Here is a 72089-nt window from a genome sequence, read left to right as displayed (position 1 = left end):
TCAACACACAACAGGCCACTTCTTCCCCTGAACTGGAAGGGCCAGAGACACCTGCTGATCGGGGATGTGGATTATGGGACAGCTCTGTTCTGTCAATGGGGATGTGCTGGTTTTTGTTTCCTTGCAAAGCAGGGAATAAAAACTGTAAAATTCCAGAAAAAAAAGAACACATAGGGAATACACCAAGGACAGTTAGGCACACATTTAATCCTTTGATCGCCCTTTCCCAGCCAGTGTCATTAGTACAGCGACAGTATATTTTTAGCACTGATCCCTGGTTCCTAAAAAAATTGTCAGGATCAGATTGCCCGCCATAGTATTGCAGTCCCGCTATAAGTCACTGATCACCGCCATTACTAGTTAAAAAATAAAATAAAAAATCCAGGTATGGATAGAGATATAGATATAGGACACGCACACCCACCAGTTTGTTGTAGTTGTGAATGCTATAAGTTCTGTGCAAACCAATCAATATACGATTATTATTCCCCCACAAATTATGTAGCAGAATACACATTGGCCTAAATTTCTGGAGAAATCTGATTTAAAAAAAAAAATTGGATGTGTTTTTTTTTTTTTTCCAATAGAATATTTTATTGATTAAGAAAGGAAAGAAGATACAAATTCATATATTGTGAATGAAAAGTTACATAAAATCACAAACAACAAAAACAAAAATAATAACATGGTAATAAAAAAATAAAAATAAAGCTGGAACATCTTTACCACTGTCAGAAAAGAGCAAGAAATATAGTATCATTAGACAAACAATCGTGAATATTCAGTAGAGGATTTAAAGTGTAGCCAACAAGACCAAATATTCTGAAATTTATCAGGTGAATCCTTAGATTGATGAATGAGATCTTCCATGGTAGCAATAGTATCAACACGTTTAAACTATTCTGAAATTGAAGGAGTAACAGTAGATTTCCAATATTTTGGGATACACATTTTAGCAGCATTTAATAAATGTAAGAATAAAGATTTTTTATAAGCGGATTTCGGCATAGAAGAATGGTGTAAAAGCATTTGAGCAGGAGAGAAATCCAATGGATATGATGTAATTAAAGATATTAAACGGTGAACTTCCACCCAAAAAGGTTGAAGCAAGGGGCAAGACCAAAATAAATGTAATAGTGAACCATTGAGATCGTTATATCTCCAACAGTTAGGAGGAAAAGAAGAAGATATTTTATGCAACCAAACAGGAGTATGATACCATCTGGAGAAAATTTTGAAGTTATTTTCTTGAACAGAAACATTTGGTGAGCCTTTGTGAATGTAAGAATAAATATTTTCCCATTCTGCATCTGACAATTCAACACTAAGATCACTTTCCCAATGTATACATGCGAGATTGGATTTAGGTGAGTGGAAAAAAAAAGTGAATACATATTAGAAATCAAATGTTTTTGAGGTTCTAATCTAGTGCAAAAATGTTCAAAGGGAGTACGTTTTCTAGAATAAAAAGTACGAGTGTGAGGATCATTTAAAAAATGTCTAATTTGTAGATATGACCAATATGGAAAAGAATGATCTGGAAAAATTTAATTAAGATCTTTGTAGGAAATAAAAGAATTGTCACGAAAAAATTTGTCAGCTGTGAAAATAGCATTAGATTGAAATCCTTTCAGAAAAGATACTGTCATTCCCGGAGGGAAATCCGGATTTTTACAGATAGGTGTAAGAGGTCCGGAAATGGAAGATAAACTATAGGTGTCACATAATTTACGAAAAATTTGTAAGGTGTTAGGAATGAAAGGATGTTTTTTACATTCCAATGGCACATGAGTCGCAGAAGTCCATGGTAAGTGATGAAGAGTCACATTAGAGAATGCATGTTCAATAACAACCCAAGCTTTAGTAGCTAAATGAACATTCCAATCAATAATCCTTGTCAAATGGCAAGCCCAGTAGTATTTAGTGAAATTTGGAAGACCAATGCCTCCTTTAAGTTTGGGTAAAGTAAGTCTCTCAAAGCTAATTCTAGGTTTAGATTTGCCCCAGATAAATTCAGAACAAGTACGATGAATGGAAGTAAAAAAGGCTTTGGGTAGTTTGATAGGTACGGTCTGCAAAATATACAATAATCTAGGTAGTATGTTCATTTTAATTATTGAAGCTCTACCAAACCAAGAAAATTTTAAGTCTTTTTGAACATTTTGTAAAATTAGTATGTAGTTTTTAGAATACAAGTCAGAAAGGGATGAAGGTAATTGAATGCCTAAATAAGTAATGGAATTGAAGTTCCATTTAAAGGGGAAATTAGATTGACATATAGATATCGAATTAGAATCCAAAGATAAATTTAACGCCTCTGACTTAGAAAAATGTATCTGAAGATTCGACAATTTTTTAAATAACTCAAAATCTTTGAGAATATTCGGTAAGGTAATGTGAGGATTGGTAAGAAATAAAAGAATATCATCAGCAAATGCTGCAATTTTATAAGTATGTTGAGCAATAGTGACACCTGTAATATCGGGGTTAGATCTAATGCGGTGTAAAAAAGGTTCTAGAGTAAGAACAAAAATTAAAGGAGATAAGGGACAACCTTGACGAGTACCATTAGAGATCGGGGAGGCCTTCGATAGGTGACCATTAATCCTAACTTGGGCAGTGGGAGTGGAGTATAAGGCAAGAATAAAGTTCAACATACGACATGGGATACCAAGTATTTTAAGACTTTCTGTCATATAATCCCATGCCACCCTATTGAAAGCCTTCTCCGCATCCAGGGATAAAAAAAAAAACATTAGTATCCGTAGAGGTTATCCATTTATGTATATTCAGTGGCTTAACTGTATTATCCCTTGCTTCTCTGCCAGGTATGAATCCCACTTGATCCAAATGAACGAGATCAGGGAGCAAGGGCAGAAGTCTATTGGCTAGTATTTTAGCATAAATTTTAAGATCAACATTTAAAAGAGAAATTGGTCTATAGTTAGTAATTAAAGTAAGATCTTTATGAGGTTTAGGAATCACAGATATGTGTGCATTAAGAAGATCTCTAGGTGGAGAATGGTCAGATGCAAAAGAATTGAATGCAGGTAAAAAAAATGGTCGAAAGGGTGTCACAAAATATTTTATAATATCCAGTAGTAAGTCCATCAGGACCAGGACTTTTTCCAGGTTTAAATTGCTTAAGAGCTAAGTCAAATTCTTCAGAAGATATATTTTTGTCTAAAGCTTCAGTTTCATATGTAGATAATTTATTAGGAGTATATTTTTCAAGAAAGTCTGAAATCATTTGATTGCGCGTTGAGTCAGTAATAGGAGTGTCAGTAGATTTTAAGTTATAAAGGTGAGTATAATATTGAACAAATTCAGTAGCAATGTCTGTATTGGTCACTAATTTTCATCCCATATGAGTGGTAATTGAATGAATTAAAGTGGAGGACCTTTTATTACGAAGAGCATTAGCTAGCAATTTCCCAGATTTATGACTAAATTCATAAAATATTTTATTCGAAAGAATATAGTTTCTTTTAGTTTGTTTGTGTAATTCAAGCAATAAATCTTCCCTTGCCTGGGTTAACTCATTTAAAGAAGAAATTGCTTGCGTAGCCTTATGGGTCTTTTCTAATAGGTGAATACGAGACGTTAATTTATTAATGAGAGTTAAGTTCTTTTTTACGACGTATAGAAACGGCTATTAATGAGCCCCTAATGAAACATTTATGAGCTTCCTATAGTGTCATAGCAGACACATTTGAGGAAGCATTATCTTTAAAAAAATTAGATAATTGTTCGTTAATATAAGTGGTGACGTCAGTAAGAAGAGAGGGATCTAGGCACCAAATATTAGATCTCTTTGGCATATCAGGAAAGGTAAGAGAAATAGAGATCGGATGATGATCCGATAAGAACATAGGATCTATAGTTGCAGAATTTACCAATGGTAAATCTTGTTGAGATATAAAAATATAATCTATTCTAGAATAACGATTATGTGGAGCAGAATAGAAGGTATAATCCTTAACAGTAGGATAAAGGGTGCGCCAGGAATCATGAAGTGTCAATTTTTGGAGTAATATTTTAATGGTACGCAAGGCTACATAAGGCATTGAAGAGGTTCCAGTAGAGGTGTCAAGTAAGGGATTAAGAGGTACATTAAAGTCTCCACCTAAGAGAAGTATACCTTTCTGAAAGTCAGCAAGTAATTTAAGAGTAGATTTATAGAATAATACTTTGTTAGAATTAGGTGCATATATATTTGCAAAAGTAATCGGTTTACCATATAATGCTCCTTTCAAAAAAATATAACGACCATCAACATCAATACATTTATCATCGATTTGGAAAGAGCAGTGTTTAGCAAATAAAATAGATACCCCTTTAGATTTTGAAAATCTATTAGTTGCATGAAAAGAAGTTGAAAAACATGTATCATGAAGCTTAGGAATAGAATTTGTTCTAAAATGAGTTTCTTGCAAAAAAATAACATCGGCTTTACTTCTATGCATCGAATGAAGTAATTGAGAACGTTTTTCTGGTAAATTAAGTCCTTTTATATTTAAAGAAATGAGTTTAAGAGAAGGCAACTTTGTCTTAGAAGAAGAAAAAGACATTATAAAGGAAAATATTTTATCAATAAAAAGGTGGTGGATATGCGTCAGTGGTAAAGAGTATCACCAATAATAAATTATCACCATGAAATTAAAAGGAAATAATACATAAAATAAATAGGAAAACAAATAAATAAATAAATAAAACAATAAAAAAGTAAGTATAAAAAGTATTATAAAAGTAAATAATAAAAATAAAAAAAAAAATAAAAAAAAATATAAACCGTTAATTAGTAAAAAAAATAATTTACTAATTTGAAGATGTAACACACCAATAAAACGGTGTAAACGGAAATCAGCAGTGGAATTATATTAATAAAAAGCAAAAAATAAATAAAAAATAAAATCGATAATCAAAACCACTTCTGGGCACGAAACCAGAGACTGAGTAAATAAGTCTCAAAAATCAATATACAGGGGGGCGTGGCCTGGCGATGCACTAGAGCGGACGTGTGCTCTATGAGCTCCGGGGCCGACACCGCTAAAATCATCTAAAATCATCCAATATTACCTTCTCTCCCCTACCTGACGATGGGCCGGCGGACGGGCAAGTCTCTCCCCAAGAAAGGTGCCTCGACGGGGTCGATTAAGCGGTTCCTCTCCGTGGAACCGGACAATGCTGTGGAGCAGGATGACCTAGGCCGCAAGCCGCGTGGTGGAGTAGATCTCGCCTCCCGCGAGGGGCCGGACCGGAGATCGCTCTCGCCTGAGTCTTCGGCGGGCTCGGGCGATGAAGTGGACCTGCATCCCTCCGCCGGAGCGGCGTTGAAGGTGAGCAGCCTGCCTACTACCTCTGACCTGGCCTCTATGTTGCTGAACCTCGAGCGGGTCATTAAGAAGGAGGTCTCCGCAGTTCGATCGGATCTCTCTCTAGTGTTGTTACGAGTCGAAGAATCGGAACAACGCCTAGATCGACATGCAAACGCTATTCGGTCGTTGCAGGCGACTACTCGTCAACTTGCCATTGCTCATCGTACGACCGTTTACAAGCTCGAAGACCAAGAGAATCGTAACAGACGTAATACCGTTCGGATCCGGGGTCTACCCGAAGCGACTGGGGACGACGACCTTTTACCGTCCGTCAGAGGCATTTTCAACAGCCTTCTGGGCCGAGCAGCTGATGCCCCCTTAAAGATTGATCGGGTGCATAGGGCGCTTCGTCCTCGCAACATTACTACGGACCTCCCACGGGACGCCATCTGCCGGGTTCATCATTACCCCAACAAGGAGCTGATTATGCAGAAGGCTAGGGGCGCTACACCTTTTGACTTTGATGGGGCGATGTTATCCTTCTTTCCGGATCTGGCGAAGGAAACCTTGGATCGACGCAGGGCTCTGCGCCCCCTCACGGAACTACTTTGGGCGGCGTCCATTAAATATAAATGGGGCTTCCCGGCAGCCCTGATTGCTTCTAGGGATGGCAAGACCGCGATACTCAGCTTCCCGGAGGACCTGCCCAGATTCTGCTCTGATATGAATGTCAATCTCCCGGAACTGCCTGGCTGGCAGGATGGCATCCCGCCCATGCCCACTGGGGCCGACCAGGGTTGGCAGAAGGTGGGCCGTGCCCGCCGCACTTCCGCACCGGATTACCGCCCTTGAACCAGCACACTGCCCTACCGCTTACTTCCCTGTTCTGGATGATGAGCTGTACTCGCGGGGAATACCGCCTACGCAAGGTTATGAGGTTTTCCCTACCTTGGTTGTACATGGCCGCGAACTGTTTCTGGTGGCTTCTGATCCTTACGGGGCCATGGGTGGGACGTTCTTAGCTGTTTGGCCCACACCTTGGCGCCTCAATGGGGACTCGTACCCGACAGTGGACATTACTAGTTGTTCTTTAGTTCTGGGTCAACTGTTTGTGTTGTCTGTGTTTTACATATGTTTTCTTTAATGGCAATTTCTTTTTCCCTCTCCCTTCCCTTGCTCTTTGCATCTGAATGGATTGCGGTATCCCCCCTATACGCTTTACCGCCCTAGTTGGGTGTTCTTTTATATAGATGTTTTACTGTACTGCGTACTGGATGATGTGATTTCTCTGTTTTTATGTTTTGGTGTCGGCACCGGGCTGCTGGGTGCTGCTTCGGGCCTTTAAGGTGTGGTTTGCGCCCAGTTGCGAGTCCCGTCTCCCCCCTTTTTGAGCGGGGGCTGCCCGGCCCGGGGCCCCGGTGTCCGTGCCCCGGTTGGGGTGGGGGGCGCGGGGGCCCTGTGGCGGACATGTAGCCCGCTCGCGCACGGCATGGCAATGCGTGCACTACTAGCTATTGTCAGACAGCATTTTTTCTGGTTTATTTTGTTTTCCCCACTACGGTGGGGCCTTTTCTTCTCTTGCTTCTCTATCCTTTCCTTCTCCCTTTCCCCCCTCTGGTCTACTTCCTTCTCTGTCCCCCCCCCCCCTTTTTGGCGGCGGTCCGCCTCTGTGTGGCAATTATAGTGTTTTGGTGTTCGCGGTTCCTCCTTCTGAGACCTAATGGCCACTGTAAACCTTGTATCTTTTAATGTGCGGGGCCTTCACGCCCCGGGGAAGAGACACAATTTATATAGAGAGCTGGGTCGCTTGCGGGGGGATGTGGTCTTCCTTCAGGAGACCCACCTCACACACACGACCCTAGTTAGGCTACACTCACCGAAGTACCCCACATGGTACTACAGCCTCTCCGACATTCCTAAAGCAAAGGGTGTGGCCATTGGGATTCGTGGGGGAACCGCGTTCACACTTGATGATATGTTAAGCGACCCTGCGGGACGTTTTCTGTTTCTCCGGGGCACCCTGGGCAGCATGCCGTGTACTCTAGCCACCTTGTATTCCCCTAATAAGAATCAGGCGAGTTTTCTTGCCTCCACACTCAGCTCCTTGCGGAGTTTTGCACGTGGATGCATCTTACTGGCGGGCGACTTTAATGTTCCGCTGGAACCTACTCTGGACACCTCAAGGGGTGGCTCCTCTTTATCCAGCAGAGGATTGAGGTTTATTCGCTCCCGTCTCCATGACATGCAGTTGATGGATGTCTGGAGAATCGCTCACCCGCGGGAAAGGGACTTTACCTACTATTCTTCCGTACACCAAACGTATTCCAGAATTGATCTGTGCTTCATTGATCATCAACACCTACCGATTATCGTGAAGTCGAGCATTGACTCCTCTCCCCTGTCAGATCACACCGATCTCGTTAACCATTAAAGTAGAGTCCATACCCCTGAAGTCCACTAACTGGAAATTGAATGAGGATCTGATAGCCGAGGAGGCGGATAAAAAGGTGATGGGTGACCATTTAGAGTTTTATTTTAAGACTAATGTGAGCCCTGACGTCTCTCCGGGAGTGGTGTGGGAGGCCCACAAGGTGTACATTAGGGGTAAGCTGATGGAATTGGGGTCTAGGAAAAAGAGGGAGCGCATGCTACACCAATCCACCTTGCTGCGTGACATAGCAAGCTTGGAGCGCCAACATAAACTGAACCAGACCCCGGCCCTTTTCCATGCCCTGACGGAGAAGCGGGAGACCTTAAAGTCCCTTCTTCACCTGGACCAAAAGCGACGTTCTCGGTTGGTGGCTCACCGATTTTATGAGTGGGGGGATAAACCCAGTAGGCTACTGGCCAACTCGGTGCGACAGCGTAAGAACGCGGCGTTCATTGCTAAAGTTAAGACCCCCTCGGGATCCCTGGTGTTTGACACCCCCCGCATAGCCCGTACGTTTCGGGACTTTTATCAACGGCTGTATCAGGTGCACCAGGACGTCCGCGATGGGGATACACGGGGACGCCTTATCCGGGACTATCTGGCCCATGCCGCCCTCCCCACGCTCTCCGCGGAGGTCTTGGCTTCCTTGGAGAGTGAGTTTACGGCAACGGAGCTTCTGGGCGCCATGAAGAGTATGGCCTGTGATAAAGCCCCGGGTCCTGACGGCCTCACGGTGTCCTATTATCGAGCGTACGCAGACATATTACTCCCTTACTTAACCGATTATGCTAACGTGACCTCGACTGGCGGAGGCCTTCGTGCGGAAACCACTCATGCCCACATCATGGTTCTGCCCAAGGCGGGCAAAGACCCCAGTGATTGCGCGAGCTACCGTCCTATCTCGCTCTTGAACATCGACGCAAAGATTTATGCTAAAGCCATAGCGAACCGGCTGCTCCCCTTGATACCTCATTGGATCCCGCGGGACCAGACGGGGTTCATCCCTGGGAGGGAAGTGCGGGATAACTCTCTTCGCACACTTTCACTGATGGCGTATGCGCGGCGGACTTCCCAGCCCACCCTGTTACTCTCCACGGATGCTGAGAAAGCGTTTGACAGGGTGGACTGGGACTATCTTATGGCTACGCTGGCGCACCTAGGTATTGGCCCCTCTCTGCGCTCTAAAATATCGGCGTTGTACCAACACCCCACTGCTCAAATACGGATTAATGGCACCCTTAGTGACCCCTTTACCTTATACAATGGCACCTGCCTGCCATTTCTCCACTCCCAGGATGTAAATGGCTGACAGGGCCGGTACATGTCGCTCTGTCCACCAAAGTATGTGAGCAACCTCCCGTGCGGCGGCCGAGCTTCTTGTTCCTCCTTGGTGATTGACGTATATGACACAGCCATGGAGTTGTCTGACTGGATCCTGATCGGACTCCCTCGCAGTCTTATCAACCATGTGGAGAGACATAGTCTCAGTTTGAGTAGATTAACTGACAACTTGGATTCCTCCGCCGACCAGAGGCCCTGGGTCGACTGAACTCCCATTACTCCACCCCAGCCTGATAGGCTGGCGTCCACTGTGATCACTGTCCATTTCAGAGGTAGGAACGACCTCCCGGACTGAAGAGCCAGGGAATCCCTGACTAACTGGCTCACCTGAATCTGCCAATCCAGGGACAAGGGAAATTTGTCCCATTTTGTCAAAATCTCCTTCTACAGGACTCTGGTGTGGAACTGGGCATACGGTACTGCCTCAAAGAAGGCCACCAGGACTCGCTTGCAGAAGTGTAGCGAAAGCCACTTGTGGGTCATCAGCAGTTTCACCACGGCTCTGAGAGTCTGCAGCGAGAAACACTCTCGCTTTCCCGGAGTCCAGCAGTAAGCCCAGGTACTCCAAACGCTGAGTTGATACGATCACCAACCTCTTTAGGTTCCACAGCCACCCAAATTCCTGCAGGGTCTGCATGGTGATCGCCACATCCTCCTCTAACTCTGAGGCGGAAGATGCTCTCAGGAGGAGATCTTCTAGGTATCCCACGATCTTGATCCTGCGTTGCCGCAGCAACGCCAAAACAGGAGCCAATACCTTGGTAAAGACTCAGGGGGCTGATGCCAAACCAAAAGGGAGGGTCACAAATTGGTAGTGGGCTTCCCCAACTGCAAATCACAGAAACTTCCGGTGCCAGAGCCATATGGCTATGTGCAGGTACGCATCCTGGATGTCTGAGAACACCAGGGAATCCCCTTGATGGAGTGCAGCGACTACTGAGCGAACTGATTCCATTCTGAACCTCTGTACCCTAAGTAATTGAGGGCTTTTAAATCCAAGGGGAAGAATCTGTTTTGCGCCCAAGAGAGGAACTCTCTTGTAGCTGGAGGAAATCAGATCGCAGACCCATTGGTGAGACAGCCGAGAGGTTCACCGGGCTACAAACTCCCGAAGGCGACCCTCCACCCGAGTTGCGAGTTGGGTGGGGGCAAACCTTCATGCGGTAGCACTTTTGCTCGCAGGCTTGCAGTTCCAGGGACGCTTTTGGTCCTTCAGCAGTCGGGCTGAGGATGAAAAATGAGGGCCCTTGCCTACAGCGTGGCTCCTTAGCCTTCCTGGTCTGTGGGAGTATTGCATTCTTACCACCTGTGGCATTTTTAATAATGTCATCCAAAACAGCAGACCAGCATTTTAACCAAATCAGGCACCTCAGCACCACTGGTGACACTGAAGCCCTGGATAACAGAGGGAGAGTATCCAGGGCCGCGTCACAAATGTACTTCAGGCCTTGCACTAGTTGGTCTACTAGTTCCACGCAGACAGAAGCCTGTTCTCCCAATTTGCAGTGCAACAGTTTTGCCCACTCAGTGTCTGCGACACAAGTGCGGATGCCAGTACTGGTCGCATGGTTGACCCCACAACTGTAAACGAGGAACAAGCCACTGCCTCGGCCTTCCTGTCTGTGGGGTCCTTAAATGCAAGAGTCCCCTCTACCGGGATCGTGGTTACTTTGTTTAACCTGGATACTGGGGGTCCACAACCGGAGCCGACCATTTTTTTGATTAGGCTCTCCTCAAAGGGGTAGCGCACCGCCATATATTTGGGGACCGAAAAGGTCCGTTACGGTCAACCCCATTCCTTGTAAATGAACTTATCAAAATAAGTCAGATACAGGAACACCTTAGGTGAACGGGCTGGCTTACAGGACCCAAAAGGGACTGCTACATCAGAAGGATCCGTTGGCTCCTGAATCTTCAGGGTATCATGCACAGCTGTGATAAGTGCTCCAACAAGCGCTTTGTTGTGCACGGACCCGGACTCATCCTCACTGTCCTGGTCAGCGTCATCTGAGAAGACAGACCAGGGGTTACCAGCCTCAGCAGGGCCTGAGTGTGTCAGAGCTCTCCCCAGAGGAGGGGTGGGGGCACGCACGCAGGCACGGGCCACTTTTTAGCACCTTTGCGCCCACGCCCACCGCACCATCTTGGCAACAAACTAATTGAAGACCGCCGGCAAAGCGTCCAGAGGCACTGCACAATCTGCAGGCGAACCAGTTGCAATTGCCTGGATTTCGGGGGAAGAAACACCAGTTTCTGAAGCCTTGCTGAACCTACCCTGTCTGCCACCTGATGGGGACTTAGGACAGTGATGGCCCAACCCTCCTAACTGCTGCTGGCTGAGGGGCTCTTTCCCGCAGGACTCACCACCCTGACTGGTTCTGCACTGTCCAGCTAGTAGTGCCTGTGTCCCTTGTCAGCTCCCAGGTGCATAGGATATCACACTGTCATCCAGAGCTGTTGCTTATGGCGCTGAAACCGATCAACATGTTCAGACTCCAAGAAAATGCAGAAAACAAGAACACAGGGAAAATGGCTGCCAAGCTACAGGAGAGCATGCTGCTTCTTGTCCTCACACAAGATGGCCACCGAACATTGAATACCATGAGTGACAGAGAAATGGCAGTGAACAGCGTTGCTATCGACAGACAGCCACCCCCCAGGGAGAGAAAAACACATCAGGACACAGCCAGACAGCGCAGTACCCCCCAGGTGAGAGCCCCATCACATGACACCACTCAGCAGCCACATGCAGCATCCCCCACGGGGGGGGGGAGAAATACAGTGCCTTGCGAAAGTATTCGGCCCCCTTGAACTTTTCAACCTTTTGCCACATTTCAGGCTTCAAACAAAGATATAAAATTTTAATTTTTTGTGAAGAATCACCAACAAGTGGGACACAATTGTGAAGTGGAACGAAATCTATTGGATATTTGAAACTTTTTTAGCAAATAAAAAACTGAAAAGTGGTGCGTGCAATATTATTCGGCCCCTTTACTTTCAGTGCAGCAAACTCACTCCAGAAGTTCAGCGAGGATCTCTGAATGATCCAATGTGGTCCTAAATGACTGATGGTGATAAATAGAATCCATCTGTGTGTAATCAAGTCTCTGTACAAATGCACCTGCTCTGTGATAGTCTCAGGGTTCTGTTGAAAGCGCAGAGATCATCATGAAGACCAAGGAACACACCAGGCAGGTCTGTAATACTGTTGTGGAGAAGTTTAAAACCGGATTTGGATACAAAAAGATTTCCCAAGCTTTAACCACTTCCCACCCGGCCAATGCATATATACGGCCGGGTGGGAGCCGTCTATTCCTGACAAGCCGTTCAGGAACGTCCTTCAGGAGTAGCGGGATCGCGCTCGCGCAGCGGCGCGATCCCGATGTGCTCGTGTCACCCGGACACGGCACATCTCAGATCGGCAGGAGGGCTCTGTGATTGGCCCTCCTGATCACATGACGGCTGTCTCCAATCACGGCCGTCATGTGATGTAAACAAACAGCCGGTTGCTAGGCAATCGGCTCTCCTCTCCTCACACGGAAGTCACCGCTGAGGAGAGGAGAGCAGAACGCTGCAGCCGGCTGATGATCAGTGAGTATGGGCTGCTTTTTACAGCTTTTTACTCACTGATCATCAGTGTATTGGCAACACACAACACACCACACAGTACAAACACAGTCCCCACATATGTCCTCAAAACACACATGTCCCCAAAACATACATGTCCCCAAATAATAAAAACACATGTCCCTAATAATAAAAACATGTCCCCCACATATGTCCCACTAAAATCACATGTCCCAATGATTATCTGCACACATATGTACGTGATCACCTGCACACATATGTACATGATCATTTGCGTACATATGTCCGTGATCACACAAACCAATTATTATACACTTAACGGAATTTTTTTTACCAAAAACATGTAGCAGAATACATTTTGGCTTAAATTTATGACAAAATTTGATTTTATTGGATTTCTTTTCAAATAGAAAAAAGAAAATATTGTTTTTTTTTCCAAATTTCCGCTATTTTTGCGCTTATATCGCAAAAAAAAAAAAACGGAGTCGTGAATAAATAACACCAAAATAAAGCTCTATTTGTGCGAACAAAATGATAACAATTTCATTTGGGTACAGTGTAGCATGACCGCGCAATTGTCACTGAAAGCGCTAGAGCGCTGAAAGCTGAAAATTGGGCTGGGAAGGAAGGGGGTGAAAGTGCCCTGTATTGTAGTGGTTAAACATCACAAGGAGCACTGTGCAAGCGATCATTTTGAAATGGGAGTATCAGACCACTGCAAATCTACCAAAACCTGGCCGTCCCGCTAAACTTTCAGCTCAGACAAGGAGAAGACTGATCAGAGATGCAGCCAAGAGGCCCATGATCACTCAGGTAGGAGAGTCTGTCCATAGGACAACAATCAGTCGTACACTGCACAAATCTGGCCTTTATGGAAGAGTGGCAAGAAGAAAGCTATTTCTCAAAGATATCCATAAAAAGTCTCGTCTAAAGTTTGCCACAAGACACCTGGGAGACACACCAAACATGTGGAAGAAGGTGACCTGGTCAGATGAAAAAAAAATTGAACTTTTTGCCCACAATGCAAAACGATATGTTTGGCGTAAAAGCAACACAGCTCATCACCCTCAACACACCATCCCCACTGTCAAACATGGTGGTGGCAGCATCATGGTTTGGGCCTACTTTTCTTCAGCAGGGACAGGGAAGATGGTTAAAATTGACGGGAAGATGGATGCAGCCAAATACAGGACCATTCTGGATGAAAACCTGTTGGAGTCTGCAAAAGACCTGAAACTGGGACGGAGATTTATCTTCCAACAAGACAATGATCCCAAACATACAGCAAAATCTACAAAGGAATGGTTCACAAATAAACGTATCCAGGTGTTAGAATGGCCAAGTCAAAGTCCAGACCTGAATCCAATCGAGAATCTGTGGAAAGAGCTGAAAACTGCTGTTCACAAACGCTCTCCATCCAACCTCACTGAGCTCGAGCTGTTTTGCAAGGAAGAATGGGCAAGAATTTCAGTCTCTCGATGTATGCAAAACTGATAGAGACATACCCCAAGCGACTTGCAGCTGTAATCGCAGCAAAAGGTGGCTCTACAAAGTATTAACGCAAGGGGGCCGAATAATTTCGCACGCCCCACTTTTCATTTTTTTTTATTAGTTAAATCCAATAGATTTCGTTCCACTCCCACTTGTTGGTGATTCTTCAAAAAAAAATAAAAATTATATCTTTATTATTGAAGCCTGAAATGTGGCAAAAGGTTGAAAAGTTCAAAGGGGCCGAATACTTTTGCAAGGCACTGTAAGGACAGGGAGAGAAGAGAGGGAGGTGAGGGCCCCCCGAATCAACCTCCCAGGGAATGCCCGGCTGCTCAGCCCCACCAAGGCAGGGAGAGCTGTACTTGCCAGTCCTGCAGAGCTGGGAGACATTTCATCGCAGACCCACTCTCCGATCAGTACGGGGTGGCTGTGGGCCTGGCACACTGACCCAGACATCAGTAGCCCTGTCATGTGTGTCCCGGAGCATTACGCTCACCGACCACCTCTGGAGCCGAGGTATGTCGTGTCTGACCCGGTGCGTAGCTCTGGACTGCACACGCTCGCTGGCCAGGCTGGGGAGACTACAAGGATAAGAGTATCCAGCCTGTCACGTAGCCGGCTGTTAATAGCAGATCACAGGATCTTTAGTCTTGCGCAAAAAGAAATGCTTCTGCAGAAACAACCTGGACCGATGGGCCCGCAGGGTTCCTAGGTCCTTCACTAAGCAAAATAAAACTGAGGCTGCATGGCAGGCTGCGGGGCTGTTAGCTAAGGGACCGCCCCTTGGGCAGAACTAAAAGTTTTCATAACATGTTCTGCCTAGTCCACTCCTAAAAGGTGGCGCAACAACCCAAAGGCTAAGAGAAGCTGTGTCAGTCAGTGAATATAAGAGAAAACACTGAATGGATCCAGCCGCATGGCTAGCACCAGCAAGGAAGGATTGCTCCAGTGGAGCTCAGCACATCTTTACTCGTGACCAACACCTTGGACACTGGGGGGAAAAAAAACGGAGTTAGACTTACCGGTAACTCTCTTTCTAGGAGTCTTCCAGGACAGCCTCTGAGATATAGGGCTCCTCCCTCCGGGACAGGAAACACGTCAACCCAATCAAATAAAAGGTGTGGTCCTCCAGGCCCTCCTCAGTTTTACTCCAAGAACCGCCGGAAGGCTCTGAAAGACATAACACACTAACAATCGCGTTAGTACACATCCTCACCACTTAGTCCAACTTAAACAACTTTGGGTGGGAAACCAGGCTGTCCTGGAAGACTCCTAGAAAAAGAGTTACCGGTAAGTCTAACTCCGGTTTTCTCATATCGTCTTCCAGGACAGCCTCTGAGATGATAAGCAAGGAGCTCACCTTGTCAGGGCGGGACCACTGCCTGGAGGACCTTACGTCCAAAAGTCTGCTCTTTATCAGACCATAAATCCAGACGGTAATGTCTTGCAAACGTTGAGTAGCTGGACCACGTTGCTGCCTTGCAGATCTCCTCCGGAGAGGCTCCAGCCCTCTCTGCCCATGATGCGGAAACCGCCCTTGTAGAGTGTGCCTTAACTAAGGGTGCCTGCTTCCCCTCTAATTCATAGGCTTTAACTATCGCCATTCGTATATCCACCTGGCGATAGACGATTTGGACGCCTTGCAGCCCTTGCGGGCCCCGAAAAATTAACAAAAAGTGAGTCTGACTTCCTGAAGACCTTAGTGGCTTCTAAAAAAATTAATAGACTTCTCCTGACGTCTAACAAACTTAAAGATCTCGCCTCATCCTCTCCTGAGGTTGAGAAAAAAGTTGGTAAAATAATATCCTGTGTCCTATGAAAAGTGGACACCACCTTAGGAAGAAAACTAGGGTCAGTCTTAAGTACTACCCTGTCCTCTAAAATTAACAAAAATGGCTCTCTGACCGAGAGCGCTTGCAGATCACTGACCCTTCTAGCTGACGTGATCGCTATCAAAAACAGTCTTTAGTACCATCCACTTAAGTGATGCTCCCTCTAATGGTTTCAAATGGATCTTGGGTCAAAGCCCTAAGAACCAAGGCCAAATCCCAAGTAGGACAGGTCTTCATTGTCACAGGCCTGGATCTAGTTAAAGCCTTGAAGAAGTTCCTGACAAAAGGATTCTGCTGAAGAGAGGACTGAAGGAAAACACTTAAGGCCGCCACCTGTACCTTTAGAGTGCTGATAGATAGGCCCAGCTCTACCCCTGCTTGTAGAAAATCTAGGACTGCCGGGACCCCAGGACTTGCAATCCCCTGTTCTCGCAACCAGGAATTAAACCTCTTTCCTATCTTGGCGTAAATTGCTCTAGTAACTGGTTTACGGCATTCTAACAAGGTCTTAACCACTCTTTCTGAAAAACACTGTGATCTTAAGATCTGTTCCTCAGATAACAGGCCGCAAGCTTGAGCCTCTCTATCTGAGGATACAGGATTGGCCCCTGGGAAAGTAAATCCTCCCTGACTGGTAGAAACAGCGGAGGATGAACAGCCAATCTCTTTATGCTGGCAAACCAGGGTCTCCTTGGCCAAAAAGGAGCCACTAAAATGAGGTCCGTAGCTTCCGATCGGAACTTCTGCAGAACCTCCGCCACCATCCTTACAGGAGGAAAGGCATAACACAGGCCGAACAGCCATGGATTGGCAAGGGCGTCTATCCCCCTGGCCCGATCCTGTGGGTGAACCGAAAAAAATTGCGTCACCTTCCTGTTGCCTTCTGTTGCAAATAGGTCTATTTCTGGCCTTCCCCAGCATGACACAATCTCCTCGAACACTTCCTTGTTGAGGGACCACTCGTCCTGACCTATCTTCTGGCGACTGAGAAAGTCGGCCAGCAAATTCTGAGTTCCCTTCAGATGAATGGCTGATATTAAGGACAAGTTCTTCTCTGCCCAGCAGAAGATTCTGTCCGCAATCACCTGCAGCGCGGGGCTTCTGGTTCCCCCTTGCTTGTTCAGGTAGGCTACTGCTGCCACATTGTCTGAACGAACTTGCAGGTCCCTGCCCTGTAACTGGGACTGGAAGGTTTCTATAGCCTTCCAAACTGCCAGAAGCTCCTTCTGGTTTGAGGAACGACCTGTCTCTAGATTCGACCAGGTACCTTGGGCTAAGATTCCCTCTAGGTGGGCACCCCAACCCAGCGCACTGGCATCGGTCGTGACCACCACCGTAGCTTGTGGGGACCAGGGAAGACCCCTGTCTAGGTTGACCTGGGCCCGCCCCCACCACAGAGACCTCCTGACTGCAGAGGATAGGGGCATAACCTGATCCAGGCTCTGCTGCCTGCCATCCCAATAACGGAGCATGAGTCTCTGTAAAGGGCGCTGATGATGCCTTGCCCAGGCCACCACTGGAAAGCATGATGTCATCAACCCCAGGACTCTCATAACCTCCCTGATCTGGGCTTCCCGACCTGATTGAAGCTGGGCTACCGCCTGTTCTAGCTTGCTGATCTTCTCCGCAGGAAGAAATACCCTCATCTCCACCGAAGAAATCCTGTATCCTAAATACAGAACCTCCTGTGAGGGGGTCAACTGGGATTTTTTCTGGTTTATTAGCCACCCCAGTGAGCGCAGGAAACCCAAGGCCTCCTGTACATCCTTCTGCAGCTGTTGGGCCGACTGGGCTATGAACAGTAGATCTTCCAGATATGGAATCACTGTTATAGCCTTGAGCCTTAACAGGGCCAGTGCCTCTGCCAGAACCTTTGTAAAGATCCTTGGTGAGGCTGAAAGCCCGAAAGGGAGAGCTTGAAACTGGAGGTGTAACACACCCGTGTTCAACCTCACCGCCAACCTGAGAAATCTCTGAGACTCCAGATGAATCGGGATATGCAAATATGCATCCCTGAGATCCACGGTGGCCATGTGACAGCCCTGAAACAGAAACTTGGTTACCGAGAAGATTGACTCCATCCGGAACCGCTTGTATTTTATGAATCTGTTCAGGGGGCGGAGATTCAGTATTAGCCTGAACTTTCCCGAAGGTTTCTTTACCACGAATACGTGGGAGTAAACCCCCAAGCCTCGCTCCTCCTGAGGCACCTGCACCAGTACTTCTTGGTCCACCAGATCCCCCAGGAGAAGACCCAGAGCCTTTGCCTTCTCTTGGTTCCTTGGTAACCTGGTTACTTGAAAATTTGGGTTGGGAACTGAACCAAACTCCAACCTGTAGCCGTTCCTTATTACATCTCGAATGAACGGACTTTCGGTTGAAGCATCCCATTGTGGGAGGAACTTCCCCAGTCTTCCTCCCACCGGGACGCAGGAGTCACTGGGTTTTAGGGGAGGGTTGAGGAGGATTGAATAAGATTCCTCCTCTGCCCCTTCCCTTGTGACCCGTCCAATGCTTTTTGGGGCAAACCTCCCTTTCCTGCAGGTTCTGCTGCCTAGGGCCTCGAAAAAGGCGCTTCCCTTCAGGTCTCTTTTTCCTTTCTGGGAAAGCTTTCTTCCTATCCTGCGTGCGCTCTAACGCCTCTTGCAGGCCGGGCCCGAACAAATGGTCCCCTGAAAAGGGTAATCCACATAGCTTAAATTTTGAAGCTGCGTCACCTGACCAGGTCTTAAGCCAAACGGCCCTTCTGGCAGCGTTCACTAGTGCTGCAGATCTAGCAGCCAATTTGACTGATTCTGCAGAGGCATCGGCTAAAAACCCCACTGCCTTGAACAGTAGTGGAAAGGACTTCAACAGCTGTTGCCTAGAAGTGCCCGCTGAAATATGCGATTGTAACTGTGTAAGCCAACACTCTAAGTTTCTGGCCACACAGGTGGCTGCTAAGGCTGGTTTAAGCCCAATGGAAGAGGCATCCCAGGCTCTCTTAAGCCGCACATCTCCCCTCTTATCCATAGGATCCCCGAGTGAACCCATATCATCAAAGGCCAAATCTGTCTTCTTAGAGACTTTAGCCAAGGGAGCATCCAATTTGGGAACCTTGTTCCAGGGATGCACCGCATCCGTCTCAAAAGGGAACCTCCTTTTAAGGCTACCTGAAAAAAATTGCCTTTTTTCCGGTTGTTCCCACTCCAGCAGAATCGCCTCAACCAGCGATTTATGGACGGGGAATACTCCGTCTTTCAGCACACTCGACCCCTGATACATCATGTCGTGTTTTGAAAGCTGGACCTGTTCTTCCCTGATCTCCAAAGTGTCAGATATAGCCTTGAGGAGGTCACCCACATCGTCCAAAGACAGCTTGTATCTGGCTGATCTAATAGATTCTTCCTCCCCCTCTGACTCAGAAGATTCTGTCCTAGAGGTGGCTAATGACCTAGGTAACCTCTCCCTATCCACCTCCTCCTCCTGACTTGGTTCAGATAAGGAGGGCATACTCACGGCCCTGGGTAAAGAGACAGAAGGACCCAGCACCCTATCCATCATGCTTTTAAATGACTGGAAGGTGGATGCTATCTCATCCTTTACAGATGTCAAAACCTTGTGACAAGCTGCCACCGAGTCCTCCTTCACCAGGCTACTGACACAATCCGGGCAAAGCGGCTTCTCCCAACCGGTGCCTAACTTAGCCCCGCACACGGCACATTTCCTTCTGGGCAAAGGTATCTGGGCTCTGTCCTGTTTAACCTAAAAAAAATGAAAAAACAGGGTCCCATTACAATACCACCCCTGACCACACCAGTGTGCTTCTAGGGTCTGCCTAGGAAGTGCCCCCCTTCACCAGCAGGTTCTCCACCCCGGGAAGGTACTAAGGTCAGAGTGACCCCTCCACCCCCCAGTGTAAGTCCTGGTCTGCCCTCACCAAGCTTACCTGAGGGGTACTGGAGCCTGTTGAACCGGAGTCCACCTGCACAACTGCACCCTCCATGGTTCCTGTGTCTCACTCAGTCTCTCTGAGCCTTCACACCGCTCCAGGCAACCCTGTAGTCACACCGCCGCACCCAAAGGACTGGAACAGGTCCTGTGGCACCCCCAGATGACGCAAATCTGGCAGACGTGCGTCTCTCCCACTTCCGGATGCCAGAACGCAAAGACTCCGCCCCCCGCCGTGCGTTCCTTATGAACGCACCGCTCACAGTACCCGAACGCCAGCCGGTGAAACGAACGTCTCTCGCCCGCCTCCGACCGACCAGGTACAAGCGGTTAGCGCCACAGAGGGGGGAGATTGCCGCTCATCGGGGTCCCGTTCTCTCCGAACGTTTAAATGGCAGCGGGGACTGATAGCTACCCTCTCCTCCCTCCGAACGGACCGAGGGGTGCTAAGGGTCAGGTCCACCAGGTGCTCCCCCCAGGACAAACCCCTGAGAAGAAGGAGCTCCCCTTACTAGTTCCGACGTGCTCCTTCCCGTCCGGCAGGAAACAAAAACTGAGGAGGGCCTGGAGAACCACACCTTTTATTTGATTGGGTTGACGTGTTTCCTGTCCCGGAGGGAGGAGCCCTATATCTCAGAGGCTGTCCTGGAAGACAATATGAGAAAACTGAGGTACTCCCAGTAGTGGGAGGGGTTATATAGGGAGTGCACTTTGTCTTAGGGCTTGCCAGTGCCCATCACCTGAAGGTGGCCTATAACCCACATAGTAACTACTCTGGCTCTGTGTCCCGTGATGTACGATAAAAAAAATTATCTAAGTTTGTGTATGGAGTTGCATAACCCAACCACACAATTGTCAGTTAAATGAATACAGTGCCAAAAAGGAGAAGAAAAAAAAAAAAAAAAGCCTGATGATTGGGGCGGGGGGCTAAATCTTCTAATCAAGTGGTTAAAGCAAGCGGTCAGCAATACACACAGACAACTAGCGGTTTCAGTAGAGAATTGTGGTGACAGCCTCAATGATGGGACCTGTTAAAGATTAGACTAAATTGTTTGTAAACCCCAAAACTATTTGTTCTAAAAGAAATAAAAATTGAATATTTTACATATTTGCTCAATAAGTGAAAAAATACCTGTTCATCCTGACAAATCTTGTGAACTGATAAAAGTCAGTGAACAGAGGCAGAGCGCACAAGGACGTTACCAGTTACAAAACACCTCCCCTTATGTAATGGAGAGGAGGAGGGGGAAGTGTTCTGTAGTCCTGTGGGCTAACATGGCTTCTTAATATACAGCACAGCAAGTCTGCATTTTTCATTCGACAGGAAAAAAATAAAAAATAAATGAATGAATGGTAAGCTGCAACAACTTACATTTTTGTTTTTACATTTAGAACTCTTGCCAAAAAGCCACAACGGGTCAACCTCTGTCAAGCTATTTCTAATGTGTCCTTTTTGGATACCCCACAGTATCATAATGCATTGGCCCAGAAGGGACAATTTCCTTAATCGAGAAAAGTCCAAAAAAAATAAAAACATCGGGGACTCATTGAAAATTTACATTTTTATTCAAAAAAAAAAAAATCATCAAAATACAGGGAAAAGGGAATTGTGAGTAAACCCCAGCTTGGACGAGCACAAGTTCAACAATCCTTTGTTAAAAGTTAACAAAATCTGTACAAAAACAATATTTTTTGTTATTGTGGAGCTAAGTTTTGTGGTGAAGCTATCGCCTTGGTCCTCCTCTTCCTCTGCCACGGCCTCTTCCCCGTCCACGACCTCTTCCTCGGCCACGACCTGCAACTGATGGTGAAAATCGAATTAGGTATTTGGTCGAAATAGCAATGGCACAACCAACAAAGGCCCTCATTTTATACAAGCTATCATGGCAAATCAGAAGCTTAAACAAAAATCTGAGTACTATATCAGCCTTTTAAATCCATTTCCCTTCACGTAGCCCAGCCCACGCTATGCTATATCTTAGCAATAACCTCTGACATCACTACCTTCTACAAAATCAAACTACACTACTCTTATTGCAAAGCTTTTAATTAAAAATGTGTGTATGTATACATAGCAAAATATTATAGTACATTTACACCTTGCTTGCCTGTTAATATACCCTCCCTTGACCAAAAAAAGGGCTGCATCTGCAGTGCCCACATCGCTGCTCACCGAAAATTAACCTCTCAATACCCTGTCACACCCTGCCATTTTTTTTATTTCAGGCTTCCCAGCCTAGAGATGAGATGTGGGGTCTTATTGACCCCGTATCTCACTGTAAAGAGGACCTGTCATGCCATATTCCTATTACAAGGGATGTTTACATTTCTTGTAATGGGAATAAAAGTGATCAAAAAATGTATTTTTGGGGAAAAAAAAAATGTCAAAGTAAAATGAACCATCAAGAAGAAAAAAACGAAATAATAAAAAAAATTGAAAGCGCCCCTGTCCCCATGAGCTCGCATGCAGAAGCGAACGCATACATAAGTCCCGCCCACATATGAAAACTGTGTTCAAACCACACATGTGAGATATCGCTGTGAACGTGAGAGCGATCCCTATGGGGATTTTTAAGTAGCGATGTTTTGGCGCCATTCCACGAACGCGTGCAATTTTGAAGGGTGACATGTTAGGTATTTATTTACTCGCTGTAACTTCATCTTTCACATTATACAAAAAACATTGGGCTAACTTTACTGTTTTTTTTAAGCACAAAACTTTTTTTTTAAACGAGTTAGAAAAATTGCTGAGCAAATACTGTGCGTGATAAAAAGTTGCAACGACCACCATTGTATTCTCTAGGGTCTTTGCTAAAAAAAAAAAAACATATATAATATTTTGGGGTTCTATGTAATTTTCTAGCAAACAAATGATGGTTTTTACATGTAGGAGAGAAATGTCAGAATTGGCCTGGGTGCTTCAGAAAGCCTGATGCTGCTCCCTGCATGTTGGGCCACGCTGTGTTAGTCTCACACGTGGTATCTTCATACTCGGGAGTAATAGCAGATTGTGTTTTGGGGTATAATTTGTGGTATGCATATGCTGTGTGTGAGAAATAACCCTATATGACATTTTGTGGAAAAAAAAAAAAAAAATCTTGATTTTGCAAAGAATTGTAGGACAAAATTACAACTTCAAAAACCTCACCATGCCTCTTACTAAATACCTTGGAATGTCTTCTTTCCAAAAAGGGGTCATTTGGGGGGTATTTGTACTTTTCTGGCATGTTAGGGTCTCAAAAAAATGATAGGCTGTCAGTCCTTCGGGTGTGATCAATTTTCAGATATTGGCACAATAGCTTGTGGATAACTTTCACAAAAAACAAATATCCACCAATCTGTACTTATTTTTACCAAAGATATGTAGTAGTATAAATTTTGGCCAAAATTTATGAAGAAAAATTACTAATCTGCTAAATTTTATAACCGAAACAAAGAAAAATAATTTTTTTTTTTTTTTTTTTTACAGAATTTTCTTTCATAGCACAAAAAATAAAAAACCCAACGGTGATTAAATACCACCAAAAGAAAGCTCTATTTGTTAGTTAGTAATTTGTTTAAAAAAAAAAAACTAAAATGAGCTAGTACAAAAAAGCAAATCGCTACTGTAAATATTACAGTCACAATTCTACAGTAAAAAAATGGACCCATTACAGTCGGATTATCTGCTTTTTTTTCTACTATAAGGGGCTCCTTTTACCCTGTTTCCCCTAAAATAAGACCTAGCGTGATTGTCGGTGTTGGCTGCAATATAAGCCCTACCACTCAAATAAGCCCTACTCTGTTTCCTCAAAAATAAGCCTTACCCTGAAAAGAAGACCTACAAGGACTTTAACTAGGGCTTATTTGGGGGTAGGGCTTTTATTGCAGCTATCACCGACAATCACACTAGGTATTATTTTAGGGGAAACAGGGTAGTTTTTTTTAACCCCCATTATGTTACCAAACGTCTTAGACCCGGTTCACATCTATGTGTTTATTGGTGCTTTTTGCAGAAATGCACTAAGTTCATTTACATGGATTCCTATGGGACACGTTCACATCTGAAAGGGTCAGGGACTTTTAACGCAAAATAGTGCTTTATTGGTTTAATATACTTCAATGGAGAAGCTGCAGAAAAGCATGTAATGCGTTTTTGCAGCAATTTGTTTTTTAATCTGCCCCAAAAAATGCAAAAAATCAAAAACGTAGAGGAAAAAGCACTACAGAAACAGATCAAAAGCAAACTGCATAGGTATGTACCGAGCCTTATGCTGGCCACATGGATCAGTTTTTAGATGAGAATATTGAGACGAAAAATCTTACATTCGCTGAATGAAAGAATTTTGTTTGAAATTTTCACTTGTTTTTAACATTCTGTTTTTAAAAGGAATGTCATTTCTGAAGGAAAACCACATGCATGGTCTGAAAATTCCTTTGACTAAGAAGTTTTTTTATTTCCAAATTTTCCCATCACTGTGGTTGAAAAACGTCAATTTGACCCACTTTTTTTTTTTTTTTTTAAAGGTCATTAAGCGATCAAATCAATAATCTGCCAACTAATCGATTATGAAAATAATCGTTAGTTGCAGCCCTACATCACAGTACTACTTGCTTCTGAGAACAGGTGCATGTGGGATGAGAATCCCAAAAAGGTGGCATTTCTTATAAAACTCTTAAAAATATTTTTCAAACAGACAACACTTATAACCAGTGCTTACAGTATACAGAAGGGTTTTTGACTGGGGAGGGGGAGAGAGCAGAATCCCGGCAACAACTTAACTCCCCTCCTCCATTTAGGCTGTTTCAGGGTCAGTTAACCAAGTGTGCCAGACCTCATTTTCTTTGGGCAGCCCCGGTGTAAGTAGGTATCCTTGTATAGAGGAAGACTTATTCACCAGGCGTTTCCATTGCACTATGGAAGGGGGTTCTGACTTTTTCCAGTGCATAGCAATATTCTTGCGAGCATAAAAGAGTAATAGACTGATCACCGTGCATTTAGCAGTGGACAGCACTATGGGCTCAATGAGTCCCAGTATGCATACCTCCATAGCCAAAAGGCACAGTAGTCATGGTGACCTTTCCAATTAGATTCAGCACCAATTCCCAGTATTGTTGGACCTTTGGGCATCTCCAGAAAATGTGCGGGAAGTCCCCCGGTGAGCCCCCACACCGCCAACACCCCGGAGAGTGAGAGGGGTTCATCTTATGGAGTCTGTACGGGGTAGAATAGGCCCGGTGTACAATCTTAAATTGCACTAAGCGGTCTGGGATAGAGACCAAGGAGTTAAAAGGAAAGGTGGCATTTCTTTACTATACGAAGTGTCCACCACCATTTCCACTATGTTGCCTCACAGAGTAGCAGAACTACATTTAAATAAGACATCAGCGAGGAAGACTGGACTTACTAGACCACTAGAGTACATAAAAGGAATACTTTATAGTTGGCCTCCTATCAAGGCCTTTCTCGCTGAGATCTAATCCTGGTTAGGATTGCCAAAATCTACTCTGAAAGCTTTCTAGTTTGTTTTATAGGCTGCAGACAAATATGTAGAGTGTTCCACATATGGTGGACCTGGCCAAAAGTTAAGCTGTTTGAGAAAATATAGTGAGTGTAGAAAATAATACAACTCTCTCCCCCCCCCCCCCAAAATCACATTTTGTTGAACTGCAGCCTGAAATGAAGAAAAGCCGAGTTAGACTTACCGGTAACTCCTTTTCTGATAGTCTTCCAGGACAGCCCATGAGACCTAGGGTATGTTACCCCCCACCGGATAAAAGGGTGGTCCACCAGGCCCCATGTCAGTCTCCTCGAGAACCGTAGGAACGTCCCTGTGAAACATTCATAATACATATAACTTCCAGACAAAAACTGGGTGGGAATCCGGCTGTCCTGGAAGACGCTCAGAAAAGAAGTTACCAGTAAGTATAACTCAGCTTTTCTCCAAGCGTCTTCCAGGACAGCCCAGGAGATGAACCAGAACTTACCAGTCTAGGGAGGGACAACTGCCTGAAGGACCTTAAGACCAAATGCCTGCTCCTGAGCAGATAGGAGATCCAGGCAATAATGCTTAATGAAGGTCAAATAACTGGACCATGTGGCAGCCCTGCAATTTTTTTCCGGTAAGGCACCAGCCCTCAAGATGCAGACAAGGCTCTTGTGGAGTGCACAGTAACAAAAGGCAGAAGAACTTCCCTAATTTTGTAAATTTAAAGCTTGCTTTATCCATCTAGCCAATGTGACTAAAACATGTGTTCCTGAAAAAAGGACAAACAAGGCATCAGTTTTTCTAAAGGTCTTGGTGACCTCAAGATAGACGAGGAGAATCCTTATGCCTAAAAAAAAAAATAAAAAAAAAAAAAAAAAAAAAAACACAACTTTATCTTGGTCACCCTGTGGCGAGCTACAAAAAAGTTTGGCAGTACAAGGTCCTGAGCTCCGTGGAATGTACTGGCCACCTTAGGGGGGGGGGGGGGATAAATAAAAATGGATCAGTTCTCTAAACAACTCTATCCTCAAAAATCATGAGGAAGGGTTCCCTTACTGATAGATAGGGCCTGTAACTCACTTACCCCATGAGCTGAGGTAATTGCTACATCATTTTTTTTTTTTTTTTTTTATGTAAGTAACTTAACTGAAATATCCTCTAGGGGCTCAAAAGGAAATTCTACCAGAATTTGAAGCACCAGGGGCAGGTCCCAAGTCAGACAACTTCTCACCACTACTGGCGTGACACTAGAAATGGATTTGAAAAATGAAGCTATAGTGGGATTTTCCGGGAGAGAAAACTGGGAGGAAAAAAAAAAAAAAAAAAAAAAAAGAAACACACACTGATAGCCGCCGCCTGTACCTTGAAGGATCACGAGTTAATCTTTGATTTTCAGATAACCAAGAGTTAATTTTTCCAAACCTTGGAGTATATGGCCCGGACTGGTTTTCTGCAATTTACCAGTCTTTACTACTTTGTCAAAGAAACCCTGGGCGTTCCGTACGTTTTCTTCAGATACCAAGCTGTCAAGCTTAAGGAAACCACCTGTGGGTGTGACACTGGACCCTGCGATCGTAAGTCTTCTCTCATCGGAAGACTCAGTGGAGGCTGTAGCAGGGAAAATGGCCTCTTGGGCCAGAAAAGGGCGATTAGGATAAGATCTGTTTCTTTTAGAAGAAACTTCCAGAATAAGTCTGGAGCGGCAGGAAGGTGTAACAGAGGCCAAATGGCAACGGATTCGCCAGAGCATCGATCCCCACTGATTGATCTGCTGGGTTCAGAGAAAAGAACTTCTGTCTTGTGATTTGCGAACAGGTCCACTTCTGGACATCCCCATCTGTCGGTGAGATCCGCAAAGACATCGGGATGAAGGGACCAAATGTCTCCATCTACCCGGTAGCGGCTGAGATAATCTCCCATACAGATCTTGGTCTGCAAGACAAAATAAGTGACCCAAATGTAACATTAAGCCGCCTAACACTCCATAACACCTCATGCAGGAGGGAGGAAAATGGGTCCCCTTACACTTACAAGTATAGCAAAAGTGTGACAAAACACTCCAGGCTTACCTGTAAGGTGCTGGGAACCGCATCCACTGCCTGTGCAGGTACTGCAGAAGGATCCATCCCTGTCCTTCTGGTAGTCTACAGCCTCTGCTGCTTCTCACCATTCCAACTCCAACAGCCAGTAACCCCTGTTCGTGCCATTTTTGGAGACCGGAGCCAGTGTCTCTGGCGCCTGAAGAGGATGTCATATGCCCAGGAAGTGACCCTTGCTGGATACTTCCTGTGGGCCAGCTTGGAGCACAGTAGCCCCGCCCCCTCAAGCGTTGCAGCTTCCCCTTTCCCCTGCACATAGAAGCAAAGCTGTCAGTGGGGGAAAGGATACCGCCATGCTGCTATGTACAGCGCTATGGGACCCGACATCACCCTGGTCTTGGCCCTCTCCAGGCACTGAGAACAGAGGACAGCAGCACAGCCAACTTCCCCAAAGGAGATAGGTTAGCAAAACACCCCAAACAGCCATTAGAGCCCCTGCTCATAAGACCTAGGGGACCAGGTTCCAGGAACAGGTTACTCTCCGGCCAGAGGAAACACCAATAACTGACACGGGGGCCTGGAGGACCGCCCTTTTAGCCGGTGGGGGCAACGCATTTCCTGTCCTGAAAAACACTTGGAGAAAGCTTGTTTTATCCAGCTGTATTTACTCAGTGCATCTTGTAACATCCAAGTGAAAGATATAACATCAGAAAAAAAAGATTTAAAATAAACTCACCGAGTTGGAAAAAGGATCACTCTTGTGTCAGTATTTTGTTGGACCACCTGCCTTAGGTTTGTTGGGATATTTCTCTACTAACTTTGCACATCTAGACACTGCAATATTTGGCCAGAATTTTGTTGCAGAACTGCTCAAGTGCAGTTAAATTTGATGATGTTTGGGGACTGTAGTCTTCAAGTCATTCCACGGATTTTCAATGTGGTTTAAGTGGGCGGCACAGTGGTGTAGTGGTTAGCACGCTCACCTAGCAGTAAAAAGGGTCGCTGGTTTGAATCCCAACCACGACACTACCTGCCTGGAGTTTGCACGTTCTCCCTGTGCCTGCGTGGGTTTCCTCCGGGTAATCCGGTTTCCTCCCACACTCCAAAGACATGCAGGTAGGTTAATTGGCTTCTGTCCCAAATTGGCCCTAGTATATCAATGGGGACCTTGTATTGTTGGATCCTTGAGTGTGCAATGTACAGGGATAGGGACAATTGTAGACACTCACTCAGGTTGAACTGGTGTCTTTATTCAACCTTACTAACTATATAACTATGCAAGTCTGGGCTCTGACTAAGCCATTCAAAAACATTCATTTTTCTCCTTGAGCCACAGCGTGGTCATTTTTGCCATGTGCTTCAGGTCATTGCCATGTTGGAAGGTAAACCTTCTTCCCATTGACAACTTTTTAGCAGAGGGCAACAGATTTTCCTCAAGAATTTGATGGTATTTGGCCCCATCCATTTTTCCTTCTATCTGGACATGTGCTCCAGTCCCTGCTACAGGGAAATATTACCACTCTTGCGTTTTACTGTAGGAATGGTGTTAGTCGGATGGTGAGGTGTATTAGATTTTCGCCATACATTTAATTTTGGTTTCATCTGACCATAACACCTTTTTCCATGTGGCCTCAATCATCAAGGTGCGTTTTGACAAAGCTCAGTCATGACTATGTGGCCTTTGAGCGTTTTTTCTTGCAACCCTCCCATACAATCCACATTTGTGGAGACTATGCAATATTGTTGTTGCATGCACACAATGGCCCTCCCACAAATTCCTGCAACTGCTTCAGAGTTGCTGTAGGCCTATGACCAGTTTCCTCCTGGCTTTCATCTAGTTTGGAGTGATGTCCTGACCCAGGGAGGATCTGTGTTGTACCAAATACTTTCTAAAGTGATTGTAAAGGTTTTTTTTTTTTTTTTTTTTTAAACAACAAACGTCATACTTACCTGCTCTGTGCAAGGGTTTTGCACAGAGCGGCCCCGATGCTTTTTTCTGGGGTCGTTCGGCAGCATTTCTGGCCCCTCTTCATTGAGTCCCCCTACAGAGAGCAGCTTTCCATGGGGAAACTCAAGCGGACACGCTACCAGGTCCTGCTGCCACATCCATTGACAGACAGCAGGACTCGACCCCGCCCTCGTGTAACTGGATTTGATTGACAGTTTGGCTCTTGCTGCTATCAATCTATGCAATGAGGACCCGAGACAGCGGACACATCCTTAACGCTGGAACAATCAGGCTTAGGTAAGAAAAGGGGGGCTCTGGGGGGGCTGCTAGAGCACAGAAGGTTTTTCACCTTAATGCATTTACTTTACAACTCCTTTAATAATAGTCTGCACTGTGCTTCTTGGCATTGGTAAAGTCTTAAATCCATCTCCTGACTTGTGCCTTGCCACCCATAGTTGATTAGTTTGCTTCCGTTGCACTATCAGTGAGAAATGCTCCAGGAATGTGATTTTCATTCTAAGCTAATCAAAAATTACCACAGCTGATCAGTTTAAATTCAAATGGCTTTGTGTGGCACTGAAAAGATGATTAGCTACACCTGATTATATTTACAAGTCATTTTTAGGAGGGGGGGATGCTTTTTCTAACTCAGTAAGGCTGGGTTCACACCGCTGCGGCTGGGAGACCCGGATGTGATTCGCACCGCACTGCAGTGCAAATCACATCCGATCTCTGTGCGATGCGAATTCAGCCATACAGATAGTATGGCTGAATTCGCATCGCACCCGCTGCAAACTCGCACAGGACCCTTTTTTTGGTCCGCAGCAGAATCGGATCACATGGGTGTTCACACCATGCGATCAGATTCCTGTCCGAGTTTGTAGATCACACTGCGATATGCGAACTGATCTGGGGGTGTCATTAAGATTTCACTGACACTCCCAGCAGTCCGCATAGGGCAGTGTGAACTGCCGGCGGGAGGCATGCGATGCGGGAAAAGGCAGCGGATTCGCGGCGTTCCCGCATCGCTTCAGTGTGAACCCAGCCTAATTCGTTTTTTTTTGTTTTTAATGACATGTTGGTTATATATTTTTCACTTGGATCTTATAAGTTGCACCTGGTAAATACAGCTGGATAAAACAAAAAAATAAAAAAACACAAAAATCAAACACACAAACTTGTCAGTCTTCCTTTCAGGCTTCAAAAAGCAACAAAAGGATTCTTTTCTATACCCACTGTATACACTGATGCGCTCCACCAATATCAACATCCCCCAAACTGCTCCTACAGCTTTCTGTGGGAGATCACAGATATTCCCAGTCACCAATCTTTTATATGTTTTAGACCAGGTTCACATTGATGCAATTTGACATGTCAAATCGGCAGATATTGACGGGCCAATATCACCATCCGAACCGGGGCGCCGCCGACTTTGCAGCGCCACATGGATTCCCAAAAGTAGTTTCTGCAGTGCGTTTGGCGACTTAATTTGCGATTTCAATAGGCATCTGTGCAGGAACTCACACAGATGTCTCTGAAATTGCCCAAAAGTTGGACTGACATGCGGGTATGAAATTGTGTGAGTTCAGCTGAACACACACACAATTTCAATACCCCAGTAGTGTGAACCTAGGCTTAGTGGCGAAAAGGTCTGTAACTTCAGTATGGACAGTGGGACATTGTGGCGGTAAAACAAAATATCCTGGCTGGGGGGGGGGGGGGGGGGGGCTTTCATTTGAAGTTCGTTGCCATTTTTATTTACGTTTTGTATGTTGAGTAGAGTTGGATATGATCTTTAGTCTTGCATTGTGGCCCATTAACCGTTTTAGCTATGAGCCAAGCACTGTCTCAGGCCTACTCATAGACACCAGATTCAAACCAACAAATCCATGTAACGTTTTACTGTATATGTCCGTAGCATTCTATTGTATTTTTGAAGTGGCTGTACCAAAAAAGTGTCAAATATATATTAAAACTATGAAATTAAAAAACATTGAAACAGAAAATTAGTAGCATTAGTAAACACTTACCAGCTTCTCTTTTCTTAGACTTAACCTTTGGTTCAACATCAACAAGCAAGGTATCAAGGGGCAAACTGTCTGGTAGAATAAAGTATCGGATGTTATTGCCCCGTATACTCAAAGTCTCCAGCTGAACAGGTTCTCTGTTCTTTACGGTCATTTTGACAGCTTTCAAATGTGTATTCATGCTTACATCAACCCCTGAAAACAAACAGAAAGAAACAAAAGTTACACTATTGCAGGTAGAAGTACCCAAAAACATTAAGATGCACCATAAACAGTTCTCAGAAGCCACTTTTAAGTTACATTCCCGATCACTCCTTATAGAAGCACAGGTGAATTGTGTGGCATACCTTTCGTCTAGGGCAGGAGTCTCCAAATTTTAGCCAGTTTACTGTTCTTCGGGGGCTGGGCTGTGGGAGAAGCGAATGCCCTGGCACCAGTGCCCCATCATTGATTTAAATGGGAGAAATAGTACCCCATTGTCAATATCAATGAGAAGATTAGTGCCCCATTGATGGTGTTAGTAGGGGGGTGGTGCTCCAACATTGGTGTCAGTTGGTGGAATAGGTCCAGCTAAAGTCAAGCAAAGGGCCAAGGGCCACATCTGGCCCCCGGGCTGCAGTATGGAGACCACTGGTCTGGGGCTACAAGTTTGAGCCAGATCTCTTGCCACAGAGAGATTTGTAGTGAACCTATGCTCAGGTGATCACATATTTGAACTTTAAAAACAGGCCCTCATTTACCTCTATCTTTAAGCGCCGTGAAGAAATAAAATTTCAAACTTTACAATCCAAGCACATTATTTTTTTGTTGTTAGAGAACAGAAGCCCATCTCAGCCCTCCAATCATTAGGTGTTGCAAGCTGCTAGAAACTGACTGAAACCAAACTCAAGTCTTTGTTGGGACTTTGAGAATGAATAATGTCACATTAAAATCAGGTAGAGAGGTCAGAAGTGGCCTGTTTTTAGCCATTTTAGGGTTTGTCAATAATATGTAAATAGTTCAATGTCCATTGTCTAGGCGGAGGTGGACTCAAAGCACTAGTCGCGTTGTCAAAAAGTAGTCAACTTTCTCATTAGCAAAAAAAATTGGCAAGCATAAAGATGAGGCCAAACTAATGGCTAGATGGGTCAGAGCATCTCCGAAACTGCAGCTCTTGTGGGTCTGCAACATACCAAAGATTGTCCAAGGAAGAAAAAACATTGACAACAGAATCATGCACGGCCAAGGCTTATTAATGCACATGGAGAGCAAAGGCTGGCCCTTGTAGTCTGATCCAATAGAAGAGCTAATGTAGCGCAACATCCTGAAAAATGAATGCTGAAGCCCATAAAAAAATAAAATAAAGGGGTCACAGACACTCCGATCCGAATGTACAGGATTTGATTACCTCCCTCTATATCCTCCCCAGACTGCTGTCTGGGTGGCAAAAATACCCTGCAGTCTTGGTCTGAGAGTTCTGCATGATCTCCTGGGGGATACGAGAGATCTTAAGTAAATACTGGCATCTTCTATTGGGTGACCCAAAGATTTCAAAATTCTTAAAGGCTCACCCAGAAATAACTTTTAGGAAATCACGCTCAATTAGAGACACATTGGTTAGGAGCCATTATGTCCCTCCAACTTCTATGCCTTCCAAATTGACTTTGGGGTCTAGGCCGTGCCATAAATGTAGTTTCTGTCGGCACATTTTTGCCTCTGATTCAATTTTATTACCTAATGGTCAAGTGTACAAACCCAAATTCTCTGTCACTTGTATATCGGTGGGCATCGTATACATTATGATGTGTGAATGCGGTGCCTACTATGTAGGTAAGACAAAGAGGCCTTTCTTTCACCGCATCAGGGACCATGTCTCCCTGGTGCGTGGAAAGAAAATGGAGACCCCCATTAGTCGCCATATGGGCCTCTTTCACAATTTTGACGACACTAAAATGCATTTTTTTGCCTTGGAACATGTCAGTCCAGGTGACAGAGGGGGTAATTACAATCAGATTCTTCTGCAACGAGAGGCCCGCTGGATCTTTGACCTTAGGGCCACTGATGCACCGGGCCTCAATGAAGCTTTCAGTTTCAAACCCTTCTTATAAGTTTTTTTTTATTTTTTCCTTCCTTCCCCTTGTTCTGTCTGTAAATCTCTCTGAATTTGCCAAGCTCCAATTTTCCAATGGATTTTTGAATATTTTAATAATTACTTTATCAATCTAATTTGTAACTGGAAATTTGTCGCCTATTTTTTTTAAATTGGGTCTCTGTATGGGCGCCCCGGGGAACTGGAAATATTTCTGCTGTGACCTGTCAATCAATCAGCGTCTCAACCCTTTATGTTCCCCATATCTAGGGGATTATGTTTGGGCTGTTCACTGGTTTCTTGTATTTCATTTACTCATCATATCTTTTTTATCAATATTTGTTTTGGTTTATTATAGTTACATTTCTAGATTCACAACAATTCTTTCTTGCTATTCATATGCGTGACTTACATTCTCCTTATTATTTTTTGATATGACTATGTTGGCTTGGTTAATGCCAAGACGGAATTTTATTGTTTGTGAGTGGCCTGTTTACTTTGATTGCCCTCATTCAGTGAGCACCTTAGTGAATAGTCATAGAAATAAATATGCAGAATATGCTGTTGGAGGTATTTTTGTGTATTTTTATGTTGGCCATTGATCTGTCGGATTAAGGCAGGTCACCGGCCCTTTGCTAGGTGTTTAGGCATAAGCGCACGGCAACATCACTCCTTCGGAGTTATATGTCCTCCGCACTGAGGATATTTGCCCTCTATCAACTTGCCCTCTTTAAGTAGGCCATGTATCTCTCTATTAATGGCCGTTCTTGCCTCGTACGCTATTGCGGAACATTGCTGGATAACTGTACCAGCGTACTGTTCTGTTCTGGAGTTTCCAAGATGGCCGCCGAAGCTTCGACGCGCAATACGCTCTATGCGTTGAGCCGCGATGCGATATCCGCGCATGCGCACTTCTTCTCAAGTGCAAGATTTTCCAAAATGGCCGCCGAAGCCTCGGCACGTAATACGTCCTATGCGCGGAGCCGCGATGCGTTATCCGCGCATGCGCACTTCGCTCTAACTGCAAGAAGACCTGGAATTAGCCCTTCCTCCTCCCCCTTGTTTATTTCCGCCCGCAGCTCGGCGGTGACGTCAGACGCCACCAAGCTGGAGAGGCATAAAACCCCTCAATCCCATCAGTTGCCTCTTTGCAATTGTGGGAATTGGATGCAGAGTTTGCACACACGAGATAGCCAATGAATGGGTAAGTTGACTGAATATTTCGGATTCCCATTAGGCGACAAACTCCATTCTGATTCGTGCGTTTTTCGCTATAACAAATACAGAGATTTTCTTAATACTGTCTTAGAATGACTTTCGTCTAATATTTTGAATTCTTTGGAGCATTGGCAATATCGGTGAGATCCTCATCACTTGTATTTATCTCTTTAAAATATATTGTGTATAATATATGTTGTATCCTATGTATCTGTTTTAATAACTCAACCTACGCAAAAATTATTCATATTAATTGTTTGTTATTTACCCTATTGACCATCGTTACTCTATGCACTAATTGACAATAACATTCTTTTATCATTCATTACCCTAGTTTCGTTGGCCGCTCAATCAGTTTTTCCTGAAGAAGCCCATCCCTGGGCGAAACATGTTGAGAATGATTGCAGCTTGCCTTTTCTTCACTTCTCTTGTTCGGTGAAAAATGGGATTAAATATGAATATGTTTTCCCTTGTAAATTGATGTCAAAGCATCGTTTTTATGAATGTTTAAATTTAAATTTGTGTATAGTTTGAATAAAATTGTAATATTTTATATATCAAGATTTTTTCCTTGGTAAATATTTTTTGATTGGATACCGTTAAAGTCCCGGGGGTTGGTGATTCCCCAGCCCTCTTTTGGCCCCTTTTTCTCTGATAGATAGATAGATAGAATATATATATATATATATATATATATATATATATATATATATATATATATATATATATATATATATATATATATATATATATATTTTTTTTTTTTACTTTAAACCATTTTGCCATCACAAGGGGGCTATGTGATAGTATTGGACAAGTGATAGATAATTTTTATGCACAAATTAGGAGTCAATTAGTCCCCAAAGGCCTCCCCTGCAGCTAACCAAGCACAGATCGTGCATTTTCCTGGCCACAGCAGTCAGAGGAATGACAGCCGAAATTGAAAATGCTCCTCTGCTTTATACGCGGCAGTAAAGATTGGGAGAATATCCATTCCCCAATCTCCTACTTCTCACCATTCTGAACACAATTGTTGTGGTTCTGGGCTTCCGGGAAAAGCCCAATAACCATGGAGGGGAGGATGCCATACCATCAGCAGTGTAAAAGTAACTGAATGTGCCACACCACCAGCTCAAATCACTTTCACATTAAAGCTAGAAGAAAGAACTCAAACAAGTGCATGGAGCTGGTCAAATTCTTCATACAGACCTACAGAAGTGCCTGCAGGTGGCCAAGTCAGTACAGCATACACACCTCCTTTCTCCCTCTCCTATAAGCTTAGGTACACTTCAATGACCATAAGCTCTGATCAGTGGATTACAACCTGCTGATCAGTTATTAACCCCTAATGTGACCAACCTCACCCACCCCTTCCTCTCCACTTAATCTAAAACTGCCCCCCCCCCACCCAAACCGACTCCCCCTGCAAACCAGCTTCCTTCAGCCACCATCATTAGCCGGTATCCCTCCTCTTCCACCAACACCAGCTTCAGGTGCTGCATGGAGCTTGGGTCCAGATGTGTCCCCCCTCGCCAGTCGGATCACCCCCCCCCCAAATGCCCCCACACCCCCTGATCTATGGCCGCTCTGAGCAGGATCTAAAACTATACTGCTGCTATATGCCCACTGACATATTGTAACCGCGAGTGTTACCATGTAACAGGCTGTCAGTCCTCATTTATTCAATTAAAGTGCTACAGAGAAAATGGATTATCTTCAGTCTCTGTCTCAAAATGAGATGGGGGGGGGGCCTGTTTAGACCTCGGCTATCTCACCAAAGACTGTGGACTTGGATTTTGTAAAAGCTTTCGATACAGTTCCCCACACATGGCTAATGTGTAAGGGAACGGCAACAGGCACGGAAAATAGGATTTTTATAACAGCTTACCTGTAAAATCCTTTTCTTGGAATACATCATTGGACACAGAGCCCTAAGTATTTACTTAGATGGTTATAGCTACCTTCAGGTGTTGACACTGGCACACCCAATACAAGAAGTTGACTCCCCTATATAACCCCTCCTTCCAGGAATACCTCAGTTTTTGTAGCCAAGCAATATACTCAAACCCCATAAAAGAGGGGCGGGACCTCTGTGTCCTATGATGTACACCAAGAAAAGGATTTTACAGGTAAGCTGTTCTTATCGTCTTTATCGTTATTTGTGGGCGGCACAGTGGTGCAGTGGTTAGCACCCTCAGCTAGCAGTAAAAAGGGTCGCTGGTTCGAATCCCAACCACAACACTACCTGCCTGGAGTTTGCATGTTCTCCCTGTGCCTGCGTGGGTTTCCTCCGGGTACTCTGGAGTGTAGAAGGAAACCGAAGACATGCAGGTAGGTCAATTGGCTTCTGTCCAAAATTGGCCCTAGTATATGAATGGGTAGCTTTGGATTGTGGGCTCCTTGAGGGTAGGGACCATCGTGAGTGTGAAATGTACACTGATAGGGACAATTGTAGACACACAGGTTGAGCTGGATGGACTAGTGTCTTTACTAACTAACCTTACTATGTACATCATAGGACACAGAACCTTAAGTATTTACTTAGTGGGACGTCCCATAGCAATGCTACTTGAGGGGAGGGAGACAACCCGTAGGGCACCCCCCAGACCTTGAGGACTTGTACTGCTGCCTGCAGCACACTGATATACTCATTCCTACTTACATCCACTTGGTAAAAGTTTTTGAATGTATGGACCGAAGACCAAGTTGCGGCCTTGCAGATCTGAGCAAAGGAGGCCTGGTGACGCACTGCCCAATAAGCACTAACCGCTCTGGTAGAGTGCGCCTTAACTTGAATAGGGGTAATCTTACCCCTTAAATCATAAATTTGAATTATAACTTGCCAGATCCACTTAGCAACAGTGGATTTTCGACACCTGTCCTTTTTTAGGACTCTGACAGAATAAATAAGACATCAGTCTTACGAATCTGAGCAGTTTTTTTTTAAAAAGATTTTTACTGCTCTCGCAACATCAAGGCAATGCAGTGACTTCTTCCCTGGAACATGGTTTTGGGAAAACCGATGGCAGGACAATATCTTCATTTAGATGAAAGCCTGAAAACACTTGGCAAAAAGCCTGGATGAGGGCGCTACACCACTCTGTCCTCATGAATAATCAAATATGGCTCTTCACAAGAAAGAGCAGCCAATTCTGAAACCCTCCTTGTTGAGGATATAGCAACCAAAAATATCAGCTTCCTATTTAGAAGGACTAAGGGAACATGCTGTCATGGTTCAAATGGTGTTTTTTGTAAAACTGACAAGACTAAATTCAAGTCCCAAGGGGTTAAATGATTTAACTGGCGGATTAATCCACATCACCCCTTGCATAAAACCCCGGACTAAAGAACACGTAGCAAGCAGTCTGAAATAAAACAGATAAGGCTGAGACTTGGCCCTTAATACTTAGGGTCAACTTCATCTCTACTTCCAATTGCAGACAGGCAAGGATTATGCCTATAATATATCTCCGAGGGTGCCAACCCTTGGATTCACAAAAGGAAACGTAAGCTTTCCAAACTCTAAAATGCAGCTCTGAAAACTGGTTTCCTTGCATTGATTAAAGTTGAGATAACAGACCTGGAAAGCCCACGCTTCTTCAGAATGTGGGTTTCAATATCCAAGCCGTTAAACTTTGTAAGCGTTCGTAAAGTAGGATGGAATATCCGTCCCTGCGATAGCAGGTCTGGCCTTAGTGGGAGAGGCCAAGGACCCTCCACTGCCATCTTTACGATCTCTGTGTACCAGGACCTTCTGGGCCATGCTGGTGCTACCAGAATTACCGGCTTTCTCTCCAGCTTGATCCTGCAAAGAAGTCGAGGCAGCAACTGAATCGGGGGGGGGGGGGGGGGGGCCCCAAGCGTAGATCAGTGAAAACTGATCCCACCGAGTTAACATCACATCTGTTCCATATGCAAGTGGATCCCTTGTTCTGGACACAAAGTTAACTTCATGTTGAATCTGGACGCTAGCAGATCTTTGTCCAGAATCCCCCATCTTTCACAAACAGCCCAAAACACTTCAGGTGAAGAGACCAGTCCCCTGAGAATAACTGCTGGCGACTTAAGATAGTCCGCCTGCCAATAGGGATGGGACATTCCTTTCTGCCCAAGTTAGGATATGGTTCACCTCTCTGAGCTGAGAGACTCTTGGTGCCCCCTTAGTGATGGATATAGGCCACAGTCATGGCATTATTGGATTGAATCTGGACTGGACAATTCTTCAAACTGGAGATCCAGGTTTTCAGAGCCAGATACACTACACGAATCTCTAGGATGGTGATGGGCAGGGCTCTTTCGAGTTTTGACCACTATCCCTGGACTGGTCTCCTAATATTGCTCCACAGCCTGAGAGGCTGGCATCTGTAGTTACTAGTTTCCAGATTATTGGTCTGAAGGATTTCCCCTTCAGCAAACCCTGGCTTCGTAACCACCAACTGTGGCTTTGAGGCACTCTTGGGGACAGCCGCATTGGAAAATCCAAAGCTTGTATTGTCTTGTTCCAAGCAGAGGATTCTGTTTTGCAACAGTCTTGAATGTAACTGAGCATAGAGGACTGTTTCGAATGAAGCTACCATCTTTCCTAACAACCTCATGCAAAGGCGAATTGAAGGATTTGCTTTTGACCTGACCATCTGTACCAGCTCTTACACGAAGCTGATCTTTGCTGGAGGCAAGAACACCCTTTTCTGGGTTGTATCTATGATCAGGCCCAAGTAATCCAGCCTTCTTACTGGCTTTAAGGAAGACTTCTCTAGGCTGAGGATCCAACTGAGACTTTCCAGGTAACTGGTTGTATTGCGTACGTTTTGCTTTAAGCGAGTCACTGACTGGTCTATTAACCCTTTAACGTTCTGCTCCAATTTGGTACCGCACATTTTAAGTCACGCTAACTCACCGAAAAATGCGGACTTTAAAGGGTTAACAATAGATCACCTAGGTACACCAACACGGTTATGCCCTGTGCCCTCAACCTGGCTAGAGGTGGGGCCAGTATTCTTGTGAATACCCGTGGTGCCGTGGCTAGCCTAAAGGGTAAGGCCGCGAACTGAAAGTGCCGTTCTACTTTAAATCACAGAAACCTTTGGGGAGTGGGAAATATAGGGACATGCAGCTAGGCGTCCCTGATGTCGATGGACTCCAGAAGTTCTCCACCTTGTAGGATGGAGACCACTGACCTAATGGAAACCATTCGAAATGAGCGAATTTCTAGGAACCGATTTAGATTTTAGATCCAGAATGGGTCTGACATCTCCATTCAGTTTTGGTGCTGTGGGGATCTGTATGATTACCCCTTGAGTCAATTATCAGTCTAATACTTGAAACGGATTGTCCTTTCACTGGATCCTTGGGAAACGTTTGAATTTTAGAAAATGAGATTGTAGAAACTCCCAAAACTCTAGTTTGTATCCTAGAGTCACTGTGGAGAGAGCCCATCTGTCCTGAGTTTCCCTCTGCCAGATTTCCACGAAATGCAGAAGTCTTCCCCCCACCTTGGTGACGGGAAACGCCTCTTCATGAAGAGGTCTTCGTAGTCGGCTCTGTAGTCTTGCGGCCCCAGGTCTTCCTTTGATCATCTCCAAATAGTTGCTCCCCATGAAATGGGAAACTAGACAGGTTTCTGCAGGGTTCTTCAGCACACCAACCCTTTAGCCAAAAGGGTCCTACGCATATGTACTAGTGCAAAGCGAGACACCTGGCGACTAGAATCCTTCATAGCATCTATGGCAAAACATAATGCTTTTGGTAAATCGGCCAACTCGCTGGCCTGTGCAGGGAGCTTGTTAAAAGACCAGGAGGGAGAAAAAGGAGGGAGCGGGAAAAAGGAGGGAGCGGGAGAGAAACCAAACTGATAACAGGCATGGAGGAGCTCAGCTATGAGGAAAGATTGGAGGCACTAAATGTATCATCTCTTGAGAAGGAGACTAAGGGGGATATGATCAACATTTATAAATACATAAGTCAGGGGTTGCTTGGAATCTAGGAGCCAGCTAAAAAAGTTAGGAGCCAGGTCCGTGACGGCGATCTGGACCTGTCCCTGGCCTGACATGGAGACGAGTGAGGGGAAGATAGCCCCCAGCCCCCCAACTGTCTCCAAGTCATTGTCCATAGCTCTTAGAGGGACATTTGATTTGTTTTATTTTTTTCAAATGACGATTTTTTTTTAAATTCCATTTTAGTGTAAATATGAGATGCGAGGTCTCTCTGACCCCAGATCTTATATACAAGAGGACCTGTCATGCTTTTTTCTATTACAAGGGATTTTTACATTCCTTGTAATAGGAATAAAAGTGAGTTTTTTTTTTAAAAGAACAGTGAAAAAAGTAAAAATAAGTTAAAATAAAGAAAAAAAATTTAAATGCACCCTGTCCCGCCAAGCTTGCGTGCAGAAGCGAACGCATATATGAAAGCAATGTTCAAACCACAAGTGAGGTATCGCTGCGATCGGCAGAGTAAGAGCAATAATTCTAGCCCCAGACCTTCTCTGTAACTCAAAACTTGCAACCTGTAGAATTTTTTAAACGTCGACTATGGAGATTTTAAAGGGTAAGAGTTTGTCGCCATTCCATGAGCGGGCGCAATTTTGAAGCATGACATGTTGGGTATCAATTTACCCAGCGTAACATTATCTTTCACAATATAAAAAAAAATTGGGCTAACTTTACTGTTGTCTTATTTTTTTTTTTTATTAAATAAATTATTTTTCCCCAAAAAAGTGCGTTTGTAAGTCCGCTGTGCAAATATGGTGTGACAGACATTATTGCAACGACCACCATTTTACTCTAGGGTGTTTATTTATATATATATATATATATATATATATATATATATATATATATATATATATATATATATATATATATATATATATATATATATATATATAATGTGTGTGTGTTTTAAGTAAATGGAAGGAGATATCTCCATTAGCATTGCTGGTTGGAATTCCAACGGCCACCACAAGAGGGCGCCAGATTCCAGAAGGAATAGGATCACAGAAGGCCTCAAAGCCAGGGGCTCAATTACCGGCTGCCGGCGGCACGGCCCGACGCTGACACGCCGGGGGGGGGTCCACGGAAACAGGATACCCCCAGCTGTGCTGCCCCAGGCGCCAGGTCGCTAATTAGTCGCCAATGCGACCTGGCGCCCGGGTTTTGTCGAGCCCTGACATAAGTGGTCCATATAGTGAACTTGGTGTTGAGGACCACTCTTCACACCTAGAGGAAAAGATATTTCATCCCCAAATACAGAAAGGTTTCTTCACAGTAAGAGCTGTGAAAAATGTGGAGTAGACTCCATCCAGAGGTGGTTCTGGTGGTATTTATTCACAACTCAGTTTTTTTTTTTGCGTTCCAAGTGAAAAAAAAAAAAAAAAAAAAAAAAAAGAGGAAATTTGGAGGAAAAATAAAATGATCATGGACAGATGCGTGCAGGTGATCACGGACATGTGATTTTAGTGGGACATGTGTTTTTATTATTTGGGGGCACGTGTGTTTTGGGAACGTGCGTTTTCACTAGGTTGGTGATCACTGTAAAAAACAGCTCATACTCACTGAACACCAACTGGCTGCAGCAATCTGCTCTCCTCACAGACAACTTCCGTGTGAAGAGAGGAGAGACGAGTGCCTAGCAATCGGCTCTGTGTTTAAATCACATGACAGCTGTGATTGGACACGGCCAATCACAGAGCCCTCCTGCCAATCGAAGATGCGCCACGTCCCGGTGACACGAGCGCATCGGGAGCTGCGCAGGCAGGCGCGATCCCCCCTTCTTCTGAAGGACATTCCTGAATGTCCATTCCGAAGGAGAGAGCACGCACCCACCCGGCCGTGTTAAGAAAGGCTTGGATTCTCTCCTAAAATGTACATAATATAATTGGGTACTGACTTTTATAGGTAATGTTGATCCAGGGAAAATCAGATTTTCCCCTGCTGTAGCAAACTGGATCATGCTATGCTGGAGTTTTTCACCTTCCTCTGGATCAACTGTGGTTATAGGATTGGGTACAGGGGATCGTATGATTTTTTTAAAATTGTTATGGTTGAACTAGATGGACTTGAGTCTTATTCAACCTATGTAAAACCCAAATAGAGTAAGAAGAGGAGAAAGAACAAATACGGGGACAGAAGTGTGCCCAGACCTGACCAGTTTTTCAAGTGTTCTCACTGGCTGTGAGAAATAGGGCTTGATTGCTGTTCCCCAAACAGGTCCTTATAAAAAGGAGTTGTGAGGGGAGATGGCACCACCAGCCTCTCAAGCTAATGTTATGACATCACAGTCCTGGCCTCACACAGCCTCTACTATGTACATTTTCACCTTTTCTAAAAAGGGACTCCACAATAGGAAATGCACAGATGACATGATACATGTAGTCATAGGGCATATCTGTTTATCTACCCTCTGAAAAGAGAAGATGGAAGCAATGTCACTTCCCTCAACTACTTTGGCCGGAGAAGCAGCTAGTGGAGAGCAGAGGAGCCAACAGGGGTTTAACCACATGCCTACAGGGCACTTTCACCCCTTTCCTGCCCAGGCCAATTTTCAGCTTTCAGCACTGTCACACTTTCAATGACAATTGCGCGGTCATGCAACACTGTACCCAAATTAATTGTTTATCATTTTCTTCACACAAATAATGCTTTCTTTTGTTATCCACTTGCCGACCGCCTCCTGTACATATTTGTCAGCAGTTTAAACGGCAGCAGTTGCTGCCACAACCGAGGTATCCATCTTTTCGGCTGGTGGTTCTGTTAAGGATAATGGTGGTCTATGTGGCGGATTCACCGCGAGATCACCGTTATGGGTGGCGGGAGAGGGGCCACCCCCCTCCCGCCGCTTACCGGAGCTGTCGGCAGTGGCGGAGATGACCGGGACCTGTTTGTGGCTGGTTATGGAGACAAATGAGGGGCAAGATGGCCCCCACCCGTCTCCATACGCAGGGCGGAAGCAACGTCAATACGTCACTTCCACCCATACATCTTAAAGGGACACTTTTCTGTTGTCATTTTTTTCAAATTTTTTTTTTTTATTATTGCATTTAAGTCCAAATATGAGATCTGAGGACTTTTTGACCAAATATATAATATTTAAAGAGGCCCTGTCATGCTTTTTTCTATTACAAGGGATGCTTACATTCTTTGTAATAGGAATGAAAGAAACACAATTTATTTTTTATTTTTTTTAGACCATGAAAAAATAAACAAAAATGGTTTTAAAGTGCCCCGTCCTGACGGGCGCATGCACAGAAGCGAACGCATACGTGAGTAACAGCCGCATATAAAAAACGGTGGTCAAACCACACGTGAGGTATCACCGCAATCGTTAGAGCGAGAGAAATAATTCTAGCCATAGACCTCCTCTAACTCAAAACATGCAACCTGTAGAATTTTTTTTAAACGTCACCTATGGATATTTTTAAGCAGGGCTCGACAAACCCCAGGTGCCAGGTCGCCAATGCGACCAGAAATCGCAACCTGGCGCCTAAGCTGCCACCAGCCCACTCACTATTGATGCCCCAGACATGCAGCGCATTAACACCGACTGCCATCGTCCTCCCTCCTCCACACTCAGCGGTGCTGCGCCAAGTGTGTGAAACTGACAAGCAATGGAGAGAGGAGGATCTGTCAGATTTCAGCTTGATGTCGGGATGGGCAGGGCCCGGCCGGGGTGGGTGGGACCCAGCAGCTATCAAACACCAGCCAATGGGATCTGAGCGGGCCGCTACGTGTATGCGGCCCCGCCCTTTTCTTAAGCAGCTGCTGAGTCTCGCCCACCCCGACATCAAGCTCAAATCTGACAGATCCCGCCTCTGTTACTTCACCCCGGCTGGGTCCCGCCCATTCCGACATTAAGCTCAATTCTGACAGCTCCTCTGTTACATTTCAGTAACAGAGTGCTACGTGTGAAACCTGCCAGTGCCACCTGCCACCGCCAATCAGTGCCACCGCCATCACCAACCTGCCAGTGCCACCGCCAACCAGTGCCAACTAGTGCCACCGCCAACCAGTGTCACCTGCCAGTTCCCAACCAGTGTCACCTGTCAATGCCATCTGGCAGTTAAACGTCCCTGCCAGTGGCAACCAGTGCCACCGCCAATCAGTGCCACCTGCCAGTCCCACTACCAATCAGTGCAACCTGCCACCACCTACCAGTGCAACCTGCCAGTGCCACCACCAGTGTCACCTGCCAGTGCCATCTGCCAGTGACTAGTGCCACCACCAACCAGGGCCACCTGCCAATCAGTGCCACCGCCAGTAGTGCCACCTGTTGCCAGCCTTACTCTTTCTGGTCAGCCCATAACCCTGATGTAACAGCGTTTAATTGGAGTTATTGACTGGGTGCTCCATTGTGAGTTAGGGATAGGGGTTGAAAATGAGTGGCCTTACACCGGGAGCTGACAATCCATACCACTCAAAAAAAAAAAAAAAAAACTGGCTCCTAACTTTTTTAAACTGGCTCCTAAATTCAAAGCAAATTTGTCAACCCCTGTTTTTAAGGGTAAAAGTTTGATGCCATTCCACAAGCAGGCACAATTTTCAAGCATGGCATATTGGGTATCAATTTCCTTGGCATAACACACACACACACACACACACACACTACACGCTGACAGTATGAGGCGACAAGAGCCGATCATGTGCACTTCCGTGTTTACATGTGACTGGCTGTGATTGGACACAGCCAATCACATGGTTAAAGAGCCATGGATCGGCTCTTTACAGAGATCAGGGTTGTGCCGTGTCCTAGAAACACGGTGCAGCAGTGATGCGCTCACCATGGGCGAGAGCGGCCAGTCTGGGGCAACATCATGATATCCACCCAGAACGAGAGCCGTACTGTCCCTCTCATGCACTCTTCAGTGTGGTTGAGCATCATGGGAAATGTAGTTCCAAAACATCTGGGGTGCCAAGGTTCGCCATCACTGACCTAGAAGGTCATTTGTTAGCAACAACATTAAGGCCTCATGCACCCCGGATGTTAAAGTAACGTTATAAAAAAAAAAAACACACCAGTAGCTTTGCAGCAAGTTTAACGTTTTTCCATGTTGCGTTTTACATTTTTTTCAATGGATCAAAAACATCAAAAAACACTGGTGAACCACATTTTTGAGCGTTTGACATTAAAGCATTTTTACAGCTGAAAAACTCCTCTCAGAACCCACTAGTTTTGGGGTTTTTTTAAAGCCAAAAACGCCACAGCCAAAAACTGCTGATAACAGCCTATGTGTGCATGGACACATAGGATTATGATGGTGTGTGACTGTAGAAAAAAATAAAAATAAATGTTTGCAGCCAAAAACAGCTGCTGTAAAAACTTTCAAAAATGTCCTGTGTGCATGAGGCCTAAATGTGTAAAAATAAAGGAACGTATAGTATAACCAAGAAAAAAAAAAATACAAGTGTGCACATATGAGGTATTGCCGGCAATGCTATTGTGAATTCTTTAGCAAGGAACATACATTCTACATTAATAATTATACTACCAAAATTAGTGTACACTGTAAATTGCCTCCAGCATTGCTCCTAGTTCTTGCCAGAGGCTGCCATTTTGCCGAAGCCCAGAGACTCCAAGCAGCACTAAGATAAGGGTACATGAAATCTTACAATGGGGACCATAAATCTTGTGACAACCAGGGATTCCCTTCACTTTAACAGCGTAGACAGCTGCGCGCAGGCGGACTGAGCGCGGCATTTCCAAGAATGGAGCTGCCGCGCGTGTCGACTCCCGTGCGCATGTGCGGGAGTGACGTCATCGCGGCTTCGCCGAATGACAGTGGCGGAGCTGCGAGACGCCACCAGCAAGATGGATGCGGCAGACTACAGGGGACAGCGGCGACTTCGCTGGCTCCTGTGTCAGGTAAGTGACACATAATGGGCTACTATGCGATGCATAGTAGTCCATTATGCTTTGCCTTTGCAGGGAATGAAAGAGGAAGTAAACCCATCAGGGTTTACTTCCTCTTTAACTTTTTAAGGTAACCAGCTGGCGATTGGTTGTTAGGATGCAGGGTAGTTCTAGCAACAGATCATCAGCTTGTTCATATGAAAAGTTACTTCCAGCTGCAGCTCCCGCCCTCTGCCCAGCGCTCTCCTGTGTTGTGTAGTGGGGGGCAGAGCTGTGGGGGTCTTAAGTGAAGTGGGGGGCGGCTGTTGTGAGACGTGTTGCAGCAAGGCTGCAGGAGGGGCTGTGATGTATGGAAAAAGAAAGGAGAGGGGTGGCTGCCCCCTAGTACATCAAAATGAGGAAAAAATGAGGAATATGCTGACCAAATTCCTCTAAGTGTACCTTCCTTAAATTACATTGCAAAAAGTAAAGATTGTAAAAACATTTTGGTTTAGAACACAAAATATTGCTGTGTTAGACCCCCTAGTGCAAGGGCAGAGCTGCAGGAGGGGTTGTGATGTATAGTGCAGGGGCAGGGGCGGGGGGGGGAGATTGTGATGTACGGTGCAGGGGCCGAGCAGCGGGGGGTTGTGATGGGTAGTGCAGGGGCAGAGCAGCGCGGGGGGGGGGGGGGATTGTGATGTACAGTGCAGGGGCAGAGCAGCGGGGGGTTGTGATGGGTAGTGCAGGGGCAGAGCAGCGCGGGGGGGGGGGGGGGGATTGTGATGTACAGTGCAGGGGCAGAGCAGCGCGGGGGGGGGGGGGGGGGGGGGGGGGGGGATTGTGATGTACAGTGCAGGGGCAGAGCAGCGCGGGGGGGGGGGGATTGTGATGTACAGTGCAGGGGCAGAGCAGCGCGCCGGGGGGGATTGTGATGTACAGTGCAGGGGCAGAGCAGCGCGGGGGGGGGGGGGATTGTGATGTACAGTGCAGGGGCAGAGCAGCGCGCGGGGGGGATTGTGATGTACAGTGCAGGGGCAGAGCAGCGCGCGGGGGGGGGGTTGTGATGGATAGTGCAGGGGCAGAGCAGCGGGGGGGGGGGTTGTGATGGATAGTGCAGGGGCAGAGCAGCGCGGGGGGGTGATGGATAGTGCAGGGGCAGAGCAGCGCGGGGGGGGGGGTGTGATGGATAGTGCAGGGGCAGAGCTGCGGGGGGGGGGGGGGGGGTGTGTGATGGATAGTGCAGGGGCAGAGCTGCGGGGGGTGTGTGATGGATAGTGCAGGGGCAGAGCTGCGGGGGGGGGGTGTGATGGATAGTGCAGGGGCAGAGCTGCGCGGGGGGGGGGGGGTGTGATGGATAGTGCAGGGGCAGAGCTGCGGGGGGAGAATGTGAATGGAGGGATGATCTGAAGGGGGTGGCAGAAGACAGACATTGCTGTGAAGGAGGGTTTGTGATATAAGAGGAAGGGGGCTGTGATGTAAAGGATCAGTCATGGTACAGATATACAGCTTGGACCTCTAAAAACTCTCATTCAATAACCCTGCCTTATACTAAAGTCTTATCCGTGCAGTGTTTACAAACGTAGGGATCTGTCAACCTGCGTGTATTGAGGGCCAGCACCGATCAGAAGAAAGGCTTGTGCCCAGTAATGTGTGGTGGGGCAGGAAGGGGCTGCCATTGTTCTTTCTCCTCAGCTCAAATGGTGTATTGTATATGGGACAAAGGAATGCCGAGATCCGCCATGGTTAGACCTAAGCCATGGAGATGCTTGTGTCAAGATATTGTGTCCAGTCATAGAGCGCTGTCCTACCTGTGATAGTGCCGTGCACCTGAGTCCCATTCTTCAGCTCCACCGTCACCGTCTCATGACTGAGTTTCATCAGGAACCTGCAACACAGATGAATCCAATGAACTCCGGCTATCAGCCGATATACAGCCCGACCTCCCCCGGCATTTTGTGGCGCCGCCGAGATCCCAGCAATCAGCAGCAGCTACAAATCTCCCTTCCCGCCGTTCACAATCCACGTCCATCTGCCCCCTTCCCTCACATACCTGACCAGCTTCATGTCGGCTCACAAGCAGCGCACCACACTCTCCTTCACACGTAGCCGATGGACCTCACACTTTTACCAATACAATGAAAAATGATGGCAAAGCCAACGTTCAGTAAAACTAAAACACAAAAAGGAAGCCCGCGCTGTACCGGAAGTTAAAGTAGGTTTGGGCGGAAGTTGCTTTGTATCTCTAGGCGTACAAAGTAGCATGGTACGTGTCTCCATTTGTAGAGCGGAGGCCATGATAGTGTGGACTGTGTGATTGTGTTATAGGGCGCGCTGGAGAGAAAGGAAAATAAAATAGCTATCTTTTTGATACTTAATAATAATAATAAAAAAAAAATACATGATAAAATAACGGTTGAGAATAAAGAAAATTATCCGCAAGTATTAGTGCACTTTTGGACATTCTTGGAAAACGCGTACAATTATACATAAAAAAATGTTTTTTTTTAGTTAAATGAGCAGCAGTTGTCAAGGAAAATATTTAGATTCAGAGAGCCAATGAGCTCACCCCTTATCTCCCTTCATCCAAACCTACAAAAACGCATTTCAGGGAGGTGGGCGTTGCTTAAACAGTGATACATATTGCGCGTGGCATGGGGTGTGGTCTTATAGAGGCTGAGGTGATTTACAGAGTGCAGCATGTAGTAATGTTAAATAGGGAATGTACAGTATGGAGGTGGGTGTAATGTACATGTGAGGAGTGCGGTAAGTAGTATATGCAGGATGGTGTTTTTTTTATTTTTTATTATTTATTTATTTTTTTTACAATTTTTTTTTTCTATTATTTTTTACAATTTAAAATGTTTTGTCTTTCACAATGATTTGGGGTGGGGGTAGTGGACAGTGTCAGTAGAGCAGTCTGTAATTCGTTTTTTGTTTTTATTATTTTCTATATAATTTTTTTAAATTTTCTTGTTTATTATTTTCTTTAAATCAGAGTATGAGGCGGTGATGGTGTCAGTAGGGCAGTGGATGGTGTCAGTAGTTTTTATTTTTACATATTGTTTTTTTTTTTTTTTAATTATGCTTTTTTGGGGGGCGGGGGGGGGGGGGGGGGGGGTTGGAGCAGTGAACAGTGTTGGTAGGGCAGGGGGGTGGTGTCAGTAGTTTTTTATTTTATATATTTTTTTAAAATTACATTTTTTATAATTTTTTTTTACAATCATTTATTTTTTATTTTTTTGCCTCTTTTTTAAATCAACTCTTTGGGGGGGGGGGGGGGGGGCTTTGGTGAGATATCAGGGGTCTAAACAGACCCCTGACATCTCCCCTTGGAGACAGAGAAAGAGGCTGAGGACAGAGAATCCCCAGTCCCTTTGTCAGAATTGAAGATGAATTAACAGGAGACCTGTCCATTCATAAACTGAGCATAGTAACACTGTGTTTTCACAGGACACAGGAGCGTTGTCGCTCACTGTGTCCAATTCAGAAAGGGAAGGGGCCGATAAATGACCGGTCCTTTCCTCCATCTTGACAGGTCCCCACAGCCGGCAGGAGAGGAGGGAAGCCGGCTGTGGGAGACAGGGGAGGGCGAAAGAGGAGGAAAGGGAGCCAGAAAAGAAAAGAGGGGTTTGAAGGACATGGAGGGGAACAGGTGGGTAGAAGGACACGGAAGGGGGCTGGAGGAGGAGGATGCAGGGAACAGTCAGGGATGATCGATGCTGCAGGAGCAACAGCTGTGATCACCAATCTTCCTGTATAGCTTTTTAGCCATCAGCCACAGGAGGGAGAGAAGGAGAACCAGATGTCAGCTATGCAGGGAGATCGTTGTTCAAAGCTGTCCCTCCTGCTGTACCGATCATCCCCGATTGGGAACCAGGGAACCATCCAGGATCAGCCCCACAGCCGGGATATCGGGCAGCTGGTGGATGCACTGATTGTTTCTGTGCGGGAAACTTTAAAGATGGAGGATGCAGCCATGGCTGCGGTGGAGGTGCCGGTCCCTTTTGGCACTCACAAGCCACCTCGCATGGCAAAATTGTTCCCTTATCCCTCCTTTTTTGACAAGTTTGTCTATTAAGATTGGGAGTGTCCAAAATGCCCCTTTGTGATCCCAAAGTGTTTCGCTGTCCTGCGTGAGTGAGGTCCACCCTAACTAAATAGGGATCACTTTGTTATATTATCTGCACAATGGTCTTGTTTGTTTCTTGTTTTTCATGTTATGGAAGTCTGCTGAAAGTTGTAAGTTCATGCAAGGAAATCAGCAGTGCAATCTCTGAATGAACCATCTGTTACTCAGAAGACTCATTAAGGCTTGATTATATAGTCCCACGTATGTGAATTTATTGGCAGAGACTTTGGTTTGTACACAGTGGAATGTGATATTCTTTTACTTGTGGCAAAAGTTTGCTCTATTGTTACTATTACACAGAAGGAATTTCATATATTTCTTATATTTTGTATGGTTCACTATATGTTCATAATTATTCACTTAATTTGATGGTACAGTGTGCAATATTAGTAGGTTAATATTAGCGCAATTATTCATTTAAAACATTTTATTTTTGTGTACCAATTCACATATATAATTGCATCTATATTATTTAGTTATCTTTTAATATTTATTTCTCACGTATTTTAATATTTATTCACATCAGCGCTTTAGTATACTTTTACAAAATGGGCAGATATTGAAGTGATTAAAGACCCGGTTGACAGGAAGGCAAAGTCTCTGAGCCGCACTATGTTCTCTATTGCGTGTTCGGCGATTCGGCCGATTTTTGTTATTGCTCTGGTGTCGCAAACGCTGACAGAGTGGGCAAAGATGTTGACCTGGAAGCGTTTCCAGGGTTTTTATTTAAACCTTTTTTTTACGATCCCCAAAAAGGAGGGTACGGTACGTCCGAATCTGGACCTCGAGGCCCTGAACCACTATGTGTGGGTGTGGAAGTTTCGAATGGCGTCCATTCGCTCCGTGGTGTCATCTCTTCATCAGGGGGACTTTCTTGCCTCCATTGACATCAAGCATGCCTACCTGCACATTCTGATTTGTGCACAGCACCAGCGGTTCCTCCTCTTTGCTGTGGGAGAGGAGCATTATCAGTTTGTGGCGTTACCCTTTGGTCTCGCCTCCACTTCTTGGGTCTTCACCAAAGTGTTGGCCCCGGTTCTGGCGCTGCTGCGCCAGTGGGGAATTTCTGTTCTGGGCTATCTGGATGACCTTCTGCTGCAAGCAGAGTCCTCAGCGGCCCTGAAGGCCGACGTGGAGATCACGGTTCAGACTCTGGCAGATTTTGGGTGGCTGATAAATTACCAAAACTCTGTGTTGACCCCAGTTCGGAAATTGGTTTATCTGGCTCTGACTCTGGATTCTGCTCGGGCCAGAGTAGTCCTTCCGCAGGACAAACTCCAGAAATAACAGGCGGCAGCCTGCTCGCTGCTGTCCAGCAGGTGGGTCTCCCTGCGGACTTGCATGCATTTACTGGGCCTGATGTTGTCTACGTTCGAGGCAGTTCCATTCACTCAGTTTCATACGAGACTATGCAAAAGGAAATCTTGTTAAAATGGGAAAAATGTGCCTAGTCTCTAGACAGTCAGAGTCTGCTGAGTCAAGGAGCCAAGGGTCCCTGATCTGGTGGCTTCGTTCCCCGGCTGTTCTCGCAGGGGAGATCTTTTCTCCCGCTGTACTGGACGGTGGTCACCACCGATGCCAGTCTGTCCAGGTGGGGAGGAGTCCTGGGCCTGAACTCGGCTCAGGGTCACTGGGCGCTGGAGGAATCCAGGCTACCTATCAACATCCAGCAACTCCGGGCGATCAGACTCTGTCTGGATTATTGGACGGATTGGCTTCAGGGGCTCCCGATACGGATCCAGTCAGACAATGCCACGGCGGTGGCCTATGTCAACCACCAGGGAGGAACGAGGAGTGTGTTAGCCGGCCTGGAGGTAGCCGGCATTCTACTGTGGGCAGAACGTTTTGTCCCGGCCATCTCTGCCATTCACATTCCGGAGGTGGACAACTGGCAGGCAGATTATCTCAGTCATCAAATATTGGACCAAGGGGAGTGGTCTCTCCATCAGGAGGTATTTCAACAGATTTGCCTATGCTGGGGATCTCCAGAGGTGGATCTGAAGGCATCCCAAAACAGGAAGGTGTAGAGGTTTGTGGCCAGGTCTCGGGACCCTCTGGCGGATGCCTCAGATGCTCTGGTCGCTCCATGGGGCCAGTATCATATGATCTACGCATTTCCTCCTCTCAAGCTTCTGCCACGGCTGTTGCGCAGGATTGAGGCAGAAGGAATTCCGGTCATTGGAGTGGTCCTGGACTGGCCTCCTCAGTCCCGGTACGCCGGCCTGGTGCGTCTGGTCGCAGATAACCCCTGGCGGCTGCCTCTCAGGGAGGATCTGCTATCCCAAGGGCCGATCTTCCACCCTGCCTTACCGTCGCTAGATTTAATGGCCTGGCTATTGAAAGCCAGGTTTTGAAGGATAGAGGCTTATCTGCGTTGGTGATTCCAACGCTGCTCAGAGCTAGAAAGTCTTCTTCCAGGAAGGTATATTATAGGACGTGAAAAGCGTATATATTTCATGGTATGAGTCAGTGAGGTTTCACCCACGTTCCTTTTCGGTGGCTCGGATTTTGACTTTTCTTCAGAGGGGTGTTGAAAAGAATTTGGCCTTGAGTACTGTCAAGGGCCAGGTGTCGGCCTTTGAGGTTTTCTTTCAATGATCCATGTCTTCGCATTCCCTGGTGCGTACCCTCATTCAGGGAGTGCGACATGTGGTTCCACCGGTGTAATCTCCTTTGCCACTGTGGGACTTGAATCTTGTACTTTCAGTTCTACAGAAGCCTCCGTTTAAGGATATTTAAGAAATTCCCCTGCTCAGGGTGCCAGAATTGGCAGGGCTATCCTGTCGCATGCCCTACCTGGTGATTCACGAGGACAAGGTGGTGCTTCGTCCTTGTCCTTCTTTCCTTCCAAAGGTTGTCTCTGATTTCCATTTAAATGAAGACACCGCGTTGCCTTTTCTATCTCCGTGGTTGCAACATCTGAGGGAATTGGCCTTGCACACCTTAGATGGGGTACGGGCAGTCATGGTGTATTTGGTAGCCACTGAGTCTTTTCGAAGGTCAGACTCTCTGTTCGTGATCACGGACGGGCCAAAAAAGGGGCTATCTGCTTCCTCAGTGACCATCTCTAGATGGATCAGGCAGATGTTGACTCAGGCCTATGATATCAAGGGTCAGGTTCCTCCCTTTCCGGTGAAGGCACACTCGACTTGGGCGCTGAGTCAGTAACGCAAGTTTGCAAGGTGGCCACCTGGTCGTCGGTGCACACTTTCACAAAACTTTACAAAGTGGATGTGCTGGCATCTGTGGATGCTTCTTTTGGCCGCAAGGTTCTGCAGGCTGCGGTCTAGAGGGGGTTTTTTTTGCTGCTCAGGTGGGCTCCGGGTTGTTTTCACTGAGCTCCAGGTTGTCTGGTTGGCCTGGGGTTTATTTTTTTTTTGTTGGCTGCCCCACCCCTCATGTTTGGCACTGCTTTGGGACATCCCTGTGGTTCTGAATAAAGAAGGCTGTGTCTGTCAATGAACAAAATAGAAAATAGGATTTTTGACTTACTGTAAAATCCGTTTTCTCTCAGTTCATTGACAGTCACAGCACCCACCCCTCTATGGAGTTTTTAAAACTTCTGATACTGCTTGTTACATAACTGAAGGCCTGTAGCAGAGAGGGGGGTGTATATCACCTATGACTGCCCATGGGCGTAGCCAAGTCTTTTTGTCTGCCTAGTGTCCTACTCCTGTAGGGGGTGATATAACCCTATGGTTCTGAATAAAGAAGGAGGTGTCTGTCAATGAACTCAGAGAAACGGATTTTACGGTAAGTCAAAAATCCTATTTTTTTTTTTTTTTACTACATTACCTGGTCTGTCTATAAAATCCAGAGGGCTATTACTGTGCTGTTCAGCCCTAGGTTTTCCTCTGTTTGTCTTTTATTGGATCAGACAGACCAGCAGTTTATACACACACTTCCAATCCCTGCCTCATTATGACATAGTTATATAGTTACATAGTTGGTGAGGTTGAAAAAAGACACAAGTCCATCAAGTGTGTGTGTGCTTTTATGTCAATATTACATTGTACAGCCCTGTATGTTATGGTCGATGTAATAGTAATAAATTTGAAATTATCTATGCTCCCTGCTGAAACCACTGCTTGTAGAAGAGAATTCCACATCCTTTCCACTTTGACAGTAAAGAACCCTCTATGCAGTTTAAGGTTAAACCGCTTCTCTTTTAATTTTAGTGAATGGCTGCATGTCTTTTTAAATTTCCTTTTCGCAAAAGAGTTTTATCCCTATTGTGGGGTCACCAGTACGGTATTTGTACATTGAAATCATATCCCCTTTCAAGCGTCTCATCTCCAGAGAGAATACGTTCAGTACTTGGAGTCTTTCCCCATAGCTGGGATCTTCTAGTCCTGGGATATGCAATTAGCGGACCTCCAGCTGTTGCAAAACTACAAGTCCCATCATGCTCTGCCTCTGGGTGTCATGCTTGTGGCTGTCAGAGTCTTGCTATGCCTCATGGAACTTGTAGTTCTGCAACAGCTGGAGGTCCGCTAATTGCATATCCCTCTAGTCCCTTAATTAGCTTTGTTGCCCTTCTCTGGACTCTCTCCAGATCCAGCACATCCTTCCAGAACTAGATGGCAAACTCCAGGTGCGGCCAGACCAGAGTCTTGTAGAGTGGGAGAATTATCGTTTTATCTCTGGAATGAATCCCCTTTTTAACCACTTTCATACCAGGCACTTTCCTCCCTTCCTGCCCAGGACAATTTTTAGTTTTCAGCGCTGTTGCAGTTTGAACAATTGAGTGGTCATGCAACACTGTACCCAAACTAAATTTTTATAATTTTCTTCCCACAAATAGAGCTTTCTTTTGGTGGTATTTGATCACCTCTGCAGTTTTTAATTTTTGCGCTGTAAACGAATAAAGGGCGTCAATTAAAAAAAAAGAAAATGGTGGGCACTGATAGGCGGCACAGGATAGGCAGCACTGATGAGGAGCTACTAACAGGCATTACTGAGTGGCACTTCGATGGGGCAATGATTGGCACTTATTATTGGGACAGGCTGGCAGGTGTCGGGCACCGATTGGCAGCTTTTGACAGGGGCTGGGCTGATAATCAATGTGCTGCCGATCGTCTTTCCCTGTCATCGTGAACCGAGGAAAGCAGATTACCGGCACTTCCTGGTTTACGCTGTGATCAGCTGTGATTGGTCACAGCTGATCACATGGTAAGAAGCCACTGTCAGAGACTTCAGACCACAATCGGAGTTGTGGTGTGTCAGACTGACACACAGCATCTCCAATCGCCATGCAGCAGGCACTCGTCGGCTGTGATATCCTGATAACGGCATACGATGTCCGGTCAGGATATCGCAACCACTTTGTCGCCGTCATTGTAATTGTGTTGTCCCCCTATACATTGTAAAGCACTGTGTAAACTGTTGACGCTATATAAATCGTGTATAATAATAATAACATAGCAGGCGGCAAGTGGTTAATGCATGCCGGTATTCTGTTGTATTTGCTTGCAGCAGCTTGGCATTGAATGCCATTGCTGAGCCTGTCATCTACTATGACCTATGACGAGATCCTATACTATGACGAGATCCTTTTCCATCCTAGATTCCCCCTAGTAACTAGATTGCATTCATATTTTTGCAACCGGTATGCATTATTTAAAATTTTTCTACATTAAACATAATTTGCCATGTAGTTGCCTCACACATTAATTTGTTCAGATAATTTTGCAAAGTTTCCACATCCTGCAGAGAAATTGCCCTACTTAGCTTATATTGTCTGCAAATACCAAGATTGAACTGTTTACCCCATCCTCCAGGTTTTTTATGAATGAATTAAATAGGACTGGCCCCAGCACAGAACCCCACTTTCTCCACCAAACCATTCTGAGTACTCCCCATTTATCACTACCTTCTGAACTCGTATCTGTAGCCAGTTTTCAATCCATGTACTCACCCTTTGGTCCATGCTGACAGACCTTAGTTTGTACAGTAAACATTTATGGGGAACTGTATCAAACGCTTTTGCAAAATCCAATTACACCACATCTATGGACCTTGCTTTATCTCAATGGCAGCTCACCTCCTCATAGAATGTTATCAGATTGGTTTGGCAAGAACAAGTCTTCATAAATCCATGCTGATTATTGCTAATGATACCGTTTTCATTACTAAAGTCTTGTCTATAGTCCCTTATCATTCACTCCAAGAGCTTGCAAACTGTTGACGTTAGGCTAACTGGTCTGTAAATCCCAGGGATATATTTTGGTCCTTTTTTAAATATTGGTGCTATATTGGCTTTTCTTCAATCCGCTAGTGCCATACCAGTCAGTAGACTGTTCATAAAATATGGAACAATGGTCTGGCAATTACTTGACTGAGTTCCTAAGGACACTCAGGGAAAAGCCATCTGCTCTCCATGACTTATTAATGTTACGTTTTTGGAATGCTGAGGATGATCCCTCAGCCTTGTATTTTTTGAAGACCTTAATTTTTATGTTGGAGTTAAGCCACCCAGGACTTTTATTAGCTCTTTTAAATGTATTTCCCATTGGGGTGCACTGGCTAATACACTTATTTAATATGCTCTTAAAGCACACCCATTTTTCCTCTGTGTTGTTTGTTCCTGGGATTTTATCCCATTTAATATCTTCTAGCAAGAGCGTAATTTAAGGAAGTTGGCTCTTTTAAAATTTGGTGACTTTGTATTCTCCTTATGTTTCCTATTTGTGTAATTTATACTGAAACTAATTGACCTGTGGTTGCTGTTTCCTAAATTGATAAATTATTTCTACATCCACGATGTATTGTTAGCAATCAGTAGGTCTAGGAACGCATTGTTCCTTGTTGGTGCAATTACCATCTGATCCATTACATTTTCCTGTAAGACATCTAGGAAATTGCTTACCTTAGCCAAATTTCTATCATTAGCATTAATGTCATTTTTATTATTTTTTTTCTCACTAGTAATGGCAGTGATCAGTGATTTTTAGAGGGACTGTGACATTGCGGCAAACAGATCGGACAATTTTTTTGGGACCAGTGACATTTATGCCACGATCGGTGCTATAAAAATGCACCGATTACTGTAAAAATGACACTGGCAAGGAAGGGGTTAACATGCGGGGATGATCAAGGGGTTAAGTGTGTCCTAGAGAGGTGTTTCTAACTGTGGGGGGAGTAGACTGACTGGGAGTACAGAGAGACAGACAATCACACTATACTTCCTTGACAGAATGGGGATCTGCTTTTTCTACTGCTTTGATCCCCGTTCTGCCTCCCTGTGGTGTGATCGCGGCTGGCCAATGGACATCGTACACGCCCATTGTATCTATCACATGAAGAATCGTACCAGTATGGCAGTTTGCGCAATAGAGCCGCCCTTCACAGTATAACTGTGGTGGCAGGTCGACAAGTGGTTAATCAGAGAAGCAGCCTAGAGGCCCATGGTAACTCTGGAGGAGCTGCAGAGATCCAAAGCTCAGGTGGGAGAATCTGTGCACTCCACAAATCTGGCCTTTATGGAAGAGTGGCAAGAAGAAAACCATTGTTGAAAGAAAGCCATAAGAAGTCCTGTTTGCAGATTGTGAGAAGCCATGTGGGGGACACAGCAAACATGTGGAAGAAGGTGCTCTAGTCAGATGAGACCAAAATTGAACTGTCTGGCCTAAAAGCAAATCGCTGTGTGTGGCGGAAAATGAACACTGCACATCACCCTGAACATACCATCCCCACTGTGACACATGGTGGCAGCATCTTGTTGTAGGGATGCTTTTCTTCAGCAGGAACAGGGAAGCTGGTGTTGATGGGAAAATGGATGAAGCCAAATACTGGGCAATCTTAGAAGAAAACCTGTAATGCCTTGTACACACGGTCGGACATTTCGACAACAAAATCCGTCTGATTTTTTCAGACGGATTTTGTCCTAAACTGGTGTTGCATACACACGGTCGGACAAAGTTGTCGGAAAATCAGATCGTTCGGAACGTGATGACATTCGTTCATTACAACGGGACTACGTTGAGGCTAGTAGCCAATAGCTTTGGTCTCGTAATTTGATCTGAGCATGCATGCCACTTTGTCAGATCGGAATTCTCTACAAACGATCGGAAAAAGTCTGATCAGATTTTTTTGTTTGAAAATTTGAGATCCTGCCCTCAAATTTTTTCCGTCTGAATTTCTGACAGAAAAAGTCCCATAGAGCCCACACACGATCTCGGATTTTCCGACAATATAATCCGATCGGACCATTTCCGCCAGAATTTCTGATCAAAGCATATCACCACCACATTAGATCTACTGATTACCAACAATACAAGACCTGATCATGGATGTGGAAATACAGGGCAATTTAGGAAACAGCAATCACAGGTCAATTGGCTTCAGTATAAATCACACAAATATGAAACATAAGGGGAATACAAAGACACTGAATTTCAAAAGAGCTAATTTCCCTTAACCTTGCTAGAGGATATAAATTTGGATAACATTTTAGGAACAAAGAACACAAAGGAGAGATGGCTTCGCTTTAAGAGCATATTAAATAAGGGCATTAGCCAGTGCATCCCATTGGGTAATACATTTAAAAGAGCGAACAAAAGTCCTGGATGGCTTAACTCCAATGCAAAAATGCATATAAAAGCAAAGGAGAAGGCCTGCAAAAAATACAAGGTTGAGGGATCATCATCAGCATTCCGGCATTATAAAGAATGCAACAAGAAATGTAAGGGTGCAATTAGGGTGGCTAAGATAGAACATGAAAGACACATAGCGGAGGACAGCCAAAAAAAAAAAAATCAAGAAATTCTTTAGGTATGTAAACAGTAAAAAAGGGAGGACAAACCATATTGGCCCCATGAAGAATAAAGAAGGACATCTGCTTACAAAGGATGGGGAGATGGCAAAGGTATAGAATTTATTCTTCTCCTCAGTCTTCATGAGGGAATCGGGGGGGTGGGGGCTTCAGTAACCAAAACTGCAGGGTTTATCCTTATGACACATCACAGGAAGCACCTTCATGATTAACAGAGGACAGAATTAACAAACTTAACATTAATAAATCACCGGGATTGGGTGGTTTGCATCTGAGGGTACTTAGGGAACTCAGTCAAGTAATTGCCAGACCATTGTTCCTAATTTTTACTGACAGTCTACTGACTGCAATGGTAACAGCAGATTGGAGAAAAGCCAATGTAGCACCAATATTTAAAAAGGGACCAAAATACATCCCTGGGAATTACAGACCAGTTAGCCTAACATCAATAGTATGCAATCTCTTGGAGGGAACGATATGGGACTATATACAAGGTTTTGGTAATGAAAATGGTATCATTAGCAGTAATCAGCATGGATTCATGAAGAATCATTCTTGCCAAACCAATCTACTAACCTTTTATGAGGAGGTGAGTTGCCATCTAGATAAAGGAAGGCCCATAGACGTGGTGTATCTGGATTTTGCAAAAGCATTTGATGGATTGAAAACTGGCTACAAGTGCAAGTTCAGAGGATGGTGATAAATGGGGAATGGTCAGGAGGGGGTAGTGGGGTCCCACAAGGTTCTGTGCTGCGACAATCCTATTTAATTTTATTCATAAACAACCTGGAGGATGGGGTAAACAGTTCAATCACTGTATTTGCGGACGATACTAAGCTAAGCAGGGCAGGATGTGGACACCTGGCAAGAAGATCTGAACAAATGAATGGGATGGGTACCTACATGGCAAATGAGGTTTAATGTAGAAAAATTTAAAATAATGCATTTGGGTGGTAAAAACATGAAGGCAATATATACACTAGGGGGAGACCCTCTGGGGGAATCTAGGATAGAAAATGACCTGGGGGTGCTAGTAGATGATAGGCTCAGCAATGGCATGCAATGCCAAGCTGCTGCTAGCAAAGCAAACAGAATATTGGCATGCTTAAACAAGGGATTAACTTCAGGGATAAAGCGATAATTCTCCCACTGTACAAGACTCTGGTCTGGCTGCACCTGGAGTATGCTGTCCAGTTCTGGGCACCAGTCATCAGGAAGGATGTACTGGAAATGGAGCAAGTACAAAGCAGGGCAACAAAGCTAATAAAGGGTCTGGAGGATATAACTTATGAAGAAAGGTTGGGAGCACTGAACTTGTTCGCTCTGGAGAAGAGACGCTTGAGAGAGGATATGATTTCAATTTACAAATACCGTACTGGTGACCCCGCAATAGGGATAAAACTTTTTTGCGGAAGGGAGTCTAACAAGACACGTGTCCACTCATTAAAATTAGAAGAAAAGAGGTTTAACCATAAACTACGGAGAGGGTTCTTTACTGTAAGAGTGGCCAGGATGTGGAATTCCCTTCCACAGGTGGTGGTCTCAGTGGGTGGGCATCAATAGTTTCAAAAAACTATTAGATAAGGACCTGAACGACCAAAACATATAGGGATATACAATGTAATACTGACTTGTAATCACATACATAGGTTGGACTTGATGGACTTGTGTCTTTTTTTTTTTTTTAACCTCACCTACTATGTAACTATGTGTTAGAATGGCGATGTCAAAGTCCCGACCTAAATCAAATTGCGAATCTGTGGAAAGACTTGAAAATTGCTATTCACAAATGTTCTCCATCCAATCTGACAGAGCTTGAGCTATTTTGCAAATAAGAATGAACAAAAATGTCACTCTCTAGATGTGCAAAACTGGCAGAGACATACCCAAAAACACTTGCAGCTGTAATTGCAGCGGAATATGGTTCTAAAAAGTATTGACCCAGGGGAGCTGAAAACGAATGCAAGCTGCACTTTTCCCATATTTTCTAAAAATATGTTGAAAACCATTTATCATTTCCCTTCCACTTCACAATTATGTGCCACTTTGCATTGGTTTATCACATAAAATACCATTAAAATGCATTATGTTTTTGGTTGTAACATGATAAAATGTAGAAAATGTCAAGGGGTATGAATACTTTTTCAAGGCACTGTATATACAGCATCTCAAAGTGAGTATACTCCTCACATTTTTGTAAATATTTTATTGTATATTTTAATGTGATAACACTGAAGAAATGATGCTACAATGTAAAGTAGTGAGTGTACAGCTTGTATAACAGTGTAAACTTACTGTCGCCTCAAAATAACAACACACAGCCATTAATGTCTAAACCGCTGGCAACAAAAGGGAGTAAAAATGTCCAAACTGGGCCCAATTAGCCATTTTCTCTCCCCGGTGTCATGTGGCTCATTAGTGTTACAAGGTCTCAGGTGTGAATGGGGAGCAGGTGTGTTAAATTTGGTGTTATCGCTCTCACTCTCTCATACGGGTCATTGGAAGTTCAACATGGCACCTCATGGTAAAGAACTCTCTGAGGATCTAAAAAAACGAAAAAAAAAATTGTTGCTCTACATAAGGATGGCCTAGGCCAGTGATGGCGAACTTTGGCACCCCAGATGTTTTGGAACTATATTTCCCATGATGCTAATCCACTCTGCAGTGTACTTGAGCATCAATGGGAAATGTAGTTCCAAAACATCTGGGGTGCCATGATTCGCCATCACTGGCCTAGGCTACAAGAAGATTGCCAACACCCTGAAACTTAGCTGCAGCATGGTGGCCAAGACCATACAGTGGTTTAACAGGACAGGTTCCACTCAGAACAGGCCTCATCATGGTCAACCAAAGAAGTTGAGTGCACCTGTTCAGTGTCATATCCAGAGATTGTGTTTGGGAAATAAACGTATGAGTGCTGCCAGCATTGCTGCAGAGGTTGAAGGGGTGGGGGGGGGGGGGGGTCAGCCTGTCGTTGCTCAGACCATATGCTACACACTGCATCAAATTGGTCTGCATGGCTGTCATCCCAGAAGGAAGCCTCTTCTAAAGATGATGCACAAGAAAGCTCGCAAACAGTTTGCTGAAGACAAGTAGATTAAGGACATGGATTACTGGAATCATGTCCTGTGGTCTGATGAGACCAAGATAAACTTATTTAGTTCAGATGGTGTCAAGCCTGTGTCACGGCAACCAGGTGAGGAGTACAAAGACATGTGTGTCTTGCCTACAGTCAAGCATGGTGGTGGGAGTGTCATGGTCTGGGGCTGCATGAGTGCTGCCGGTGTTCTGGCGTATAGAGTCCGGGCATCACATAGTGTCCACTCCGTACTGCGCATGCGCAGTACGGAGCAGACGAAGCTTCGGAAAATCTCCGAAGCTGAACGGCGCCTGCGCCGTGAGTGGAGGTGGTAGCCCCACCATCCAAGCGGACATAGGGTTGTGAATTTTAGAGGGCCCCTCGCGGGCAAGCTTCGCTCGCCACGCTTCGGGCTCGGCCTCGCTGCGCTCGGCTCTTTTTTATTCTAACTCTATGTCCACTTGGATAGTGGGGATAGAACCTGGACTCACGGCGCAAGCGCCGTTCATCCTCGGCAATTTTCGGAATCTGTGTTCCTGTGTACTGCGCATGCGCAGTACGCAGGGGACACTATCTGATGGAGGACGCTATTTGACAAGACACCGGCACTGGGGAGCTACAGTTCATTGAGGAAACCATGAATGCCATCATGTCCTGTGACATTCTGAAGCAGAGCATGACCCCCTCCCTTTGGAGACTGGGCCGCAGGGCAGTATTCCAACATAACAACCCAAAACACACCTCCAAGACAAATACTGCCTTGCTAAAAATGCTGTGGGTAAAGGTGATGGACTGGCCAAGCATGTCTCCAGACCTAAACTCTTTTGAGCATCTGTGGGGCATCCTCAAACGGAAGGTGGAGGAGCGCAAGGTCTCTAACATCCATCAGCTCTGTGATGTCATCATGGAAAAGTGGAAGAGGACTCCAGTGGCAACCTGTGAAGCTCTGGTGAACTACATGCCCAAGAGGGTTAAGCCAGTGCTGGAAAATAATGGTGGCCACACAAAATATTGACACTTTGGGCCCAATTTGGAAATTTGACATTAATGGCTGTGTGTTGAGTTATTTTGAGGGGATAGTAACATTTCCACTGTACAAGTTGTACACTCACTACTTTACATTGTAGCAAAGTGTAATTTCTTTAATGTCACATGAAAAGATATAATAAAATATTTACAAAAATGTGAGGTGTACTCACTTTTGTGAGATTGTGTGTGTGTGTGTGTGTGTGTGTGTGTGTGTGTGTGTGTGTGTGTATTCAGCGCCATATCAAACATCACCTTAGCAAAAATTTATAACGTGCAATATTCATTCCTGTCAAAAAACAAAATACAGAACTATCATCCGTGATTAAAACAGTCGGTGTTCAAACTGTACAAAACCAGTCAGGTGGAAGTGACAATATCAGCAGGTGCCCCTGGAAGTACTGTGACCTTAAAGAGGAAGTAAACCCTGATGAGTTTACTTCCTCTTTCATTCCCTGCAAAGGCAAAGCATAATGGACTACTATGCATCGCATAGTAGTCCATTATGTGTCACTTACATGACACAGGAGCCAGCGAAGTCACCGCTGTCCCCTGTAGTCCGGCGCATCCATCTTCTCGGTGGGGTCTCGCAGCTCCGCCGCTGTCATTCGGTGAAGCCGCGATGACGTCACTCCCGCGCATGCGCACGGGAGCCGACACGCGCGGCAGCTCCGTCATTGAAAATGCCGCGCCCAGTGCGCCTGCGTGCCGCTGTCTACGGCGCATGCGCCATAGACAGCGGTGCCTGTCTTTGGGCAAATATCTCCTAAACCGTATAGGTTTAGGAGATATTTCTTGGACCTAGAGGTAAGCCTTAATCTGGGCTTACCTGTAGGTCAAAGTGTGTTGTAAGGGTTTACAACCACTTTAACCGCTTGCCAATCGCCAACAGTACATTTACTGCTGGCGGGCGTTCCCCCAGGCACTACAACGTACCCGTAAACTGTGTTGCCTTTCCACACTGTGCTCCTCTCCTGGTGCATGCATTCTGCAACGCAAATGCTGTGTCCACTAGACAAAACGGATTGCAGTGCTCAATATCGGTCCACCGTGAGTGGCACAGATACTACGCGATCGCTGTTTAATCACGTCATGTAGTAAAAAAGATTCCTGAGTGGAATCCATTCATGACATCATTGTTTACTACTGTGTGTGATCTGTGATTACATGGTCCAGTGATTACATGGTCTTGGGGGCTAAAACATGTACGCATCTTACATACTATTTATTTTCTTTCTACATTAATTACTGTATTTTCTTGTTTATATTGCTTCATTATTTGAGTTCTGCTGTTTACTCCCCCCTGTGACATGCTCTGGTATCTTGGCGCCCCCTCCAATTGTTCCCATGCAGCGGCTAGGTGACCTCCCTGGTGGAAGGACAAATTTTGTTTCCATGGGACCGCCTCTTCCACTTGCGCACATCCTGGCATGGGCTTCTCCACCCTCTGGCCTTAGGACGCATGTGACCCTTTCACGCGTGCATATTGTGGGAGTTCTGACCCAGTGACTTCAATCGCCCACAACGACTGGCGTCTGTCAAACGCTGCTGGGTGGGGGACTACAAAAAGGAGGCTTTTGCCTGCTTGCTAGTGCTCTGGATGCTGGGTGCGGGAATCGCCTACTTAAGCTCACCCACAGTAAGTATACCTTGCTATACATTCTAATTGCAGTCACCCTGCAGCCTCTCTTAACGGAGCTGTAGGTAAGGCTGTTTATTCATTCTTGGTCACTGTTTCTTTCCATATAGGTCACGCACATTGGGCAGGAGTGTGCGTGTTTTCTCGCACCCCCATTTCTTCTCCCTTTCAGTGTTGCAAATCCTTGCTGAACATTGGTACCCCCATCCTCAGCTGGACACTATTTCCCGGGACCCCCAAACCTATTGTATCTGCATTTAAGGTATACACTATGCCCCCCCTCCCATTTCCCTCCCCTTCACTGACTTCACCCCTTGTTCTCCCCCCTTCCACTCCCCCCCCCCTTCCCACAAATTCCCCTCCCTTTCTTCCCCTTCTCTCTCTCCCCCTTTTTTCCCGTCCCGCCCCCTCAGTTTTTTCCTTCTTTCCCTCTTTCACTCTCCCCCCCCGTCTTTTTTACATCTGTGTTTCTTTACCTTTATCTTCTCTATTCTTTCTGTCCTCTCCATTGCCCTTCTCCTTCTCTTTCCCCCCTTTTTCTCAATCCCCCCTCCCCCTTCATGCCTTTCCACTTCCTCACTCATACACAATCCCTCACCAATTTCCTCCTCTTCCATCAGTCACATCCCTTCACTCCCAGCCCTCTCAAGTACATAGTTTACCCATATCTTACTTCACCTATTCAGATACCAGTAAACTGTCTTGTAAGTCCACCTTAGTCGCTGCAGGGCAACCTTTGGTGATGTCCTGTGCCTGCCAGGGTTTTGGGTTAGCAGCTCTGCTCCCCCTCCTATATAGTTATTGTTATTGACATTCTTGTACTATTTTGGTCATTTGTAATGTTATTGATCATTTGTCAATCAAATTACAGATTTCCACCTGACGAAGCAGCATTTAACCGCAAAACTAGTTAAGATGTTATCTGTGATCAACTATCCCACTGTGATCTTCCCCGCATGGGGATCATTATCTTGGTGATACACACAGATTGTTGCCATGCTTTTAATCAGTATCTGATTATTTGTTATGTGTTCATTTTGTATTAATAAACCTTTTATATCAATTTTTTACATATCTGTCTACATATCTTATCTTATCTTACTTTAGTTCATATTGTACTCAGATAGTCCAATTGCCCTTGTTCTCTAAGGAGGCTTGGTTGGAGACCAAGCTCCCGACCTCTTTATCTCTTAAGCCCCATACACGCTATCAGTTTTTCTGCTGAGTTTTTCCTTCAGATTTACCAAAACCATATAATATGAGGTCAAACCTTAGGAGCTTCAATTTGTAGTCCCTTGCACTACATGGTTTTGGTAAATCTGAAGGAAAAGAATCAGCAGAAAACCTGATAGTGTGTATGGGACTTAGGTTTCTGGATGATGGTACAATTTTCTACATACTCTTTATAACTATTACTGCCATAGAGGCTACTCCTATCTTTTTATACTAGAATAGCTGGGGTAGTCAATGGTGGAGAATGATCTGGATGTTCTGGTAGATCATAAGCTTATCAATAGCATGCAATGCCAAGCTGCGGTTTCCAAAGCAAGCGAAATCCTTTCTTGTATTAAAAGAGGTATGAACTGCAGAGAGACATAATTTTGTCCCTGTGCAAATCATTAGTAAGACCTCATCTAGAGAATGCAGTTCAGTTGTGGGCACCAGTTCACAAAAAGAATATTGGGGAACTGGAGAAAGTGCAGAGAAGCGCAACTAAACTGATAAGAGGCATGGAGGAGCTCAGCTATGAGGAAAGATTGGAGGAACCAAACTGAATCTCTCTCGAGAAGATTAAGGGGGATATGATCCACATGTACAAGTACATAAGTGGTCCATATAGTGAACTTGGGGTAGTGTTATTCACTTTAAGGTCATCACAGAGGACAATGGGAATCTTTATGTCTGGAGGAAAGGAGATTTAATCTCCAAATGCGGAAAGGCTTCTTCACAGAAAGCGCTGTGCAAATGTGGAATAGACAATCCAGCTGAGATATGCTAAGGTAAATTGAGTCTAGGAATGCCTTACTTTCTTGGCTGTTGGGAGGGGGAGGACTTACAGGGACAACAGAGCTCAGCAGAAGTAATTGAAACCAGCCCAAACAGAGGGTTGACTTTTGGTGGACTTACACAAGATCACTAGCTGGGCAGACATTTGCCCATAGCTACACATACACATGATTATACACACAATTGTTATCTCAAGCAGAAATGTTTTTTTTTTATATTATATTACATTGTGCATTCTAATATTTTATGCAATTTTTTATTAAATACATTTAGATTTTTTGCACAAGAACTGGAAGGACTTTCTATTTTAAACTTTTCTCATCTATACACGATTACAGAATATTTTAAGAAATATCATAAGAACTAGGTTGTTCACTGTTACAGTGATCATCACTGTAAGAAGCAATCACTAAGTAAAACAAAAAATAAAGACCCTGATCACCCCCCCCCCCCCCCCAGTGTAGTATAGTGTTACTATGGCATGACACTGAACTACGCCTCTTACCAAATACCTTGGGCTATCTACTTTCCAAAAAGTGGTAATTTGGGAGGTATTTGTCGTGGCATTTTAGGGCCTCAAGAAATTAGATAGTCAGTACATTATCATTATTATACAGTATTTATTCAGTGCCGACAGTTTATGCAGTGGTTTACAAAATAAGGGCAGACAGTACAATTACAATACAGTTTAAAGAGGAAGTAAACCCAGGTGAGTTTTACTTCCTCTTTATTTCCCTGCAAAGGTAAACCATAATGGGCTACTATGCATCGCCCATTATGTGTCACTTACCTGAAGCCGAAGCCTGCGGTGGCACTGCTGTCCCCACTAGCAGCGAGCATCCATCTTTCACTCATCTTCTTTCAGGGCCGTGATGTGCCCTTTCTAAAGTGCGCATGCGCTGTAGACATCAGCGCATGCGCAGTAGTCACCAGAGCTCGGCTTTTTCTAACTCTCTCCTAAACTGTGGAGGTTTAGGAGATATTTCAAGCACCTACAGGTAAGCCTTAATAATATAGGCTTGCCTGTAGGTAAAAGTGGTTGTACAGGGTGTACAACCACTTTAATATAGTAGGAATCAGAGAGCCCTGCTTGTTAGAGCTTACAATCTAATGCCGCGTACACATGATCGGACTGTCCGGCGGACAAACCACCGGACTTTGAAGCAGAGGTCCGCCGGACTTTCCAAACGAGCGGACCTGCCCACACACGACCAGCGGACAAACTGCCAGACTATGCCGGACTTTTGAAATGAGCAGACTTGCCCACACACGGAGTAAAGTCCATTCATTTTCAATGCGGCTCCAGGTAGCCGGGACTAGCAAAGAAGGTCAATGTCGCCGCCTCCAATGTCGCCATGAGATTGACACCTCGCTGGCCCCGTCACCTGGTATGGACTTAAAGGGGAAGCCCTACGCTGAAAAAGAGGCCTGGGGATCCCCCCAAAAGTCCATATCAGACCCTTATCCGAGCATGCAGCCCTGCCGGTCAGGAAAGGGGGTGGGGACGAGCGGGAACCCCCCTCCTGAGCCATACCAGGCCCTGTGCTTTCAACATGGGGGGGTGCTTTGGGGAAGGAGGGGCTCTGCGGCCCCCACCCCAAAGCACCTTGTCCCCATGTTGATGAGGACAAGGGCCTCTTCCCGACAACCCTGGCCATTGGTTGTCGAGGTCTGCGGGCAGGGGGCTTATCGGAAATCGGGAGTCCCCTTTAATAAGGGGGCCCCCAGATACCGGCCCCCCCACCCTATGTGAATGAGTATTGGGGTACCTTTTCCCCCTACCCATTCACCTGGTGAAAAAAAAGTGTAAAGAAAAAAAACACAACACATGTTTTTAAAATCATTTATTGCACAGCTCCGGCGGTCTTCCGTCTTGGGGGTCTTCTCGCCGGACTCCTCCGCAATCTTCTGGTAGCTCTTTTACTAGTCGAGGAGCCCGGCTTTCTTCTTCGTTGTCACCACCGCCGTCCGGGGGTCTTCTTCCGACTTCGGGGGTCTTGTCCCCCTCTTCGGGGGTCTTGTCCTCCTCTTCGGTTCTTCTTGCCGGGCCACCGCTATCTTCTTATAGCTCTTTTACTAGCGGTGGCCCAGTCTTCTGTCGCCACCGCCTCTTCTTCCGACTTCGAGGGTCTTGTCCCCCTCTTCCGGGGTCTTGTCCCCCTCTTTGGTTCTTTAATAAGGGGGCCCCCAGATACCGGCCCCCCACCCTATGTGAATGAGTATTGGGGTGCCATGTACTCCTACCCATTTACCTGGTGAAAAAAAGTGTAAAGAAACAAACACAACACATGTTTTTAAAATAATTTATTGCACAGCTCCGGTGGTCTTCCGTCTTGGGGGGTCTTCGCCCCTCCGCACAGACATATAACAAATAAGTGCCCAAAACACCCTGCCTCATTTTGGGGCCATCCTGTGGGGTCACAAACACCAAATGTAGCCAAAAACCGGCAAGGGACCAGCGCCTCACAGTCACAGAAGCATGGCGCTTAAACCACCCCCCTCTGAGGTGAGACGAAGGGAGGACAGCAAACAGCCAGCCCTATCTACTGCATCATCCTCTAATGAATTTACATTAAAGGCACACAGTCCTTATTCTACTTCTAATATAAATGTGGTAGAACTGGAGAATGTTGATATCTCTCCTCATAAGGACTTGTCACCTCCTGTAACATTGAGTCAAATTGAAAACTTGCTTCAAAAATCATTAAAATCAACCGCAAATCTCATGACCTCAAACCTCACTAAAGAAATTAGGGAATTGGGCCAGCGCATGTCTGAACTTGAAATTAGAGTAGACAATTTGGAGAATAATTCATCAAACTTTGCCTCAGAAATTGATAGTCTTAAAGAGGGAAAACGACATTTTACAATCTAAATTCGAAGATTTCGAAAATCGGGCAAGACTCTCTAATATACGCATTAGAGGAATCCCTGAATCCGTGACTGACTTACAAGGGGCTATGATAGCACTCTTTCAAGAATTGCAACCAGCCATACCAGTAGAACATCTTGAGATGACAGGGTTCATAGAGCCCTAACACCGAAAAAAAACCTGACGGCCCACCCTGCGTCATTTTTGCAAAATTCAATTTTTACTGTACTAAGGAACAATTGCTAAGTAAGGCAAGAAATAAAGATTCCTTAAATTTCCAGGGTCATAATTATCAATTATTCGCAGATCTTTCACAAATAATTAACAAAAGAAGAACATTGAAACCACTTCTTCAAATATTACAACGCAACGCCATAATCTACCCTTCTCTGTGTGTTTTACTTATCAGAGTCACAAATACTTGTGCCAATCTGCCAAAGATCTACAAACTACCCCAAAAAATTTAGGGCTGTTAAATGCAAACAGAGACTTAGCCGACATACGCCAAAAATCATCCCCATCTGCTGGTAATTCCTCTTTTGTTTCCAGGAACGATGAAGATCATAGCCCATATAAGAGAAGTCGCATATAATCTCCAGTTCCTGATTTGTCTGATTCTATGGACTGATGACTATTTTGAACCAAGGCTTTCCTCTCACTTATTCACCAGTTTCAAGGCTGGCCTCCTCTGAAACTTTTTGACCTCCAGCCACGGATTACACTATGCAACCACCTGAACTATTTCACTTTTGACTAAGGCACTTTTATTTTTTTATTTTTTTTACTATCTTAAATTTTTGCTTTTTGATTATAAGTCTACAATGTATTTGTTTGGCTCTCCGTGTTCCCCAGGGATATTCCTTGCGACTCCTCTTGCTACCCTCAGCTTCTCAGTAGTTGACGGGCAACTGACAGTGGCTCATGTACCCTTGGAGGGAGATTCTCTCTCCCTTCAATGGATATGTTAAAAATTTATATATGTTACGTTATATTTTCATGATGAATGCAAATCACACTTTTTTTCATTTATTTTTTATCCCTTTTTTGTCTTCCCTCCCCCCTATACTCTGGAGACACAAAATTCTGTACACGATCCTTGTTTAAATATAAACACAAACATAATTAAAACTCCCTCAATACCATGGCTCAATTGAATATCCTACCCTTGAATACTCGAGGATTTAACATCCCACACAAAAGCACAAAAACCTTTAGTACATTTTCATCTAAAAAACCACACATAGTATGTCTTCAAGAGACCCATTTTACTACACATTCCACTCCCAATTTTTTTAGTAAAACCTACCCACAAGTATATACGCCCTGAGCTTCCACAAAATGTGGCGTACTTATAGCATTCCATTGCAATACCCCATTTTCAATAATAAAAGAAATTAAAGATCCAGAAGGTCGACAGCTGTATCCATTAAATGTCCTTTAAGAATCAGCTATCACCATTATATCTTATTATGCTCCCAACAAAAATCCTAACTCTTTTCTCTCCCATCTATTACAAACTATAGACTACCATAAAATAGGTACAATAATTGTATGCCTAGATTCTAATCAGACCATTTTTCCATTTTTAGATAAATCACCAATCCCACAGTCCCATAGTTCTAAACTAATTGCAAAACATAATATAGTAGATTCCTGGCGAGAACTGAATCCTACCAAGAGACAGTATACACATTATTCATATCCTCACCGTTCATTTTCTAGGATAGACCATATATTCTTATCCACAGGTATGATACCGGAAATCTTATCCTCAAAAATTGTTCCTATTCCTTGGTCTGATCACAGCGCAATTTACAATACCATAGCCTCCATAATCCCAAAAAAAGAGAGACCCAATTTAGCTATTAAGAGATTTCCTGCTTAAAAATCCAGTACATAAAAATAATATTGAATTAGCACTTAACCACTTAAGGACCGCCGTATTGCCATTGTACATCATCGCAATGGCACAGGCAGGCACAAGCATGTACATGTACGTGCCTGCCTTCCAAGCGGGTGGGGGGTCCGATCGGACCCCC

The 72089-nt window shown here is 45.0% G+C and overlaps 1 protein-coding gene across 1 annotated transcript; it reads right to left on the bottom strand.

Moving 5' to 3' along the window:
* Positions 1-21475: 21475 nt before the first annotated feature.
* SNRPD1 (small nuclear ribonucleoprotein D1 polypeptide) lies at positions 21476-48748 on the bottom strand. Its single transcript, XM_077491840.1, has 4 exons — positions 48576-48748; positions 48334-48410; positions 31417-31608; positions 21476-21732 (listed from the first exon to the last, which is right to left on the bottom strand). The coding sequence occupies exons 1-4, from the start codon at positions 48587-48589 to the stop codon at positions 21656-21658; spliced, it is 360 nt and encodes a 119-aa protein (XP_077347966.1). The 5' UTR covers positions 48590-48748; the 3' UTR covers positions 21476-21655.
* Positions 48749-72089: the final 23341 nt, after the last annotated feature.

This window comes from Lithobates pipiens, unplaced genomic scaffold (assembly GCF_037356315.1).
Source record: "Lithobates pipiens isolate NorthernLeopardFrog02 unplaced genomic scaffold, aLitPip1_a1.2 Scaffold_19, whole genome shotgun sequence".
Classification (NCBI taxonomy): Eukaryota; Metazoa; Chordata; class Amphibia; order Anura; family Ranidae; genus Lithobates; species Lithobates pipiens.
Note: the sequence above shows the minus strand (reverse complement) of the source record. Positions and strands in the feature narration are given on the sequence as shown.

Bases quoted from the DNA above. Each gene is read 5' to 3' on its own strand.
- SNRPD1 (XM_077491840.1), bottom strand. The intron at 31,609-48,333 runs GTAGGACAGCGC...GTTTGTTTTCAG, and splicing joins GGTGCACGGCACTATCACAG to GGGTTGATGTAAGCATGAAT. The intron at 21,733-31,416 runs GTAAGTGTTTAC...TTTCACCATCAG, and splicing joins GTCTAAGAAAAGAGAAGCTG to TTGCAGGTCGTGGCCGAGGA.